At 43.3% G+C, this 60,948-nt stretch overlaps 2 long non-coding RNA genes across 2 annotated transcripts; one reads left to right on the top strand and one right to left on the bottom strand.

The window, feature by feature from the left end:
• Positions 1–37,059: 37,059 nt before the first annotated feature.
• LOC118975666 (uncharacterized) lies at positions 37,060–60,448 on the bottom strand. The gene is made up of 3 exons (XR_005064108.1): positions 60,218–60,448; positions 53,753–53,764; positions 37,060–37,070 (listed from the first exon to the last, which is right to left on the bottom strand). It is a non-coding gene; the product is annotated as an uncharacterized LOC118975666 (long non-coding RNA).
• Positions 41,286–60,524, top strand: LOC118975665 (uncharacterized). The gene is made up of 3 exons (XR_005064107.1): positions 41,286–41,297; positions 52,307–52,314; positions 60,448–60,524. It is a non-coding gene; the product is annotated as an uncharacterized LOC118975665 (long non-coding RNA).
• Positions 60,525–60,948: the final 424 nt, after the last annotated feature.

Consider the following 60,948-nt stretch of genomic DNA (forward strand, 5'->3'; position numbering starts at 1 on the left):
GTGGTGACAGGCGGACCCAGTGAGGGAGCAGGGTGGCTGGCTGACTACAGTCACACATTCCTGCACAGATAAACCAAGCAAAAGAGTGGGCAATGAGACAGACCACTCAGGCTAGGGCCCCAGCAATGGGAATTAGAGCCTGAAAGCACCAATTGGAAAGATTTACAGGGTTGAGGTGCCGGGAGAGGCTCCCAGGCCCACAGAGAGTTTGTTGGAGAGACCCACAGGGTCCTGGAGAGTACACGGGCCCACACACCCGGGAACCAGCACCAGGGGGGCCCAATTTGCTTATAGGAGGCCAGAGAGGGGATGAAAATCTCAGAGAGAGCGGAGCAAAGCAAAGTGCCACTTTTTTTCCCCTCTCTGACCCCGCCCCCACATACAGCATCACAACCCAGCAACTGGGTCGCCCAGCCCTGGCAAACACCTAAGGCTCCACCCCTCGTACATAACAGATGTGAACAGACCAAAACATTATGGCTCAAGAACAGCTCAAAGCCCCAGAGCCTATAATTCTAAGTGACCAAGAGATAGCCAACCTTTCAGATGCACAGTTCAAAACACTGCTGATCAGGATGCTCACAGAACTGGTTGATTATAGTCACAAATTAGAGGTACGTATGAAGGCTAAACTGATTGAAATGAAGGGAAATGCACAGGAAACCAGTAGTGATGGAAAGGAAACTGGGACTCAAGTCAAGGGAGTGGACCAGAAGGAAGAACAAAACATCCAACCAGAAAGGGACGAACAAACAAAAATTCACAAAAATGAGGAGAGGCTTAGGAACCTCCAGGATGAACCTTCAGGACATCTTTAAACATTCCAACATCTAAATTATAGGGGTACCAGAAGCGGAAGAGGAAGAGCAACAAGTGGAAAACTTATCTGACCAAATAATAAAGAAGAACTTCCCCAATCTGTCAAAGGAAATTGAGCTTCCTGGACTTCCTGGAAGTCTAAGAAGGTGGACCCAAGAAGGAAAGAAGTATTCCAAGTCATGAAAAAATCTAAAGACCTACATCCAAGATTGCTCTATCCAGGAAAGCTTTCATTTAGAATGGAAGGGCAGATAAAGTGCTTCTCAGATAAGGTCAAGTTCAAGGAGTTCATCATCACCAAGCCCTTATCATATGAAATGTTAAAGGGACTTATCTAAGAAAAAGAAGGTGCAAACTAAGAGGACAGCTAGATCAGGAGCAAACCCATAGAAATGGAGATCACATGGAGGGTTATCAACAGGGGAGTCTGAGGAGGAACGTGGGGGAAATAGTTATTAAGATGGCAGAGAATGTATTATTAATCATCCTGGTTCCACTGTTGAAGACCAGCAAATCTCCTGGAGCTGGAATGCTTAAAGGTCCGAGTCTTTTGAAATTATTTCCTAGGATTCTTATAATGTCAAAAGAATGGTAGGGTATGTGGTAGGGTAACAGGAATAAAAATTAATCATAGAAAAAAGAGAGGTTATATGATTATATGATTGTTGTGTGTTTTTTTTCTTAAAAACAAAGCATTTAATGTCTCCACTCCAAATAGATCAAGGTCAAAATAAATGAAGAGCAAGGTCAAAATAAACGAAGAGCTCAAGATAATGTCAGTCCTATTTGTCCTAGTCCTGGTGTGGGTAAGAAAAGCAACAGCCAGTTATGAGTCACACTGTCCTCACATAGTCCAGCAGAACAATCATGTCATCTGGATTGATGTTTTCACCAATAAAGAACTGGCAGTTTGGTCTCTGTTCAAGTGTCTCTTTGATTGGTTTCATGTAATCTTTGATGTACTTCTTGTGGGTTACTTTTGTGAAGCTGGTTTCCTGCAAATGATGGTTCATGACAACCAGCTTCACAAAAGAAATCCTCGAACCATCATCTACTGTGCTTTCAGTACCTTTGCCCTTAGAGGGGAAGATGGTGAGTGAGCCAGACAGCCCATCTTCCCCTCACTCACCATCTTCCCCTCACTCACCATCTGTAGCCTCCTGAATCTTGTAGATATCAGAGAATATTTCATTGTGGCTGATGAGGTCCCAGTAAATGATCATGATGATGGCTGGAGGAAATGACAGCAGTGCTGGCTGAGCAGGAGCCAGGGCTCTAGTGAGCATGGCACAGAGTGGTGCTCCTGGGTGAGGGCAGGGAAGTGGAAAACCAACTTTACCCAAACCTATAGGTATTGTGGGCAAACTCTTTTCTCTAGGTTCCCAACATGTCTTGAGGTTCTCCCTTGCCACCTCCCAGGGAAGCAACCTTTGCTCCTTATTTGGAGAAACAGCCTGATACCTTCGTATGGTTGATGGCAGTTTTTATCTCTGCTTGATCCCTCCAGAATTTAAAAATTCTTAATGATAGGAATCAAGTCAACAAAGTTTGACTCTGGAGCTGAGGAAAGAAAGCTCTTTGGAAAAACTGAAATGCATGAATATTGTTCAATAATTATCCTTTAATCAGTTCCTGTTTATCCCCACTATCCACCACCAGTAGCTCTATGAAATAGTTGGGATTTTGTGGGGGGCTCTGAGGAATTACTGAATTCAAAGGTGTGGGTTGAATATTTATGTTGAGGTAAGTCAGAAGATGTAAGTAACATTTTTGTAAATGAATCAGAGTAGAACAATTACTGTCTCTAAATGACAAAAAAATTGAAAATAACATAGATAACAATCAGAATTACAAAGGAAAGTACATCAGACCAAGAAATCAATTAATTTGTTCCCCACCGTCAATTCTGGGGCTTCTGCTGCAAAATAACCATTGGTTTTGGAAAATCAAAGGGAGCTTTACAATTACCACTTTGGTTTACCATCTGTCTACATGCCTTTCTTTTTCTTTCTTAATTCTTTTTCACATTTTCATTTCCCTTCTTGACTATTCCTTCTCCCATGTCCTTCCTGCCTGTGTGTCACTTTCTGTTATCCTTTCTCACCTTGTTTCCATGTCCTCAATTCCTTCTCTTTTGGCTTCTTCCTGCTACACAATCCTTCTTCACCTTACACAGACCTCTGCAACCGTCCTAGTTTCTTCACTCCAACCAAATCTCACACTGGGAAACTGGGACTTTCTTCTTGTCACTGAGCCATGCCTGCAGCCAAGCAGTGCCTAATAACTCCTACAGAATTTCGAATGGTCCATAGAACCTAAGGGGTGGAGTAGGGACTCCTCGTCACGCACACCAGAGACTTACCCTTGGCTGGGCTCATCAGCCCACCAACAAGCCGCAAAGCATTTAAAAGCAGCTAGCTAATAGCTAGCTAATGCTTTGAGAGGGAGAGCAGGAAGGGTCCCTGGAAAAAAAGGAACTCTGAGCAGATGCTGGGAAATTCCTGCAATCCCTGCTATGGGGTCGGCCTACCACAAGCAGCTGGGGCTATAGCCTGGGCCCTCTGGGTCCTACTAGAGTCCACATTGTCCCCATCTGGAGTTGCCAAAAACTGAACCTGCTTTCAATGACAGTTTCCTGCTGCTACAAAAGCCAGTACTCAGGAGGCAGGTGTTGATATAAAGGAAAGTAGTTTATTTTCAGGTACCAGCCACCTGGAAGATGGGGGACTCATGTCACAAAATCCATCTTCCCCAGCTCAGTAGAGGCAGATATTTTTATTTTGTTCCCCTCTCCCTCCTTATAAAGATATTGAGGGAGTGGGTTGAAAAGTTCTCTACATGCAAAGGAGCACAGCCCATTCTGATAAGGCAAGTGACAGTCCGGTGTGCATCATCCTGGTTTAGTCATCCTGGTTCCACAGCGGTCAGGAAATCTCTCAGAACTGGGATGCTTGAAGGTCAAACCAAGTAGCACATGCAGAGTGCTTAGGCCAGAGGATGACCAATATAAATTAGTCACATTATTTTCATTATTGAATATATACAAAGCATGATATTATTAAAAGGCCAGCATTTCTCCTTGTATAAATTTGACATTACTAGGGAGACAGAGTGTTTCCTTGAAGCTCACTGAAGGTTCCAGCAGATTTCATTTAGATGAACTGCTTGGCTTGAGAAAGGGACACAGCACCTCATGTACACTGTTAACCAACTCTATTAAAACAGTGAGATACTAAAATCTAATGCAGAGTTTATCTTCAGCACATCCTTTCAATGGGTCACAAAAAGTGATTTCTTTGGTTCTCAGAATCACTCTGTTGCTGCAGGCCAGGTCTCAGGCACACACAGAATTCCCCCTCCATCATCAGTCTCTATCATGTCAGCAGCAGGGCAGGTAGAGACTAAGGCCAACCTGGGGTCAGGTGTGCTTGTAATGTGAAGGCTGAGGGGAAGTTAAGGATCAGGATGAGGCACGCAGATGGTGTGGAGGACCCAAGCTCTCCAGTGGCAGTCAAAAGCAGTCATTCAAAACAAGATAGCAGTCATTCAAAACAAGATAGCAGGGCAACTTTTAGCCTAGGAATTTTCCAGAGCTCTCATCTTCCTCTCAATTCTAAATGTCCTGCTAGTGTCCTGCTAGGAGTCTTCCATCTGTAAAACGAAAAAGCAGAGGTCCACTGGGGTTATTCATTCTCATGATCTGAAAACCAATGTGCTCACAGCTTTTAAAGGCACTGGGTTTGCCCCATTCTAAATCCTTTCAACACTTTTGAATTTGACACTGTTAAACTACATAGCTATATCCATTCACACATGCCAAAACCCTGTCCTCTGCCCCCATAATGTGACACTTTCCTCTTGCATTCTTCTTTGTACCTCCTTTTCCTTTCTGCCTATATTGTGACACTTGTACCTCCTTTTCCTTTCTGCCTAGTAATTTCCTTACAGCAAACATTGTGATATAACCCACACAATAGCCACAATCTGTGGGTGTGCTATGTATTTTTATTTATAGCTTTTTTTGCCCTTAAGTGATGTGATAAATGAGTATTTAAAAAAAAAAAACAACCCAGAGACCTGAATTCAATAGTTGGGGATGCTATATGCTGAATAATCAAGTGCCTGTTCCCAGAGCCCAGAGGTTGGATCCTCATTATATCCCTAGGGTGTCCAACATTTTTGTGTCTCTGGGCCACACTGGAAAAATAGTGTGTGGCTCAAGACAACTCTTCCAACTAAATACACAACACTAAATATACAAACTCTAATGAACACTGGTGAGCAAAACCAGGTTTTAAGTAAATTTACAATTTTGCATTAATATCAGCCCTGTTATCCACACTCTCATCATTCGTATTTTCCAGTGTCCTTGGGGGATTGTATGCCCGCACTGGTCCTACATCTGTGGGGAAATGAAAATCATTTTCTTAAATGAGGGTGTGTTTCATTATCACTTCATGATAAATTAACTGAGGGAGAAAAGGGAAGAAATGAGGCACTTTTGTTCACAGTTATAAAGCAGCTGAAAGATTTATATACACTCACCTGTGTCTTCCTGGGGTTCCACTACATCCTAGGAGGAGATCTCAAAACCATCTCAGGAGTGGGGCTTGGAGGTGACTGACAGCAACCACTGAAAAGGCAACAGAAATGGCAAGCCAGGACCTGGTGCAAATCTGCTCCCCTGCTGCAGCAAAGCCAGCTCCCAAATAAATGCCAATGGCACAGAAACCACATGAGTGGTTTACCCCCCACCTTTTCCTTTTAAATATAAAAATAACTGCAATTTTTAAATGTCAAAAGAGAGAGAAACATAAAAAACATTCATCCTTTCCAAATGCTGATGACTTAATGGCTACTACATATTTTTCCTGAGCTTTTCAGTATTGCGCCTTTTGTGCTCTCTACTAATGCATGCCTTGGATACTAATGCATGCCTTGGATATTGTAAGTGGTCTCTTAGTTTTTTCTGAGTTGTTGTCAGGCAAACCCTGCAATATAATCAGAAGGTTGCCTTAGAATTGCAAAATGCCAGAACTATATAGTATGTTCTAAATCATCTATCTCTCCAGAGATGGACTTCAGGCAGTTTGTGCCACTCCTGAAATTATTTGCAGAATCAATGTAAGTATGTGCACCTTTCTAGGGGCAATAATATCTCTGTCTTTCATCAGACCATCAAACCTTCAAAGCAGTCTAGAACCCCTGAATGTTATTCAGTGTTTGCAGCCACAACTCTGGGTGAGTGGGAGGGATGCACATAGACTATAACCTCCCCTCCAGTAATGCAGTTCACATCCATGGACGAGCCTGCATACTATTCTATGCTCATTTTGTGATTGGCAATAAGTCAAATGACAAGAAGTTGGGGGAGGAAAATGACTTTATTCGGAAAGCCAGCAAGCCAAGAAGATGGCAGACTAATGTGCTAAAAAAACCATCTTGAGAAAACACAGAATTCAGGCTTCTTTTAGGTCAAGGAAAGGTGAAAATAGGAAAGGTTTGAGGTCAGGAGGTGATTGTTGACCAAAGGCAAAGAATTTACCCCAGCCCCCTTAAACTCTTGCTGACATCCAGATGTTGGTGGTCATCAAACTCTGGTTGCTATGGTCCCAGCCATAATGTTCCTGAAAGCCTTTTGATAAACAATCGTTATTTTGTACATACCATCCTTAACTCCCAGCTCAAAACTACCTCCCCTAGGAGATATTTCAGTAATTCCTAGGCTGCAGATTAGATCTCTTTAAAGATTACCAATTCTATGTGCACAACTAGGCAGAGGTTGCTAACAGACATGTTACTAGAACTGGGCAGACTCAAAAAATCCGATATTTTACTCTCCTTGAGCCTCACTCCTTTCTATTTTCACCTGGTTCCCAAAAAATCATGTAGAAAAATGCTATTTATTTTCTCCTAAACTCTAAATATGTTCATGAAGAGTCAATCAACAATTCATGGGTAAAAGACAAATGAAAAATGGTCCTTACTGCTTCATACAACTAAGGGAGGACTCAATGAAAAATCAACCCATTTTCTAATCATAGGTGCTAGAAATAATTCCCCTGAAAGTATTTTTATACTTTGTTGTTTCTCTATTTAGAAACCTCAGATCCCTCTTCTAATAAATCTTGCAAGGACTTCTATTCATTTTAACAAAAGCCAGTGATTACAGCTCTCCAAACACTTGCAATTACATTAGTTCATTTGAAATTATCATATCCACTTTGCACAGAGAGGAGAAATAAGACTCAGAGAAATGGAGTGACTTGTTCTTGTGACCACCATAAAAATGATCACCAACATCTGGTTTTCTTCTGCTTCTGGGTAAACAGAGGATTGTGCTTTCTTTTCCCCTTGAAGTTAGAGATGGTTGTTCATACTGGTGAATTATGGCCAGTAAAATGAGAACAACAGTGATCTGTGTCACTTTGGGGCCAAAGCATTTAATTCTTGCTGGTCAACTCAACTTTCAACATATGGAAGCAAGCTTTGATATAGAGGTGCCAGAAGATTAAGCAGCCTGAAATGATGAGCCAACACCTGGTGGCCATTTGCTCTGGTGAGTCACCAGGTCCTGCTGCAGACTTTGCTTTAGAAATAGATTTTTATCAGTATTAGTCAAGATAGGCCAGGTTCTACTCTGACAGAATCCCAGTCCAGGATGGAGGCTCTCTATCAGAGCTCAGACTAGTACTCAGTGAAGCACATGCAGCCAGGGCCAGCTGCACTTCCCTTTTCCAATTCAGCAATTCCCTTGGCTTTGTACCATGAACTTCTAGTTACCACATTTAAAACCAGCAGAGAAAACATTCAAAAAAGGAGGGTTTGGGGGAGGGGAGGAAAGGGCAGAGATACCCTCAGGTGTGGTAAATGCTCTGGGCTGGGCACATATGTATTTCCCATGATTAGTTGCAATGGCAGAATGAGATGAGGTTAGTAGTGTGGTTCCAAGATTAGTAAGAAAGCAAAAGATCAGCCCTGGGTAGTGTTGCTCAGTGGATTGTGTGCCAGCCTGAAAACAAAAGGGGCACCAGATCCATTTCCAGTCTAGGGCACATGCCTGGGTTGTGGGCCAGGCCCCCAGTAGGGGCACACAAGAGGCAACCCCACGTTGACGTTTCTATCCCTCTCTTTCTCCCTCCCTTCCCTGTCTAAATGTCCCTTCCCTGTGTAAATGTAAACAAATGAAATCTTTTTTAAATAAAGAAAGCATAAGGTCAAAATAGTAGTGCTCAGGGTCAAGTAAGAGAGAAGATGGGGTCAACCTGGCTGGGAGCTAGTTCAGCACCATAGACAGATCCCGTGGACACTATCTCCTGATTATTTTTCCAGAGCAGCTCAGTCTTCTTCAGTTAGCCCTGCCCTTGAATGGTCCTGTAGGCCTCCAAATTCCCAGTGCCTACCACATAAGACTTCATCATGCTCTAGGCCAGGACCAGGTCCTTATCCCAAGGTGCCAGATAGCTATTCTCATGAATGATATAAAATGGACAAAACAAAGCTGAGGAGCACTAAACTGGAGGAATAAGGACCTGAAGCTGTTCCTGGATGGAGGTGAAAACGTGTGAGCCCAATCAATCCTAGGCCCTGCCTGATAGATTTAGGAATCAATATCCCAGCACACTTGTAACCTAATTATGGGGAGGTCTGATTCAATGATCCCTTTCTTATCACCTCCCTGTTAGGGGCTTGGCGAGGTCTTCTGTGTGATCTTGAAGCCAAACTTGATCTGGGTCTTCTATCACTAGATTTTGCCTCCTTTGGTTGCTCATACCAAATCTTATTCCACTGGTAGCCAAGCCAGAAGTCCAGAAAAATCAAGGCAAAGCACCTAGGGCTGCTCCCTCTCTCCTACCCTCTTTTATTCATTTGACAAATATTGAGCATCTACCGTGTACCAAGTTTATACTAACCTCTGGGAATACAGTGGGAAACAAGATGAATGTGGTCCCTGCCCTCCCAGAGCTGACAGTCCATCAGGGAAACCAGACAATTAACCAACAATTACAAGAAAGAAAGTTTGATGGGTGTTGTGACAGATGTACAGAGATGCTTTAGAATTACCTAGCTGAGGAAACCAATTTAATCAGTTGATAGGCCTTTGAGGCTTCCCTGAAGAAGAGGAAATTCTGCCGGTGGACAGCAGCATCAGCCTATGCCTCAAAATTCCAGCCTGCCTTTCCTGACTGTTTACCTTATACATTTCAAACTTGTGTGCTTATACAATTGCAGTCCCCACAATTGTATAAGCAAATCCCTCTCAATAAATCTCTTCCTGTGTATCTCCTACTGGCTCTGTTGCTCTGGTTGAAGTTTGAATGACACAAGCTTTCTAGCATGCAAACCTTTATCACTATGTACATGCACTGTATCAAAGTTATACCTGGCACATTGAAGATGTTTAATAAGACTTAATTCTGACTTTATTACAAAGTAATTCTTTTTACCATTTAAAGAAGCTTTACAGTGATGGAGGAGTGGTTGAGGGTGGAGATACAGATCTGAATGGACAATGGGTCAAAAAAAAACATACTCTGTAACTTCATGGGATTGTTTTCCCCTGCCACACTGATCTGTACCATGAAAAAAACCCAGAAACAGTGGTTTAGACTGCAGGTATAACATAAAGAAACCATGAGATTGGAATACAATTCAGTTCACCCACTCTCACCTCCAGGTTGGTTTGCAGATACACCCTTCTGAATATTAAATTGCCTTGGAAGTCTAGTTCCTTCTGTATGAGGATTTATGGAGATCATCCACATGAAACAGAGAGGAACAGAAGATACTCCTCACTTGATGGAAATACGAAGCAACGAGAAATGTCAGGTGGTCAAATTAGAAAGTATCAGTGCTCTAAACTAACCACTTGTTTCACCATCTGTAAGTCATGTTAAAAAGCTTTGTAGAGGAAACACTAACTGAATGCACAGGGCCAGACTGGGGTTTATGAGGGAATACAGGAGGACAGTTGTTCTTCAACTTACAATGGGATTACACCCCAATAAACCTATTGTAAATTGAAAATATCATGAGCCAAAACCACATTTAATACTATGCTGTAGACTATTAGGTGTCCACCCTCTTGATCATGTGCCTAACTGGAGGTGTGGCTCCCTGCTGCCCCACAGCATGATGAGAGAGTATTGTACTGCATAATGCTAGCCCAGGAAAAGATCAAAATTCAAAACTCCAAGTACATGCATACCACTTTCATACCACTGTAAAATCAAAAAGTTGTAAACTGAACCATCATAAGTTGGGAGCCGTCTGTACTTACCTAATGGTGTTATATCTGAATAAATTAATATTCATAAAGCATTATGACAAAGCATGGTAGTATAAATGCTTTTCATTATTAATACTTGCAATGATCATTGAGTATAAAACCATGCGTACTTCAGGATTCTCTTGTTAGTAAGCAACAAGACTTCAGTTCAAACTAGCTTAACAAAAAAGTAGGACTGGCTGGATTATGTAGCTTGTGGGGATCCCGGGGAGGTGACAGAATCAAAGGAGGAAGTATAAGAGCCTTACCCAGAAGCTGCAGTGGGAGTCTCAAGGCTCCTTACTCTGCAAGTCACTGCTTATCTCTGATACTCCCAATGTCTGGGTCTCATTCTCTTTTCCTGCAGACAGATTTACTTGGTATCAGGAAAGAGGGCTGCTGCGGCCCAAAGAAACTTTTTTTTTTACCTCCAAATACAAGAAAAATGGTTATCCTACTCCCTCCAATTCATAGGATTTTATGAAGGACTCTGATGGTATGACCTTGAATCATGTGCTCACCCTTGGACTAATCCATGGCTTTGAAGGGGCATCAAATTAAGGTCGGCCCTCTCTGGGTCACATGCCCACCCCACTGTGTTGTAGACCACTCTGCCTGGTTTTAGGAATTGTATCTGTACCTCTTGTGGCTAAAGACGAGAGATGATCTTTGGAATGTGAGCCACAGGAGACAAAGCTTGTCTCTGGTAGCAAATGCTGCCTCAGTTTCCTGTCTCTGCCCCCAAAGCTTGGTCAGAAGTCAATGACGGGTAAGACCCCTCACAGGGGGCAGGGAGGGGGGAGGGCAACCTAAGCCAGACTTGATCACTTGGGAGGCCTTTACGGAAGGACTCAGTGGCGGGGGGGGGGGGGGGGTGCGGGGGGCAGGGTTGTAACAAACAGCAATGGACTCCCACCCCCCAGCTTTGACAAAGGCTGAGTCTCCATGTTCTCTGGGAGAAATGCTTCCTGGCTCTAATCCCCTTAAGCCTGAATACCTGTTGGGGAGAGGTGCAGCTCCTTGCCTTGCTAGAGTGTCCTGGGGAAAAATCTGGCATCATGTCCTGGGGAAAAATCTGGCATCAAAAGACTTGCTGACAAACCTGTGAAATCTACTCTGCTAAGAGTGCTTTCATTCACATGATAAGGGACTGAAAGGAAATGAGTATGTCTCCCAAAGTTTCTGCAACTCTTTTCCTGACAGACACTGACTCAGATATCTTTGAAATGTTATCTATTGTTTGATCCTTGCTGCCCTATATTCCTGTGTATTACAACCCAATAAAAGGCTATGGAGGAAGGCACTCAGGACCTTTTTCTCCTCAGAGAACCTGGCCGCTGCTTGCCTTTTTCTCGCCTGAGAAACTAGCCACAGCTCACTACTCATCCCCAAGCAAATCACATCATGTCTCGGTCATTATTCACTTTCACCCATGGCACCCAGGGGGACTCGCAAGAGAAGTTGCCCCCACACCACTGGATGGAGGAATAATCATAGGTGCAAGTCCACCAGGACAACATGAGTGAGGAAGAGGTCCCCAAAGGAAAGTGGACCCCTTACCAGAGAGGAGGAAGGAAAGCATGCTAGAAAGATTAAAACGATAGCTGCCAGAGCTGACTACATATTAACTAAAATATAGTTCCTGGTTTTATGGAGCTTGTGTTCTAGTAGGAGAAACATGGGCACAGATAATGAGTCCCACAATCCCTGAGCAGCCATACCACGTCAGGCACCAGAGTGGTGGTGGTACAGGAAGGTGTGGTGGACTCCCTCTCTCAGCTATGGCCTTACAGGGTGGGGCAGAAGTAGCTTTACAGTTGTTCCTAGGAAAATAATACAAGAATGAGTAAATAATAATGAACTCTGTTTCATATACTCACAACCATAAGCCTACCTGTACAGAGGTCTCTTGCTTCCTCCAGGGTGTTCCCGAATACCTTCTGCCCAGTTTGGTAGAGCTACCACACCAGACTTCAAAGGAATAAAACGCATGCCCTCCTGTCCAATTTGGAAAGGAACTTGTCTGGGAAGCCTCTCTCTCCTCTCTGACTTTCTCTCTCTCTCTTCAATTTTTTAACTCCATCCTGGGGAAATGGGCTACAGTGGGCTACAGTGGCATTTCTTTGTCTATCTGAGAGGAAAGCTCACCTTTAATTCTGAAGGACTAAGGGACTTCTCAGGTCACATCCTCTCTTCTTTACTGACCATAAGAGAAGGCAGAGATATATATATAAGTATTTGTAAAACAAATGCCAGATATTTATGTATGCTGTGTTTTTGTGTTCACATCTTAATTAGTAACAGCCCCCTGCATTGATTTCGTGGAGCTGCTGTAATAACTGACCACAAACTGGGTATCTCAGAATGGAAACGTGTCCTTTCACAGTCACAGAGGCCAATGGAAACGTGTCCTTTCACAGTCACAGAGGCCAACAGTCCAAAGTCAATGTGCCGCTAGAACCATGCTTTTTGAAGGCTCCAGGGAAGGATCCTTTCTTTCCTTTCCTAGCGTGGTGGTTGCTGGCATTTCTTGGTGTCCCTTGGTTAATAGGCACATCATTCCAGTACATCCTTCCAATCTCTGCTTCCCTGTGTCTCTCTTCTCTTCATCTTATACAGACACCACTCACATTAAATTAGGGCTCACTCTAGTAAGGACTTCCTCTTAAGTGGATCACATCTGCAAAGACCCTATTTCCAAATAAGGTCACACTCACAGGTACCTAGGGTTAGAGAAGTGACTTACAAAAATGAATGAAACTGCAATAGCTCAAGCCTTTCCCCAGGTTGAGAATATGAAGGAGGTCACATTCATACCAACGTTAATCTCTTAATTACAGTAACAAGTTCTCTCTACCTGTTTATGGAGAACCTCAGCATACTTTCCAAACCAAACCAAACAACAACAAACCCAAGACTTCCTTCTGAGAGATTCTCCCAACAGGGAGAAAGTCCACATTCACACTCCTATACTCTTGCTCTGCACTGAGCCATGTCTCACCGTCACTGTGGCTGATGATAACCTGAGGGCACTCTCTGCTGCTAGGCACACCAAATTTCTGTGGCAAAGCTGAACTGCAATTTGTAGCAGTGGAAAGGACTTAGGCCCTTGCTCTCCTTCTGGTTGCATTTTGTCATCTCACTGCCTTATTTTATAAAGTTCATCCTGAGCCAACACCTGCAACCCGGGGTCCTCGGCATTTAACAGAGGCTCATGTCTGGGCTGGGGTCACTGCCTCTGATGCTCTCATTGACTACCCGAGCACCAGGGCACACAGCTCTGCCTCCTGAACTTCCCTTTTCTCCTCCTAAACACACAGATAAGAAAATACTTTTCTTATCAGAAATCAGACCCTGAAAGGGCCCAGAACAAATTTACAAGATCCTTAACAAAAAAAAAAACAACAGACTTTGATCTTCGTTTGGGTTCACCCCAAAAGCAGGAACCCAAAAGCATCTGTTTCATACAAAAATCCATCTTCACAAAATTAATAAAGAAATCTGAGTAAGGAGGAAATAAATGTAGGACTGAAATATAAGGCTGGAAGAGAAAGACTATACATAGAAGCAGATATTGTAAAGTTCTGCAATTACTTTGGTCCACACAAAGCTCAAAGATAGTCTGAATCTTCTTGCTGATTCTCTTTCTGTCATCAAAACTAAACAAAACAGTAGATCAGAAGGAGTGAGGCTTGGTCTGGCATCTTTATCTCAGTTAACTATATGTTTTTGGTTTGCCGCTTTGTCCTATCAGGCCCATTTCCCTTTCCTACTGAGCACACAACTAGGTGAAGCCATGTGCCTGAGCTCTGGCCAGTAAAATATGGCAGAAGTCATGTGTGTCATTTCTGGGCAAAAGCAGATATACCAGTATACATTTCTTATCATTGCTATCCTCACCTACAAGCTGAATGGGAAAAACTCTGACCTTCATGGGAAGGGTGGAGCCACAAAATAGAAATGTTAGGGTGGGCGGGTATAGGAGGAAGCCCCAGGCTGGACTACAAATCAAGATGACTGATGATCAAAATGGCACCCAGAAAGGATGGCTGACATCCAATCAGAGCCGAAAGGGCAGGCTTTGCCAAAAGGGATGTCCGCACAGAAACCACCAATGCTATATCGCCACTTTGTTCAGAGGAGACCAATTCCCAGCTCCCGAGGGAGGCCAAGGGAAATACCCACCCCACCCCCAGCCACCATTGTCCCTATTTGGTGGCAAGCCTCTCTGATCTCCTCTGCAGAGCAGGGAACCTTGCCCCGGTGCATCTACCTCAATAAATCTCTATATTTACCCTCTTTTTGTGGCAAATTGGCATTTTTTCCTTGGCGGAGCCTGAGAAAAACCTTTCATTCGATGCTGAAACCCGGGAGGAGTTGTTGTCTGCGGAAGACCGCTCCTCTCCCAGCTCCCCAAGGAAGCTTCCGGGCCACTCACCAGTCCGGACAAAGAACCAGGGTAAGTGCCACTGCCCTTAAGCTTCTGGTCCCCAAACACTGATTCTGGGCCCCTGTCTTCTGGGAGAGACTGCTCTCCATCAAATCGCAGCGCTGCATCTGGGTAACCCTTCTGCGAGAGGTGGCTCTCCCTCCTCTGAGAGGCTTTAGGCACCAGAGAGACGTCCCTGGGCCTAGATCCTCATTTTTATCCGAACAGATCAGCAGATTGGGTTGAGGGACTCCGATTCCCATCTCCTCCTGGGACCAGGAATGGGGGGGCAGGAGTCCAAGCCAGATCCTAAATCACCTCTAGGGTGCCTTTTGAAAAATTTGAAAGTAATTGATCTTGGCCTCAAGTGAAAACAGCTGATTTTTCTACCCACTACAGCCTGGCCATTATATCAGCTCAATAATCGTGAAACCTGGCCTCCTGAAGGCACTTCCAATTTTGTTACCCTTACTGACCTAGATCATTTTTGTAGACGAACTAGCAAATGGTCTGAGGTCCCCTACATACAGGGCTTTTGGGTCTTGCGCTCCCGCCCAGATATGTACGCCCAATGCTCTATAACCCAAGTTCTCCTTGCCCGAGGGAACCCTGACCCCATCCAGCCTCCTAAGCCTGCTGCCCCAGCCTTCCTCCTCCTTTTCTGATCCCCCTGAAGACCTTGCTACCCCTACTTCTCCCCCTCCTTATCAGCTCCCGCCAGCAGCTGCTGCATCCCTGGCCCTCCCTTCTCAACCAGATTCTCTCCCTCCCCCCAACGACCTCTCTTCCCCTGTCAGCTCACGTACTCACTCCTGCCTGAATCTAGAGCCCCTAGACTCCTCCTGTATTCTTCTCCTGCCACTTCCCAGAGGGAGCAAAGGTGTTGTTTGGGTCCATGTTCCCTTCTCACTAACCAACCTCTCTTCAATTGAAAAATGCCTAGGCTCATTCTCCCCTAACCCTACCAATTTTATCAAGGAATTCTAGTACCTAGCCCAGGCTTATGACCTCACATGGCATGACCCACATATCATTTTAACTTCCACCATGCCCCCAGATGAGTGCGACTGCCTCTGGACTGCAGCTAGGGCTCACTCAGACCAAACCCATGCCACCAGTCCCCTCATGGCAGTAGGGGCTGAAGCTGTTCCAGAGGTGGAGCCAGGCTGGGACTGCCATTAGGGTAGACGGGTCAGAGACATCACAACCAAATGCTCTAGTGCCTGATAGCGGGTATGCACCAATCTGCCCAGAAAGCAGTCAATTACGATAAGCTTGGAGAAGTCACCCAAGGCCGGCGCTGTTTCTCAATAGACTAATGGAGGCAATGATGCTCCATACTTGCCTCGACCTGGCCTCTAATGCTGGGGCCGCTGTCCTAGCTACTCACTTTATCTCTCAGTCAGCCCCAGACATTAGATGAAAACTAAACAAGGCCGAGGATGGCCCCAAAACCCCCATCCAAGATCTGGTAAATATGGCATTTAAGGTTTTTAATAACTGGAAAGCAGAGGCTGAGGCTGCCCGCCAGGCTCGCCTACAGCAAAAGGTAGCCCTAAAAATCCAAGCCATACTAGCGGCCCTGTGGCCAGCAACAAACACCAGCACGGAGGCGATGTCTAAGTCCAGGCCAAAGAACACCCCACCGAGGGCCTGTTTCAAGTGTGGCAAAGAAGGGCACTGGGCTCGCTAGTGTCCTCAACCTCAGCCACCAAGAGAGCCTTGCCCCAATTGCCAGCACCTTGGCCACTGGAGGGAATACCTGTCCCCTTAGAGGCTTGTCCCCAGTGTCTCCACACAGGGGACCAGCTTATCAAGGTGCGGACTCTTCCCTGATTGCTCCAGGACTTCTCAGACTCCTAGATGATTGAAGCGGCCCAGACTTAAAGACCCCTATCACCCTCGCTGAGCCCAGGGTAATGCTACAGGTATCAGGTAAGTCCATTTCTTTCTTAGTGGACACGGGGGCTAACTTCTCTGTTTTACCATCTTTTTCAGGACCTCTTACTCCTTCCCAGATCTGTCATGGGGGTTGACGAAGCCCGTGATGACCCCCCCCTCCCCCCCACTTAGCTGCAGTCTGGACGGCTTTCCCTTTTCCCATTCATTCCTTGCCATACCCTCCTGCCCTATTCAGCTTCTAGGACGGGATGTTCTCCAATTATTAGGCACCATTCTTCAGATGGTGCAAAACCTGACTCCTTCCTCCTCCCTTATCCTCCCGTTGTTAGAAAACCCAACTCCTCCTCCAGCTCCACCCATTTCCCCTTCCTTTGTCAACCCACAAGTATGGGTCATATTCGCCTGAAATGACCCAACATTTTCCCATCTCGACCCCAATTTCCCATTTCCCACATGAACTTAAAAGAATTACAGCCTATCATCACCCACCTCCTAGACCAGAAACTTCTTGTCCCTGTTAATTCTCCCTGCAACACTCCCATTCTCCCAGTTGGAAAACCATCCGGAGCCTACTGCCTGGTCCAGGACCTTAGACTCATCAACGAAGGGGTCATCTCTATTCCTCAAAGATGCCTTCTTCACTATCCCACTACACCCAGAGTCCCAGCTTCTTATCGCCTTCACATGGACAGACCCTGACACTGCTCTGTCACAACAGCTCACATGGACGGTCTTGCCACAAGGGTTTAGAAATAGCCCCCATTTATTTGGTCAGGCTTTAGCTCGGGACTTTGCTGGAACCTAGGTCACAGGAGGCTAAGTCCTCCAATATGTAGATGACCTCCTTCTCTGCAGCTCCACTTTGCAAGATTCCAGACAACATACTGCAGATCTCCTTAACTTCCTCACCCAAAAAGGATACCGGTCTCTCCTGACAAGGCTCAGTTGGCAAGCCAACAAGTCACCTACTTAGGTCTCTCCCTTTCACCTACCTCATGTAGTCTCACAATGGACCTCACTCAGCTCCTCCGCAATCTCCAACCACCTACAACAGGAGATCAAATTCTATCTTTCTTGGGGCTAGTTGGATTTTTCAGACATTGGGTTCCCAACTTTGCCCTACTCGCCAAGCCACTGTATGAAGTGGCCAAATACACTCCTACTGGCCCCCTCACATCCCCCAAGCTAGTGCAAAAAGCCTTTACTGTCCTGTGGGACACCCTGTTACAGGCCCCCTCCCTGAGTCTTCCCAATCCCTCCCATCCTTTCCATTTGTTTACAGACGAAAGACAGGAAATTGCGGTTGGAGTCTTAGCTCAACCGGTAGGCCCAACATACCACCCAGTTGCCTACTTATCAAAACTTGACCCTACCCTACGTGGATGGCAGCCGTGCCTCCGGGCATTAGGGAGCATGGCTGAACTCAGGAAGGAAGCCCTCAAACTCACTCTATGCCAACCTGTTACTGTATTTTCCTCTCATCGCCTTATGGACCTGCTATCCCACCAAGCTCTCTCTCTCTTTTGAGCCCTTCTTGTCTACAGAAATTCCACCTCTTGTTCATCAAGGGGAAGGTCCTGTCTCTCCAGCTCTCACCGCGCCTCAACCCAGCTGCCCTCCTTCCAACCCCCACTACAGACATAGAGCCTGCCCACTCGTGCCCAGAAGTACTAGACTTCCTGGGTCAGCCTCTAGACCGTGTATCTGACAAGCCTCTCCCCAAGGCAGATCTCACTCTGTTTGTAGATGGAAGTTCAGTGCTCAAACCTGATGGCTGAAGACGAACAGCCTATGCGGTAATAATTTTGACTGAAACCCTTGAAGCCAATAAGCTTCCTGAAGGTATCACCTTTCAGAAAGATGAACTCATAGCTCTCACCCAGGCACTTACCCTAGCCTGGGGTAAGAAGGTTACTATCTACACAGACTCCAAATTTGCTTTCTTGATTCATAGCCACTCAGCTTTGTGGAAGGAAAGGGCCTTCCTCACTACTAAAGGTTCACCTGTTGTTAATGCCTCCCTCATTGCCAAACTCCTCTAGGCCACAGACCTACCCACTGCCATAGCAGTGGTCCACTGTAAGGGTCATCAGGCCTCACAGGACACTGTTTCCCACGGCAATGCCCGGGCGGATGCTGCAGCTCGAGAACTCACCATACAAGTCCTGCCACACCCCATCCTCTTTCTGACCACTGATATTCACCCCTCCTATACCCCCCAAGAGTACTCCACCCTCCTCCAGTAGGGTGGGCACCCAGGAAATGAGAGATGGGTCTTCATCAATGGAATAATGGCCCTACCCCAAGAACAGGCCACTGCACTTCTCTCTGAAATTCACCAATCTTTACACATTGGTCCGAAAGCTCTGATGAGGTTTCTAGACCCCTTGTTTATTCATCCCACTCTTTTCCAAGCCACCAAGGAAGTCCACTCTAAATGTGCCATCTGCTCCAAGACACCTGCCCAGGGAGGAATGAAGCCTCAGGTCCCGGGCCATCAACTACGTGGACATCTCCCCAGACAGGACTGGTAGGTCAACTTTACGCACATGCCTCCCCACAAGAAATTCCGCTACCTTTTAACCTTTGTCGGCACATTTTCAGGTTGGATTGAGGCCCATCCCACGACAAGAGAAACAGCAGATATGGTAGCCAACTCCCTCCTCAACCACATTATCTCATGATTTGGGCTGCCCTCCTCTATCCAGTAGGACAATGGCCCAGGCTTCATCTCCCAGATGGTCCAGCAGGTATCCTCCTCCCTTGGTATCACCTGGAAGCTGCACATCCCTTATCATCCCCAGTCTTCTGATAAAGTAGAACAGGCTAATGGTATCCTGAAAACCCACCTAACCAAACTTATCATAGAAACCAGAAATTCCTGGCTCTCTCTGCTCCCCCTGGCCCTCACTCAAATACGGGCAGCCCCATGGGAACCAACAGGACTTAGCCCTTTCAAACTACTGTACGGCTGCCCTTTCCTTATTAGTCAAAACCTGCCAGTATATATTCCTCCTCTGACCTCCCATCTGCCCTATCTCTCCTCCAGCATCTTCTCTGTGAACACACAGACCGAGTTCTTCCTCTTGTTGGGGGGGTGGTGTCCAGAGACAGGCCCAGTCACTCTCCTACAGCCTGGAGACCAGGTATTACTCAAAGAACTCCGACCTGGACCTCTCCAGCCCAAGTGGACAGGGCCTCATACTGTTATTCTAACCACCCCCACGGCAGCGAAACTGGTGGGTCAGCCAGTGTGGGTCCACCTCTCCTGCCTTAAGCCGGACCCTGCCTCAGGAAAGTGGTCAGCACAGCCAATGGGAGATACCCGAGTCCGCTTTACTGGAACTCCAGGTTCTCCCAATGAAGTCTCTACTCCTTGAAGAATGAAGAATCCTCCTCCTCCTTCTTACTTACCCATCCCTGCTAAAAAAACCCTCCTAACCTACAAACCAAATACATCTGGAGATTCTTTATACATGAAATATATCGCAGAAATGGACAGGTAAATTCTCACTCTGTCACTTTTGCAGACTGCCCTCCTACTGGTTGCTCTACATCCATCCATCTCTCTGCTCCCAAAAGTAGCTTTAGAGGGCTAGACAGCTGGACTGCCTGGCATGGATTGCACATTCTCTGCTTCCTCTATGACCAGACAAAAAGTAAGTGCAAACTCTGGCCAGACACATATGGAGGCTGCCCCTTCCACTATTGCAGATACCATACATGGAATACTCTCCAGTCATGGTGCTTTACCATTTATGATCCATGGGACTCCAGATGGGAGCAGGGAGTGAAGGGAAAACTATACCAAAGCCTCTCATATTCATATCCCCAGAGTTCCATTGAAATATACCAAATTCTTGTTCCAGAACCATGGAATACAACCCTATTAACTGATACACAGATCCAGCAAAGAAAATAGAGTGCCTCTTTTTCTTGGCTAAGCCTCATAGGCCAAGGAATTCAGCTCTTCAATATCACTGACATTGGAAACATCACTGACTGTTTCCTATGTGCTTTTCATGACTGCTCCCCTATTGCAGCAGTTCCCATACCCACTCCCCTCAAGGTCACAAACTCCCCAGCACCTTTTTTCCTAAAGGATGTACCTCTCTTTGAAAACATAATGAACAGTCCCACAGTATGTTACACTACTGCAGGTGCTTCCTCATGCAACCAGACGGTGCAGATATTGGGAACCACTACGAGCCCCCCCCCCCCCCCTATGTTTTTCTGGTGCAATGGAATGCTGCTGTGGACCATTAATTCCTCCTCAGCCTTCCCCTGCTTCCCAACTGTTGACCGCATAGCTTATGTATTATGGAAAAGAAGAGCTCAGAGACAAACTAACCAGGCATAAAGAAAAATGAGCTGTCTTCCTGCCCGTGTTAGTAGGTGTAACCCTCACCACAACCCTGGCGGCAGCTGGGGTAGGTGGCACTGGGCTAAAACACAGTCTCCAAGCTACTCGCCAGTTATGGGCTGAGTTGGAGCAGGCCCTTGATGCCTCAGCCATCTCTCTAGCATCTTTGCAGACACAGATAACCTCGGTAGCCCAGGCTGCCCTCCAGAACCGCAGAGCTCTAGACCCACTAACAGCAGAAAGAGGGGGAACATGTCTCTTCCTACAGGAACAGTGCTGCTTCTATGTGAATGAAAGTGGTATAGTAGAAGAGAATGTTAATACCTTACAAAATCTCAGGGAAAAATTACACCAAGACCCCACCACTTTTGAAATAACCCTGTGGTGGTGTTCCCTATTTTTTTACTACCCTGGCCCCTGTCCTAGGGCCAGTCATAATGATCTGCATACTATTAATGCTTGGCCTCTGTTTCCTGAGATTCCTCCAGGAAAGGATCCGAGAGGCTTCCAGAATTACTTTTAACCAGATGTTGCTGCAGACACAAATCTACTCGCTCCTCCCTTGAGAACTAGAAACAGCTGACCTCTAGACCCTCCTCTCTATACCCATCTGACAGCAGGAAGCAGCCAGATAGAACGCGACACCCTTTATCCTATCAAAGAGGTTGGAATGTTAGGGTGGGTGGGTATAGGAGGAAGCCTCGGGCTGGACTACAAATCAAGATGGCCAATGATCAAAATGGCGCCCAGAAACGCTGCCTGATGTCCAATCAGAGAGCCGGAAGGGTGGACTTTGCTAAAAAGGGACATCCACGCAGAAACCACCAATGCTGTATCACCGCTTTATTCAGAGGGGACCAATCCCCAACTTCCCCAGGAGGCCAGTGGAAATAATACACCCACCCCCATTGTCCCTATTCAACTGCGAGCCTCTCTGGTCTTCTCTGCAGAGCAGGGAACCTGGCCCGGGCATATCCACCTCAATAAAGCTCTATATTTAGCCTATTTTTGTGGCTGATTGGCATTTTTTCCTTGCGGAGCCTGAGAAAAACCTTTTGGGAAAGAGCCTGAGTGTCTGAATATTGATGTGGGAGGCTGCTGGGCCATGCCACCCACCTCAGACTGTGCCATTGGGACAGGTAACTCTACTGCGTTAAGTCACTGAGGCTGCTGTGTTGAGATGTTACAGCATCTAGTGTCACTTGAACTAAAATAAATGGAATGATACTGGCCTTCTTTGTCTTGAACTTCTCTTCCACCCACCTTTTCTGAGGCACCACAAAGGTTCCGAAATTTCAACGGCAACATCTCCCAGCACAATAGAAAATGTTCTATCAGGGGCAGTCTCAGAGTCGCTTGGATGAATTCTGAGCTTTCACATGATCTTTTTTTCTCCTGGATCTCTGTATTCTCTGGCTAATATGATCCTGCTCTTTCCAATCTGGCAACTATTCACTCTCCTTAATAAAAGAGACAACTGAGGTAAGATGTGGGAATTTCTGCTTTCTCTCTGGCAATACTGCAGCACCTGAGAGCTGTTGTTTCCTTTGATGACAAAATATAAAGCCTGTGCCCTTCATTCTGCCGCGTAGCTGAACAGGCTGCCCACAGAGTACATGTCTAAAACACCAGGTTTTCATATTTTCTCAGAAGATCCAGGCATAATAAAGAGAGAAGAGAGGGCCAACTCCAGCCAGTTGTGTATTTCACAGAATAAGTGGAGCATGGCCCTGGCATGATGTTCATGGGCATGCTAACATGGCTAATGGAGCCCCTGTGTCACACCATGAGCAATCTGAATGACTCAGACACTATTGTTTTCTGGCAGGTGTGTTGGCATAAAATTCTCATGATGATTAGCTTTGCAAAACTCATTGGTCGGAATGTTCATTTCCTGAGCAGAGTTTGTAATTCGTAGCCAATCAATGAAGCCAATCATTTAGCACTTCCACACCACCACTTGAAGAATATTGAGTTTATTGGTCAATTTGGTCACTTGCTAAGATCCATAAGAAGCACTAATTTGGAAGTCACACTGCCTATTATGGATCCAACAACAACCACCACCTATGGGGCACTTGCTGTGTTCCAGAACATTCTGGGCACTTTGCATGGATCATCTCAAATGTGTCCTTTGAAACGGATATGATTTGTATGTCTACAAATTTTATAGATGTCCCTATTTTGTAATAATTTTACTAATATTCCCACTTTACAGATAAAGGCATTGAGGGTCTGTCTACTGTATGCTCAGCAGTACGCTAGTCCCTCCTGAAAATAGATTAGGACTCAGATTCTGAGCAGTTAAAATCTCTTTAAGAATGTGAGACTTTCTGAAACTAACTTGTGAATCATATATAACAGCATACAAAGCTAGGTGAGTGTATCTGATGCTCAAGGTTAGACAGAGACTGGAGGTCATGACTAGAGTGAGTGAGGTGAGTCATGTCCAACCTGAGAGATAAGGCTAGGATTACAGGGTAGAGTCAACTCAGCTACCAGGTGTGTGAGTGGACAAACACCAGTGGCTGAGTGGCCAGTACTGCTGTGTAGGTGGGGAGGCACGGTAAACACCACCCTGGGAGAGAGGAGACAAATGGACTGTTTGTATTCATTTGGGCAGCTGGCCCAGGGCTGCCCTCAGAGCAGTGATTCCTACCCTTATCTGCACATAAAAGATTCTCCAGAGAGCTTTTAAAAAATACTGAGTTCTGGTTTTCATCCCTCAAGATTCTGATTGAGTAGGCCTGATTGAATACTGTTAAATCAGAGCGGCCCAGATGATTCTGACATAAAGTCAAAATGGAGGGGTCCACCATTCACCTCTAAGACCATTCTGTCTTAGAGGGGCCACCACTCACCTGGTCGTTCATGCATGGTTTTAATGGGCTTCTACCCTCACTGTTCTTTTCCTGAGAAAAATTATTAAAAGACCCTGGAGTTAGAAAGGCATGCTTCCTGGAATGTATAGGTCTCCAGTTAGGGCTTGAAAGACTAATGTTTCTCTCAGAACAGGTGTGGTTGTGTAGCAGTGGAATTGTTGTCAGTGGAAACAGTATTCTTCACAGTATCACAGGAATCACATGAAAGGATACACACATAGGAGGAGGAGTGATATTGTGTAAGATTTATAGGAGTGAGGCTTCCAGCCAAGATGGAGGCGTAGGTAGATATACTGTGCCTCCTCGCACAACCAAAAGAAGGAAAACAACAAATTTAAAAGCAAAAAAAAAAAAAAAAACAACCAGAACTGACAGAAAATTGAACTGCATGGAAGTGTGACAACCAAGGAATTAAAGAAGAAATATTCATCCAGACCACTAGGAGGGGCAGAGACAGACAGTTAGGCAGAGAGGACTCATGACAAGGCAGTGGCTGGAGGACAGGAGCGGGCAATGCAGTGGCAGGCAGACCAGGGCAAGGCGGTGGCTGGCAGAACAGGCATTCTCACATTCAGGTGTGAATAAACCCTGAGGAACAACTGGGGAGCAAGACAGATCACGCAACCCAGGGTTCCAGAGTTGGAAAATAAATCCTCAAAACCTCTGACTAAAAAATCCTGTGGGGGGTTAGGTGGCAGGAAAAACTCCCAGCCTCATAGGAGAGTACATTGGAGAGACCCATAGGGTCCTAGAACATACAAAAAACCACCCCCTTGGGAATCAACACCAGAAGGCCTCAATTTGCTTGTGGGTAGCACAAAAAGTGACTGAAAGGTAGCAGAGAGCTGAGCAAGCATCATTGTTCCCTCTCTGACCCCTCCCCCACAGAAAGCACTGCAACTCAATGATGTGTGGTGCCCCCCGCCTTGGTGCATACCTAAGACTCCACCCCTTACTACGTAACAGGCACACAGAGACAAAAAAATATGGCCCAAATGAAATGGCCCAGATAAAAGAACAGATCAAAGCTCCATAAAATATATAACTAAGCAATGGACAGATAGCCAACCTATCAGATTCACAGTTCAAAACACTGGTAATCAAGATGCTCACAGAAATGGTTGAGTATGGTCATGAAATACAGGAAAAAGTGAAGACTATGAAAAGTGAAATCAAGGAAAATGTACAGGGAACCAACAGTGATGAGAAGGAAATGGACTCAAATCAATGATTTGGAGCAGAAGGAAAAAATAAACATTCAACCAGAACAGAGTGAAGAAAAAAGAACTCAAAAATTGAGGAGAGGCTTAGGAACTTCCAGGACAACTTTAAATATTCCAACATCTGAATCATAAGGGTGCCAGAAGGAGAAGAGGAAGAGCAAGAAATTGAAAAATTATTTAAATAAGTAATGAAGGACAACTTCCCCAATCTAGCAGAGGAAATAGTCTTCCAGGAAGCTCAGAGAGTCCCAAAAAAGTTGGACCCAAGAAGGAACACACCAAGGCACATCATAATTACATTAGCCAAGATTAAAATGAAGGAGAGAATTCCAGAAGCAGCAAGAGATAAGGGGACAGTCACCTACAAAGGAGTGCCCATCAGACTGTCAGCTGATTTCTCAAAAGAGACCTTGCAGGCAAAGAAGTATTCCAAGTCATGAAATCCAAAGACCTACATCCAAGATTGCTCTATCCAGGAAAGCTTTCATTTAGAATGGAAGGGCAGATAAAGTGCTCCCCAGATAAGGTCAAGTTCAAGGAGTTCATCATCACCTAGCCCTTATTATATGAAATGTTAAAGGGACTTATCTAGGACATAGAAGAAAATAAAAATATGAACAATAAAATGACAACAAAAAATATGAATAAAATGACAACAAACTCACAACTATCAACAACTGAACCTAAAAACAAAACAAAAACAAAAACAAACTAAGCAAACAATAGAATAGGTACAGAATCACAGAAATGGAGATCACATGGAGGGTTATCAGCAGGGAGGCGGGAATGGGGAAAAAGATACAGGGAATAAGAAGCATAAATGGTACATACAAAATAGACAGAGGGAGGTTAAGAGTAGTATAGGAAATGGAGAAGCCAAAGAACTTATATGTATGACCCATGGACATGAACTAAGGTGGGAAGGGGAATGTAAGTGGGAGGGGGTGTGCAAGGCAGAGGGGACTGAAGGGGGGAAAATGGGACAACTGTAATAGCATAATCAATAAAGTATATTATTTTAAAAAGATTTATAGGAGCAAAAACTAAGGAAAGGTTTCAGGGGTGTTCAACATGAGGCCCATGGGCCACATGCAGCCCAGACCAGCTATGAATGTGGCCAAACTCAAAATCATAAATTTACTTAAAACATTGAGATTGTTTTTGTGATTATGAGTTGCAATGTATTTCATGTGTGGCCCAAGACAACTCTTCTTCTTCCAGTCTGGCCCTGAGATGCCAAAAGTTTGAACTCCTCTGGTAGGCAATTTCTCATCTAGGATCAGGTGGCTTGGCCTTCTCTTGCTGCAAAATAAGTCTAGTCTGTGGGGCCTCAGGCCCACACTTGTCCTCACCAAGCCCAGGAGCACCATGGTGCAGAGATGCAGTGCCATTTCCCTGGCATGGACATCCCAAGCTCCAGTATACTGGCTTAGTGTCTGTTCCCATTCGGCCCACAGCTGGGGCTGCCCTTGGGCCTCAGCTACAGAGAGAGAATGTGCGAATGAAGAAACACACAAACCCCAGGCATTTTTAAAAGCTTTGATTATACTATCTCAGGCTTGGGAAAGAGCAAGCTTTCTTTCAAACTAAGCAACCTCTTTCCTGGCTCTTTGCAGACTTGTGCTGGGCCCTCCCCCTATGCCATCATGGCTCTTGCTGTGCACATGCCCAGCAAAGAAATTTTCCTTGACTGGTCCCCCAACTTCTCCGTAATCTGAGAAACTGAATGGACCAGTTGTTGCCTGGGGAGACTGGAAAACTGCCTGCTCTGGGATTAAGTCCCTTTGGCAGAGGATGTGGCTATCTCCTGGAGTGTTTGAAGAGTGTCTGCCCCTTCCTACTAACTAGCTAGCTGCCTACTGTAACAGAACCAAGGAGGTAGAATGCCCACAGAGTCTCAGCCAGGTGAAATTCTGCCTCCATCTAAAAGAGGAGAGATAAAGCACAGTAGAAGCTGATAAAATATTTCACACCTTGGCTGAGTTTTGTCCTGCAAGTGTGGGCTCCTTCAGGGACTTGTCTTCTGGTCAAACTCAGAATTTACATTTGCAGATTTGATAAACATTTATGGAGCATTTTCTGTGTTTAGGTGCTGTGATGGGAACTTTGTCATGTTATCTCACATGATGTATTAGGCTTTATTTTTATCTATTTATTTTTTTTACAGTCCTTACCTTTTCCTCTTAAATCATTGGAGATTTCATGTAAACATCTTAATCAGCCAGACTATGGAAGATGGATTAGTCTTACTGTTTGGGGCTTCCAAGAATAGCTTTATCATTATCATTGAGTGCTTACTATATCCCTGGCTTGGGCTAAGCATTTTAGATTTTTGTCATCTCAGTTCATTCTCATAACAACTCTAGAGATGCATCATTCTCCTTTTCTAGATAAGGAAACAGATGTTTAGAAACTTTAAATAAACTTCTAAAGGTCCTTTAAAGGTCTTGCCAGAACTGGTGCTCAAATATCTTTGGGTTTGATCTGACTGCTCTGATACCAAAGGACTGTGGTTGTCGACCTTTGGGAGTGTATCAGAACCCTTGTGGCACTTTAAAAAAACAAAACACCTTTTATTTGGAGTAATTTCAGAATCTCAGAAAAGGTGCAGAGACAGAGTGTTCTAGTCTGATTGAGTGTTATGTATACCTATGAAAAATTTGATACAAAGAAATAAATGATTAATTTAATCTAAGTGTGGGTTGGTGGTGTTGGTAAACGATGGCTTCACAGACACTGTGCTAAGTTCTAAGGGATAAGTGGCATTCTGGCAGCAGATAGGAGGCAGACACGATGTTCCAGCACCAGGAACCTCCTAAACAAAGAAAGGCACAGCTGCCTGAAAGTGCACTGGCATATTTGGGCAAGGATGAGCTCCAAGGCATAAGTCTGAAGTATGAGTTCATGGTAGAAAGTGGTGGGCAGGTAGGTAGATTGGGGTCAGGAAGAGAATCCTAAAATATTTTTTGAGTAACATGATCAGATATGTTTGTCAGAATGAACAGTTTGGGCTATGGAAAGAATGGATTAGAGGTTTACTGGACCTTGGTTCTTCAAACTCAACAAATTCCATATTGAATTAATTCACCATTGTCCTCCAGCATTTCTCATCCTGGTAGTTAAGGCTCGCCTGTCATATTTCACCAATCTCCTCCAGGCCTATTGATTTCACTCCCTTCTCTCCAGCCTCACTGCTATTGCCATAATTAAAAGGCTCTCATCTCTTTCCTGAGTTTTGTGTTACCCTCCCACACATTCCCTTGATCAATAGCATAGCTCTCTTTTAATTCACTCTCTCCACCGTTGATAATGTTCCTAGCACACAGAGCTGATTTGTATTACTCTCACACTCACAATCCTTCAGTAGCTATCTTTACCCATAAAACAAAAATTGAAACTCCTCGGCATCACTTGTAGGACCTTTCATGACAGGATGGATCCCTACACCCCCCTTGTCACCCATTTTAGCACTTCAAGCTTTAGCGACATGGGGCCACTTATAGGTTCCTCCCAAAATCAAGTTTTCTTACGTCCCTGTGCCTTTACGTCAGCCATTTTCTCTGCTTTGTACACCATCCTTCCCTGCCCTGTGTGTTCACCTGCAAACTCTTGCTCATGCTGCAAGTCTCAGACAAAAGAGCACCTCCTCAGTGAAGCCTTCCCCAGTCCCTCCAGGCAGCCTCAGGCATGCCTGCATCTTGGACTTCTGCTGCATTTTATACATTCCTATGTCATTAAGATAATGTTCATATTTATTTCTTCTCCTACATGTTGGTCTTCTTCCCTTTTCACGTATCTATAACCAGTTCCTATCATGGTGTCTGGCATGCCTTAAATGCTCAAGAAATAGTTACAAGGAAAAGGATGAAAGAATAGAAATAAAGAAAAGGGAATGAAATAGGGAGCAGTGAAGGGAAGAAGGAGAAAGGAAGGAGGGAAGGAGAAAGGAAGGAGAAAGGAAGGAGGGAAGGAGAAAGGAAGGAGGAAAGGAGAAAGGAAGAAGGGAAGAAGGAAGGAAGGAAGGAAGGAAGGAAGGAAGGAAGGAAGGAAGGAAGGAAGGAAGGAAGGAGGCAAGAAAGGGAAGGAGGAAGTGTGGGATAAAGAAGATGGAGATAGCCCTGGCTGGTGGAGCTCAGTGGATTGAGCACAGGCCTGTGAAGCAGAGTTGCTGGTTCGATTCCCAGTCAGGGCACATGCCTGGGTTGCAGGCCAGGTCCCCAGTAGGAGACACATGAGAGGCAACCACACATTGATGTTTCTCTCCCACTCTTTCTCCTTCCTGTCCCCTCTCTCTAAAAATAAATAAATAAAATATTTTTTTTTAAAAAGAAGATGGAGATAAACCATGGCTCCTGCCTTCCCTTTTCAACTATCCCCAAGAATTTATCTTCAATGGTCAGAATGGCTGTTAAGCCGCTGAGACATGGGAAATCCAAATTGGCATTACGGCTACTAGTTCAAGTGGATTCTCAGGCCTAGAGAGAGCCTTTTTTCTAATTTCTCCAGACCAAGGCCCAGTCCCTGTCCCCCCTCACCCAGGCTGTCCCTGTTAAAGAAGGAAGGCAGGTTTCTGGCTGGCCCTAAATAGTTATCCTTTAGTCTCCAGGAACCTCAAAATGACTGGTAATTACCCTCCCTAGTAGGGCATTTGAGTCCAGTCCCTGAAAGGTTTTCCCTGAGCTTTGGCCATGTTTTCTCAGTCCTATTTGGTTTCTCTGCAGTGTGTTAGATAGTTGATAAAGTTGGTTTTACCTGTGAATAAAGCCTGCACTCCTACCTGCTGTTCCTCCCATACCACTAATTGACAAGTAGAACAGAGTCACCCAGTATTGCTCTCCTCGCCTCTTTGAAGGCAACAGAAAACTAAATAGCCAACTGGACAATGGCCAGACTTATAGCAAAACAGAACTCTGATCCATCATCTGCAGCAGCCAGCCTGGGAAGCCCAACCACAATCTGCAGTAGCCATCCATAAAATCAGACCACAGCCTCTATAGCAATAGGTCCTAAGAGGTCAGTATTTGATTGATACCTGACAGTTTCCCCAAGTTTTGGCCTCACCTCTGACTTGGGATGAACCAGAGAAGGCTAGATATGTTCCCCTAACCAACCACATAGAATGTCCTGCCCACCTCCAGTTTCCCCAGGCTAACAGCCACCAACTGAAGCCTTCCTTTTCCGCACTGTTAAGCTTTCCCACTTTCCTGCTTGCTCTTGGGTCTTCCCCAAAATACAAGTGATGGTGGCTGACTCCCTTCTTAGAGCAAGTTCTGAATAAATAGCCTTTACTTGTTCTCACTGGGTTGTCTTTATTTCCACAAAATCAAGTGTGGTGGAAAGGAAAAGAATTAAAAATCAGACTGAGTGATTCCATGTATATAAAGTCCACAAAGAGGCAAAATGAATTTATGGCAACAGAAACCAGAAAGTGGCTGGTGGGGGTCCGGGGTATGTGGAGGTAGTGGGAGGCCAAGTTATTTCACTGGAAGAGGGCATCAGGACAATTTCTAGAGGGATGAAAATGTTCTGTTTTATATCTTATTTTGAGTGATGGTTAGATGGTAAATCCAGTTGTCAAAACTCATTGACTTAAATCCTTAAGGTGCATTTGACTGTAATAAAATTATACCTCATGACAGGAAGCCTCTAAGATGATCCTCGATTTTTGCTATTCACACCCTGTACAATGCTCCCTGCCCTGGAGTGTACGCTGTACCTATTAACTCACTGCTAACAAATAGATATGGCAAAAGTGATGGGTTGTCAATTCTGAAGTTAGGTGACTTATGGGATACTCTGTTATTTTCTTGCCCTTGCTTACTTCCTCTGGGAGAGACCAGCTGCCATGCTGAGTTTACCCTATGGAGAAAGGCCCACATGACAAGGAACTGATGCTTCTGACCCAGAGCCAGTAATGACCTGAGGCCTGGCAACAGGTCATTGGCTGTTGAGGATGGGGAGACCTATAGTCCCTATGGCTAAGGTCATCTTTGCTAAAGGAAAGTGAAGAAAGCATGCACTTTGGAACCTCATGCACCTAAACTCAGGTTCAGATTTATGAGCTAGGTAAGGTTTATTGCACTGAAGGAGTTAAGGACATGCAAGCCTCAAATATGCCACTTTGCTATACTGATTATTTTGAGCTGAAGGCCCTTGAAAAACAGCAAATGCAGAGAGAGTGGGGGAGAATTTCTCTGAACTTTCCTTATCTAAGGACCAGTCCTCCAAAAGGAACTCCATTGTCATAAATCTCCCCCAACCCCAGGATTTCATCAGCCTGAAAAGATTGACTCTTATCACAGGAGAGGAGACTGGAAATTAGCAACACACCCAGGTATACTTTGTCACAAACTGTCCTATCGCCCATCTGTTCTTCAAAGAGCCCATTCATTTACCTTTCTGGAAAATCACTTACCTTCCCAAGTTGCCTATACCCTCCTCCCCTTCTCCTATTAAGATGATATATAAGCTCTCAAATCTCACCACTTTTGAGGATATTCAGTTTTGTTCTGTGATACCTGTTCTCCTGGTAATCTGAGTAGTGTCAGTTTACCTCCTGGACTTGGATGAGGAGGGTGGAGGCAAAGTTTTTCTTTCCCTATGCACCCTGACTCCTTTTGAGCCTTGAGAACCTCATCTATAAAATGAAGATAACTCCTACCTTGAGGAATTATTATCCTCAAGGATAAATAATTAGAGACATACACCAACATAGATGAATCACAAAGGCATGATGCAAGGGAAAGAAGCCAGATTCAGAGGGCTCTATCACATGTGACATTCTGAAAAGGGCAAAGCCAAATGGACAGAAAACAGGTCAGCAAATGCCAGAGGCTAGGGGTGGGAGGATGGTGGAGAAAGGGCACAAGAGGATTTGGGGCAGGGGGGAGGGAGGTGAAGGAACAGTTTATAGTAATGGCTGCATGACTGCGTCAGAATTCACAGAAACATACATAAAAATGATAAATTTTACTTTGTGTAAAATATACCTCAGTACACTTGCTTTGAAAAATAATGGAAGAAGTAAAAGGTATGGACACAATAATTCTCTCATTATAGTCTGCCAAGGTAGCCACACAGATGGCTTAGATGGCAGCCCCCAGCTTGCTGAGGTTCATCCTGGTGCTATGTCAGCCAAGCTTGTCTTTTCACACACTCTCCCCACAGCCTCTAAGACTGCCTGCCCACTCCTCCATATCTTGGGGGATTTGTCACTTTGGGGCACATATATTCAGCCTTGGAATGGTGGGGCTGTGTGTGACCTAGAGAATTATTAGGGCCACTGAAAACCAGCATGGCCATCTATACCTATTGAAACAAAGACAGTGCCCTAGCCTGTTCTTCAGGATTTCATCAGCTAACAAGAAATGGTAAGAGTCAGCCATTTTCATTCACCATCAGCATCTATGGAAATTCCTGTGTTTTCACTCCAAGCCAATAAATATGATGTTAACACAACCAAAGAGCACCAGCTACAAACCAGACATGTAAGTTATATGTAACCTGGCAACAAAGTGACAAATTTCCCCCACCCTTACACCAGGGAGATAAAGAGCTAGAATTGTGAGTTTTTAATCAAACCAAAAAGTAAGAAAAGGATAGAATATGACAATGATACCTGTTAATCTCCTTGGCGTGTCCACAGGGATGGGCCAAGCCAGAAGCCTACATTTCTATAGAAACCACAAAAGGGCAGTTTGGATAAAAGAAAATGAAACCAGAGAAAAGATTGAATGCATTCCAAACAAGACTGAATTCCAAGGTTAGTCATTTGAAGGTGGGAAGAAAGGCGTTTCACAGCCTGTGGGGAGTGGGGAGCCAGCTGGCCGGTGGGAGGCCTACCTTTCCAATCGCTTTGGGCTCAGGGCTGCTAAGGAAATCTAAGGAAGCTTGTGTGGGTGGGACTGGTCAAAAGCATTGGCTGGAGAAAAGAACAAAGGAAATAGTTCCTAATACCCCCTAACTGGGATGGCACCCCTCCCTGCAATCAAAACTAAAATTATTAATGAATGATGGAAATGTTCCTGATACCTGACCAGCCTCATAGCACTCATATCCGTAGTCTCTCCCACTAGGAGAAATTACTCTTTGGAATAAGTACAAGGCTTTAGAGAACACAGGCAAGCAACAGAAACATTCTATGCACTCATTTCTAAGAATTGACTGTTTCCCTGATCTCCCTTGTTGTGTAGATTTCTGAAGTTGGCTCATCCATAATTTACAAGTCAGAGAAAGCCCTGCACTTGCCTCCTCTGTAGCATGGACTATGCTATGGTAATAGGCTGTTTACTTGCTCTCTCCACCACTCGATTGCTCAACATTAACAATAAGAGTGCATGGGCCCTTGCTCGTGTAGCTCAGTGAATTGAACATGGGCCTGCAAAACACACAATCGTGGTTTGATTCCCAGTCAGGGCACATGCCTGGGTTACAGGCCTGTTCCCAGCAGGGGACTCACGAGAGGCAACCATACATTGATATTTCTCTCCTTCTCTCCTTCCCTTCCTCTCTAAAGATAAATAAAATCTTAAAAAAAAAAAGAATAAGGGTGCATACAATTCACTGCTGTATTAAGGGAATCTAGCCTGGTGCCCAGCCCTTCTAATGACAACTACAACAGGAGCAGCTAACCCTCATATGATAGCAACCAGCACACCTTGCCCTTAGAGTGTGTCTGGTATGATCTACATTATTTTTTTAATATCTATTTTATTGATTATACCATTACAGTTTTTCTATTCCCCCTCTTCATTCCCCTCCACCCACACACACCCTCCCCCACCCTTCTCCCCCCCTTAGTTTATAACCACGTGTCTCAAGTTCTTTAGATTCTATATTTCCCCTACTATTCTTGCCCTCCCCCCATCTATTTTCTACCTACTGTCTATGCTATTTTCTGTACCTTCTCCCCCCTTCTCCTCCTCCCACTCCCCTGTTGCTAACCCTCCATGTGTTCTTCATTTCTATGTTTCCACTCCTGATCTAGCTGTCCTCTTGGTTTGCTTTTGTTTTAGGTGTGGTTGTTAATAACTGTGTGTTTGCTGTCCTTTCACTGTTCATATTTTTCATCTTCTTTTTCTTATATAAGTCCCTTTAGCATTTCATATAATAAGGGCTTGGTGATGATGAACTCCTTGAACTTGACCTTATCTGAGAAGCACTTTATCTGTCCTTCCATTCTAAATGAAAGTTTTGCTGGATAAAGCAATCTTGGCTGTAGGTCTTTGGATTTCATGACTTGGAATACTTCTTTCCAGCCCCTTCTTGCCTGTAAGGTCTCTTTTGAGAAATCCGCTGACAGTCTGATGGGTACTCCTTTGTAGGTGACTGTCCCCTTATCTCTTGCTGCTTCTAGGATTCTCTCCTTCATTTTAGTCTTGGCTAATGTAATTATGATGTGCCTTAGTGTGTTCCTTCTTGGGTCCAACTTCTTTGGGACTCTCTGAGCTTCCTGGATTTCCTGCAAGTCTATTTCCTTTGCCAGACTGGGGAAGTTTTCCTTTATTATTTGTTCACATAAGTTTTCCACTTGTGGCTGTTTCTTTCCCCCTTCTGGTACCCCTATAATCCGGATGTTGAAACGTTTAAAGATGTCCTGGAGGTTCCTAAGCCTCTCCTCATTTTTTTGAATTCTTGTTTCATCATTCTTTTCTGGTTGGATGTTTCATTCTTTCTTCTGGTCCATTCCATTGATTTGAGTCCCAGTTTCCTTTCCATCGCTATTGGTTTCCTGTGCATTTCCCTTCATTTCAATTAGTTTAGCCTTCATATGTTCCTCTAATTTGTGACTATAATCAACCAGTTCTGTGAGCATCCTGATAAACAGTGTCTTGAATTGTGCTTCTGAGAGGCTGGCAATTTCTCGGTCACTTAGAGTTATCGGCTCTGGGACTTTGAGTTCTTGTGCCATCTTTTGGGCCATTCTTGCCTGTTACGTAGCAGAATCGGAGCCCTAGGTGTTCACCAGAGCAGGGCAACTCAGTCACTGGGTTGTGAGGCTGTATGTGGGGGCGGGGTCAAGGAGGAACAATGGCGTCTTGTCTGCCGCCTCCCGCAGCGGCCCCCACAGGTGATCAGTGCCGCAGCTGCCACCATCACCGGGGTCCGAGCATTTTGTCCCACTGCACGTGAGTGTGCCACCGCCGTCAGCCCTCCACCACTGGGTTTGCCCACTGGGGCCTGCGCGGTCTGTCTTACTGTCCGCGAATGTGCAATCGAGGTCAGTCTGCCCCACACCCTGACTGGGTCCAGGCTACTTGCGTGCCTAGGTCGGGGGATCTTTCCTGCCAGACCCTGCTCTGCTGCTGGCTCTGCCCCTCTTACTGTCCTGGTTGAATGGTTCGTTGTTGTTGGACTTCTGTATAATTCAATTTTCTGTTCTTTGGCTGTGGCTTTGTTCTCCAAACCTTTGTTGTATTCAAACTTGGTTGTGGGAGAAGGCACAGTGTTTCCACCTATGCCTCCATCTTGGCGGAAGTCTCTACATTGTTTACAGATATCAGCATTTCAAATTCTCACCATTCATATTCCCATCTTATAAATGAAGAAACTGAGCCATAAAGCATTCAAGATACTTGCCTAAGTAAATGCCAGAGCTGGGCCATTGGCTCCAGATTCTCTGTTCTTGATTCCCTAATAATGTGTGCAAGTAAAGACCCATTCGATTAACAGCTTGTCAAGAACCTGTCCTTGTCCTCTTCTTGTTTTCCTGTGGTCTCATCCATCTCCTCAGTTCCCACCATTCCATCTCTGCAGGTGATTCCTAGATCTGTGTCTATAGCTCTGATCTCTCTCCTAAGTGCCAATTTCCAATTGAGAGAAAGACACCTCTGCCTTACATATGTTTACAGTTTTGTCAAGAGACACATGACACTGCTACCCTACCATCCTATCCCCTCCCCTGTGCTCTTCACATACACACACACAGAGATCCCAGAAGTTCATACCCTGCTGCCTTCCCTGCAGGGTTCAGCCAACCACAGCAGTATGTCCTTCCTTCTCTCCTTGTCTCTCCATCTCTCTAAAGGCCACATAAAATCCCTGCATCAAAAGTGAAAATCAGATCTGGAAAACAGTTATAAACAAAAGAGACAGATAAACAAAGCCATAGTTTTAATTTCCTCTGACACATGGGACCTTGTCTTAATTCAAAACTATCAGTGCCATATATATAAATATATATATATATATATTTTAAATTGATATCATGCTCACCTCAGGACTCACAGGCTAGAGTAGTAGACATTTCCTTTTTTTCTTTTTGTTGTGTGTGTATATTTTTTAAATTTAATTATTGTTCAAGTACAGTTTTCTGTCTTTTACTCCCATCTCACCCCACCCCCCAGTGCTCCCCACCTCCCTCCCATTTCTACCTCCCCTTATTTTTTGTCCATGTGTCTTTTATACTTGTTCCTATAAACCCTTCTTCCCCTTTTCCCCTGAAATTCCCTCCTCTCTCCCCTCTGGTCCCTATCAGCCTGTTCTCTATTTCCAGTGCCTTTGGTTATATTTTGCTTGCTTGTTTGTTTTGTTGTTTAGCTTCCTGTTAAAGGTGATATCATATGGTATTTGTCTTTCACTGCCTGCCTTATTTCACTCAGCATAATGCTTTCCAGTTCCATTCATGTTATTGCAAAGGGTAGGAGCTCCTTCTTTCTTTCTGCTGCATAGAATTACATTGTGTAAATTTACCATAGTTTTTTGGTCCATTCATTTACTGATGGGCACCTAGTTTGCTTCCAACTCTTGGCTATTACAAATTGTGCTGCTATGAACATTGGGGTGCATAGGTTCTTTGGGATTTGGTATTCCAGGGTTCTTAGGATATAATCCTAGCAGTAGAATCACTGGATCAAAAGGCAGGTTCATTTTTAGTTTTCTTAGAAAATTCCATACTGTTTTCCATAGTGGTTGTACCAGACATTTTCAAATAACATTCAAGTGAGTAATGCCTGATGTATGATGCCTGAACAACTTCATATCACTCTTCTCCATAGTCTCTCCCACCAAGAGAAAATACTCTTTGGAACACGTACAGAGTGTTAGGGAATCTAGACAAGCAACAGAAACATTACATGCACTCACTTTAACAACTCCTTCCCCGACATCCCATGACGTGTAGACTCCTGAAATAGGCTCATCAATAATTTATGTCATAAGTCCAAACTACAAAAAATCAGATTAACTTGTTGGTGACTGGCTACTATGCTTTTCTGGAAGAAAAATAAGGCCACTGTTCAATGTGGCAAACATTGATTGCAAGCCTACAAGCCAGGAACAGTGCTGGGGGTGGGGCCTCAAAAAGAAAAAGTGTCCTGTATGCTTTCCATGTGCTTATGGTTTAGTCAAGGATACAAATACATGAAAAACCATAGATGTTAACAGTGAGAAACAAAGCAAAGAAAAAGTTTTGTTCTGGGAAGTGTGTGAAGGCAGGGAGAATTAAGCGTTAGGGTCTCCTAAGCCAAGACCCCAACAACGAGGGCCCATCCCCTGTGATCAGAGCAGAGTCCCCTGCAACCAGTCCCCCATGATCTCCAAAATAAAAATATTTGCCAGTTTTAAAAGTGGAAATTATATCACATGGTTGTTTTTTATTTTTATTTTTCTGATGATTAACCAGCAAGGGTCAAGATCTTTTATGTTTTTATTTCTATTTGTGTTTCCTCCGAGAATTGCACGATGTTTTCTATTGAATTTTAATGTATTGTTTATACTATTGATTTGAAAGTTTGTCACTAGTCTTCCAGTCCCCTCTTGTTTATGGCACTCTGTGCTGTGGAGCAGTTCCAGCTTTGATGCACCGGTCCTCTCCTCCGAGGCAGATACCTTCTGTGGCAGACGGAAAACCCCACCCACACCCTGATGCCACGTAGAGGGTCCTTTATGTGTTCCTTTAAAAGCTTTAAGGTTTTGATTTTCACATTGAGGTCTTTTGTACATCTAAAAATTTTTTTTGTATATCTAAAATTTTTTTGTATACAGTATGAGACAGATGAACCTTATCTTTAGCTATATAGTGTTACTTATCAAATGACCCACCATTTCTCACCTATTATTATACCATCTCCATCACATGCCAAGGCCCCACCAAAATATGGGTTTATTTCTGGTTATTTTCTTCCATTGATTTATTTACTCCTGTACCACTGGTATTTTTTAAACAATTTTTCAAATATTATAGCCATCAAAATGACAAAAAATATGAAAATACCAAGTGTGGAAAATGTATAGAACACTGGAAATTCTCACACAGTGCTAGTTGGGATATAACTAACACAGTCACTTTGGAGAGCAATTTAATATTTTCATGTATGAGATTGTTTCTTTTTATAGCTGAGGAGTATGCTATGAATACACCGCCGTTTGTTCGAGGATTATTTACTTTTGAATTTTTGTCTCCAGTTACTTGCTATTATGAATAAAGCTGCTCTGAGAATTTGTGTAATATATTTTTCTTCGTGGACATAACTTCTTATTTCTGTGGGGAATCAGAAGTAGAATCACCCAGTTCATGTTAAGTAATTGTTTACCTTTATAAGAAACTTCCAAACTGTTTTCCAAGTTGATTATACTATTTTAAATTCCAAGCAGCAATTATGAGACTCCCAGTTTCTCTACATCTTTGACAATACTTTGTATTGGGACTCTTCTTAATTTTAGCCAGACTGCTGTAAAGCAATAACTCATGGTGCTTTTTGTTTGCATCTCTTTGATGATTGCTACTAAGCATATTTTCATGTGTTTTTATTGGACATTCATGTACTTTTTTGTGTAATATCTATTCAAATACTTTGCCAATATCTTACTAAGTTTATCTTCTTATTATTGAATTATAAGAATGAATGATATAATCAGGATTCAAGTCCATTATAAGATATATGTATTATAAATATTTTTATTTTCTTATGGTATCTTCCAAAAAGCAGTTTTTATTTTGACAAAGTCCAATTATCAAATTTTTCTTTTATGATCGTCCTATGAAAAAATTTTTGCTTACCACCAAGTTGTAGATATTTTCTCCTCTATTTTCTTCTGAAAGTTTTATAACATGAGCTTTATGTTTATGTCTATGATTCATTTTCAGGTAACTTTTGTATGTGTTCTAAGATAAGGTCCAGAGCTCATTTTTTTCCATACAGATATCCATGTGTCCAAGACCATGTATAGAAAACACTATTCTTCCTCCATTAATTACCCTGCAGAGTAATAACTGACCATTTGTCATTCTATTCTGTTCCACTGATCTATACTTTTTTTTAGAGAATTTTTCTCTAGCCAACATTTTTTTTAAAAGATTTTATTTATTTATCTTTAGAGAGGAAGGGAAGGAGAGAAGGAGAGAAATANTTTGTATGTGTTCTAAGATAAGGTCCAGAGCTCATTTTTTTCCATACAGATATCCATGTGTCCAAGACCATGTATAGAAAACACTATTCTTCCTCCATTAATTACCCTGCAGAGTAATAACTGACCATTTGTCATTCTATTCTGTTCCACTGATCTATACTTCTTTTTTTTAGAGAATTTTTCTCTAGCCAACATTTTTTAAAAGATTTTATTTATTTATCTTTAGAGAGGAAGGGAAGGAGAGAAGGAGAGAAATATCAATGCATGGTTGCCTCTCGTCAGTCCCCTGCTGGGAACTGGCCTGCAACCCAGGCATGTGTCCTGACTGGGAATCAAACCACGATTATGTGGTTTGCAGGCCCATGCTCAATCCACTGAGCTACACCAGCCAGGGCTGATCTATACTTCTGACCTTGTACCTCAGGTACACCATTTTGATTACTGTAGCTTTACAGCAAGACTTAAAGTTAGTGTAATCCTCTCTTCTAACTTTTATAATTATTTTTGCTGTTCTAAGTCCTTCACATTTCCAAATAAATTTTTGAGTCAGCTTATGAAATTTAATAAAAGGGCTAGAGGGTTTCTCTTGGTCCTGCACTGATTCTGTAGACCTATAAACCAACTTAAGGACAATCTGTGAACATGTTGTATCTCTCCATTCATTTAGGTCTTCTTTAGTTTCTCTCAGTGATCTTCAGAATGAAATGTGTCCTCCAAAAGCTAAGTAGAATGAATGAAAAAAGATACATATACTACATATACAAATACATCAATGAAAACTTTCACTAAGGAGAAATATTCCTAAAAGCTGCCATAAAGACACGTACAGCACATATAAAGGAGGTCAACTGCAATGGAACAAATATTAGATCAACTGCAGATATTGTATCATCAATATTGGAAACTAGACTACATATACTCTAGCAATACCTGCAAAGTGCTGGGGAAATGAAACCTGTAACTCTGCACCCAGCAGCATGGCTGTCCCAGAGGCTGATTGGAGAGAAGCCGCAGACACAAGCAGAGCATTTGGTCCCTCCAGGTAGATAAAAGGTACAACTCACAGCCACGTAGAGCACAGGCCAGCAGTGCACCCAGTCAGAGTGCAAACTCTCTGCCTTCACATCTACCTGAAGGTACACAACTGGTGCTGCATCACTGCTTCAAGTGATCATTCCATTTGCAAAGCTGTAGTTGGTGTGTTTTTGTACTGAACCCTCTTCCCCCCTTTCCTGCCAGCCCACCAGGAAGTGATATGACTCCACATACTCCAGAATGTTTACTGCGAGACGAGGTGAATACGAGGTCAGTCTCCCTAAGTCAGCCTCCCAGGCGCACCTGCCCTCCAGCAGATCCACATCTCAGGCCTCTTTGAAGCCAGTTCCTGCTCTAGTCAGTCACGACAGGGATAAATTCACTCCGGGACTACAAGGAATTAGAGTTTATCTCCAACAGTCTTTCTAGGGGGAGGGGAGACCCTGAGAAATTACTTGGAAATTGGAAAATGAAGCTAAAAAAAGAATTTAAGAAAAAAATGGATTGGGTCCATTATGGTGGGTTGGTCTATGAAAATCAGAATTATTCTACATACATAATGAAAACCCAGATGGCAGTAATACACGGAGTTCACAAAACAATTGTCCCAAACTAGGGTCCCAAAGGACCCCAAGATGATGATCTCAAAGTAAAGAATGGCTTTCAGTCAACAGAAAACAGCATTTACAATCAGAAAGTATCTCATAATTTAGTAAGGGAGTCACTTGTTTCCCTCAACAACCACAACAACAACAAGAATTAAAATTCAAGCAACAACAATAAAAACATGAGAACATCCCAGTGCGAAGATGGAGCAAACTAGAGCAGCACAACTCAGTACAACGGTGGCACACACCAGGAGAATCTCTTTGGTCTGTGCCCTTGGGCACCTCTGACCTGCACAGGGTTAGTGATGTGACCTCATGAGTGTTCAGTCTGCAGTGAGTAGAAAATACAAAACTGTAATACCGGTGGTGACATTGTTTGGAATCAATCTGCAGACAAAACATGAGAGACATAATTATAGGTATGGAACAGAATTCAAATGGTACATAACCTTGTAACAATGATGCAATGTAATTGACAAAAGAGGAGGGTGATGTTGATGAGTACATCCAGTTTACTGAACCACAAGTCCAGATTTGAGTGTCTGTATCAGATCTGGGGCCCAGCACAAGGTTGAGCATGTCTGCAGTGGTAACCCACAGGGTTCCTGTCTGCCTGGCTCACATGCATGGATGTGAAGGAGAGTGCAATGAACGAAAGTCACCATGGTTGACAACAGCCGGAAATAGTGGATGACTCATCCATGAGTAAGGTAATAACCAAAACAAGAAGTAAAATGAGAAATGATAAAAGAGCTTGCTTTTAGGCAGTTAAACTGGGGGGTGAGGCAGCGAAGATTAAGAGATCAGTTTTTCATTTACCTCAGTTAGTACCATTTTGAATTTCTTCAAGTATAAGGGTTATTTTAATAATTAAAAAAATAAACCCAATGTTGTTGCTTTTAACCAGCAGGATCAGGGTGATTTATACCAAGCCTAAATGCTGCCTTGAAGATTTGATGTTATGGCTTTACGACCCAAAATTCAGTGCAAAGCATGTGAAGTAGTATAGCTAGAACCATTTGCCTCAACATATCTAAATAGATTTTTGTCCCCTATTTGTACATCAGGGTATTTTAATAGTGGTATAATATGAAACACATTCTTATAAATATGCTGTGTTGCTCTTTCTTCATTTATTGCAACAAATTAGCTGACTTTTTAAAAATAGTATACATATTTTTAAAAGCACTATGAAAAACTGTTTAAGAAAGTATATGCTTGTCTCTTTATGAAAATCAAAATTGTAAGTAATTTAACCTCTCTATAGCCCAAATCTAAAATTAAGTTGAAATCTACCAATGGTGTGTAACAATGATCCTTGTAGAGGTAGATCCAGAGTTCCATTTGGCCTGATCCCTTCCAATCCCTTATACCTTCCTCTCCCAAACTACCGAATGCCAGACCCTCCACATTTCCAGAACTCTGGGGGGGCAGGAGTGTCATGAAGAGAGGGGTGGAGGAGAGGGGTGGAGTGGGTCCAGGTCAGGACCCTGCAGTGGTGCTGAGGGAGAACTAGGGGCCCTGCCAGGGGCCAGCTCTGGGTGGGGAAGGGACTCTGAGGGCAGCACAGGTAGGCTTTGAAGTGAGCAATGAAGAGCAATGTCAGTGGTCTGCTCCAAAGGTGGGGGACAGTGTGGGAGCTGTGGGAGAGCTGGCATGGAGTTCAGGGCGATCACTGCGGCTCCAAAGGACAGGGCAGGAGGGAATGCAAGGGGAGGTCTTTTTAAGAAAAAGGAAGGACAACACAGCCAAAGCCATGAGGTAAGAGCTAAATTACTATCAGCAGCAGGCACTGCTCAGGAAAAGGTGAGCGTCTAGGGCCTTCCTGGGACAGGACTTGCCTTTTACCTTGGCTTCAGCCAGTGATGTGGGAACCAAGCCCACCCAGAGACTCAGCCACATGGAATGGAGCTTGTGTTCAGAACTCAGAGCTGTGAAGAACCTGATCACTGAAGGGGAGAAGGGGCGGAACACAACACTAGAGGGCCACACCCGACCTCCACTGTGCTCCACTGACCATTTGTCGTACTGTCTGCTTCCTGGCAACCTCTGCTCTCAGCCGTAAAGCTGGTGTCCTTAAGGAGCCCCTTCTGCCTCCATCCCCCATCAGTCCCTAGACACAGGTCTGGGTCACAGCCCCTGGGTACTGAAGAAGCCTGGGGGTACAACGTGTTGTACCTGACCATCTGGGTCAGAACCATAGCGATTCCAGAAAAAGAAGCTGCCTCCACAGGCCCAGGTTTTCAGAACTCCCTTCTCGGCTGTGACAGCTGCCAAGCACCATAAATTCTAGGATTGTCATCCACCTTCCCCACTGCCAGGCTCTAATGCCAGGAGCCACAGACCATTGGCTGCCTTCTCTCTGCAGCACAAAAAAGAATGTGCCTGTTTCCTTCCACCATCAGCTTTGGGCAAGTCGGCATAATGGCCACGAGCTTTAGAAACAGATTGACTCAGGCTGAAATTCCAACCCATTTGGCCTTGTTTAATTTTCTTGTCTCAGCTTCCCCATTCCATTCGTCCAGGATTTTCCTAGCTTCTTACTATCCTGCTTCAGTGGGAATGAAATGAAATAATGTGCATAAGCTGCCTAAAGCAGAGTGTGGTATGTTGTACAGACTCTCTACCATCTTTGTTCTCTAGAGCCTGGACATTAGCTGGGATTGAATGCAAGTATCCTTCCCTCTGAAGGGGAATAGACTATGATACCCCAAAATCTGCCACTTTGGCATAGGATTCTGATTTCCAGTTCCTGGAGAAATAGCCAGTGCAAGAAAAATGCTGTGGTCCTCCTCTGCTCCCCGGAAAGCAGGAAATAAATCTGCCATGTGAAAGGTGCCCCCCCTCTGCTAGGGGGAAGAGAGGCATCCTTATCACCAGAGACAGGCAACCTACAGCCCTGACAGCTGTATAAGCAAACCTTGTTACTTCTTTACTAAATTACGACCCTAAACCCAAATTTCTTTGTCTTGTGGATTTTTCACAATTTATTTTTCCTTTGTCTACAAGATATAAAAAGCTACCTGCTTTGGTCACTTCTTTGAGTCTCATATTTTTAAAGAGGCTCCTATATATACAAAATGAAATTAGTTTTTCTCTGATTAATCTTGCCTATGTCAATGCAACTATTAAACTGGCCAGAGAACCTAGAAAACAAAAAGGGAAAAGTTTTCCTTCCCCTACACTTCATCTCCCAGTAGAAAAGGCTGGGACTGCAGGGTCTACTGCCTCTCACAGACCTTGGGCAGGCCCGCAGCCTTTTAATCCTACCGGGGTGTGGTTTTCAGGCAGATTCTCCCACCTTTCTGTTTATGTGATACACATGCTGAAAGCAAGTCGCAGTCTCTGGCTCCTGTCACACCTGCCTTGAGTAGTCATATTCCCTGACTCTGTGCGGGGGATACAGCTGGTTGCCCAGTGCCCACTAAATCAGCATTAAAGCTGGGTCTCAGTCCAGCCCCCGGAGAGCCCCAACCTTGCTTCATGCTTCCTCACCAACCCAGCAGAGTTTGTACATCAAAACCCCAATCCCAGCTGCTCCCTCTCTGACTTCATTCACCATGGGTGGGTATCTCCTATCTCTTTCAGCAGCTATAGAAACTCCCAAATGCCATAGCAAATAAATCTGCAGGGCCATTTCAGCCTCTTGCTGTGGCTGTCAATGTAAGAAATGTCCAAACCTGTAAGAATTTTTATGAATTTATATGAGCCAAACTGACAATTGCTGGGATTGAGAAAATGCTCCAGAGAATGGTGGTTCTGCAGCCTATTTTGTACATTACAATCAAAGGAAGAGGCATAGGGAGGGTTACATGAAATTCACTGGTTATAGATCAAGGAGGCAAGAGAAAGTAAGCAGGGTAATCTCTGGGAGTGGATTAAGAGTAAAATGTAGAGACAAAGAACTCATTCACATTGGTGGGTTTAGGATAAGTAACAAAGAACATTTACATCACGGAGAGATGGTATGAGGTGGGGACAAGATAACAATGAGGGGTTTGGTGGTCTTATGCCTTGGTGGGAGATCATGCCCTGAGGGGTCAGGAGAAAGGGATTACTCAAAAATCCTAGTTTAAGTTATTTCAGCTGCAAAAACACTATAGACAGGCTCCAGTTAAGGTAAAGACTGATCTTTGTCAAGGAAGATACCAGCCTAAGACATGACTGCCCACCATGACTCACTTTTACTTAAGAAGTTTTCATTTCAGACCATCCTATGAGGTTACTTTCAGCCACTGAGTTTGTGCAGCCACCACGCAGCCTCCGCTGAGCTTGTCAGGTTTAGTATTTGACCCCCTTTTCACCCACAGAGCTAAGTGTCCCAGATGCACAAGGGCCTCGGCCCCAGGTGTAGCAAAGGGCCGGGGAGCCTGCTTTTTCCTCTTTTCTTCTCTGCTTTTGTATTACTCTCTTCTTTAAGTTCTTAGGGCTGAAAAACATAATTTATATTAACAACATGGACAATTTAAACATCATGTAGTAGTTGAAAAGAGAAGTTTTAAATTTGAATAGAACTAGATTTGAATTTAGCACCACAATTTACCAGTTGTGTCACCTTGAGTTAGTTATTTTATCTTCTCATCTAATAAATGGAAATGATAGTATTCTACAGCACATGGTTTGCACCATTTGTTTGCAAGTAAAGAAACCTGACTCAAGCTGCTTAAACAAATATATATTTATATTTATATTTATATTTGTTTATATATTGATATTATAACATTATATATATGGTCTATCCAGAGAAAATCCAGCCATCGTTAATATAGTAAGAGTGGTTTGTGCAACACTGATATAACCTGGCAGCCAAGGAGAGTGGACTGGAATGCACATGGGTGAACAGTGATGACTTCTCTGTACTAGTCAGTGGAGACAGTAGACACCACTGATTGAACATGTGTACTGTGTGGCCATCGCATTGAAAATGACAGAGCAAGTAGAGCAATGAATCAGCATCAAATTTTGCATTAAGCTTGAACATTCCTCCATGGAAACTATTGAGATGATTCAAAAGGCCATAGCTATGGGCAACTGGTGATTGGCAGCTTCATCATGACAATGTGCCAGCTCATGCATCACACCTCGTGCAGAATTTTTTAGCAAAACATCAAATCACCCAGGTGACTCAGTATCCCTACAGCCCAGATTTGCCATCCTGTGACTTCTAGTTTTTTCCAAAACTAAAATCACCTTTGAAAGGGAAAAGATTTCAGACCTTGAGATTCAAGAAAATACAACTGGGCAGCTGATAGTGATTGGGAGAAATGTGTGAGGTCCCAAGATGCCTACTTTGTAGGGGACTGAGGTGTCATTGTCCTATGTAAAGTGTTTCTTGCCTCTTTCATCTTCAATAAATATCTCTATTTTTCTTATTACATGGTGGGTACCTAATGGACAGAGTGTATATATATATATATATATATATATATATACACACACTCACACACACATATATATACACACACACATATATATATATACACCATATTTTGCCATGTATAATGTGTACTTTTTGCCTAAATTTCTGAGAGAAAAATAATAATGTGTATTATACATGGGTAGTACTAATTCCATATCCATACAAATGTTTTTAATTCTTTTATTTATGTTTATGCATTAAAAGTGTAACTCTAGAAAACAGTGATGTCCATATGCAAAATAATACCCGGGAATACAATAATCTATTCTGTTTCTAAATATAAATAAATAAAAATTTGAATTAAAATTTAAAACAAAAGATTTTTTCCTGGAAATTTGGGCCACAAATCTGGATGTGCACTCACGCAGCAAAATACAGTATGTAGATGTGGGTGTATATATGTGTGTGTGTATACACATATATGGAACTAGAGAGAGAGACAGACAGACAGACAGACAGAGAGTTTTTCTCAGTAAGAGCTCTGGAAGTAGAGACTAATTGTGTTGGTTCGGTACCTCATTAGTAACTCCCTGGGTCTTTCCTTCCTCTTACTATCTCATGCTTACAAAATGACTACTGTAGTTCCAGATAACAAATTTATTTTCAAGGTAGCCACATCTTTCCTTTTTAACAGGAAAATAGAAGCCTTCCCAGTAGTCCTTGTACTGCACTTCCCTTTAGATCCCATTATCCAGAACTAAAATATATGGCAACTCTTACAGCAAGGGAGCTGGGAAATCCAGTCTCATGAGACTGAACCTTTAACCTATGGGATCTGATGCTATCTCTGGGTAGATAATATCAGAATTGAGTTAAATTATAGGAGAACCAGTTGGTTTCCCTGAGCAATTGGTGGTGGTGTGGGGACTCCCCCTCCCCCACAACACACACACATACATACACACAGGAATTAAGTCTCAGAACCATTTCACCAGTAAAAGGTAGATCTGACTAATGAGTAGGTAACCAATGGGGTTGGTTTGACACATGGTTGTAGTAAGTATTAAATTTAATAACATTTGTAAAGTGCTTAGCCCAGTGCCAGACTTTTAAGCATCATTTAATAAACTATAGCCATTATCAATGAAACATATATTGCCAAAGTTCATTGTCCATGACCTATATCAGGGGTGTCAAACTCATTTTCACCAGGGGGCACATCAGCCTCGCAGTTGCCTTCAAAGGGCCGAATGTAATTTTAGGACTGTATAAATGTAACAACTATTCCTTAACAGTTAAGCAAGAGCTCAGCGCTGCCACCGTGTGAAAACAAGGTGGAGGGCCTTGTGTTTGCTACTTCTGTCCTATATGTAATTAAGTATAGTATTTCCACACTTATAAAATTGAGAGCTGAACCCAGATGTACTGATTTTCCAGTCCCCCATCCCCATCAGCTTAGGACTTGCTCTCTTTCATTCTTTCCTGGCACAAATATTTATTAAGTATCAAATGTGTCACATACAAGGCCAGGTATGAGTGATAAGCTTTTCCCCTGACTTCATGAGGTTCCCAGGCCTCAGAAATTTAATTCCTATGTCTTTTATGCCCACGACCCCCCTGCTGGAACCCCAGGCCCAAGCTCCTACAGACCCATAGATCTGCTTCTTGTTCTCACAGAATTTGAAACCTGAAGGATGGTTTTAACTTAGTCAGGGACAGCACAGTGAACTGTGGTCAAGCCCACAACTTCACTTCAGGTTTTGAGATCACCTGAATGTAAATATAAATGAAGCTGACATGCCAACAGCTAGTAGGGAACTCTTTTCTTTTTTGAACATTTATTTATTTTTACAGAGAGTGGAAGAGAAGGAGAAAGAGAGAGAGAGAAACATCGGTTGGTTGCCTCTTGTATACACCCTGAGTGAGGACCAAATCCACAACTCAGGCATGCACCCTGACAGAGAATTGAACTGGTGACCTTTTGCTTTGCAGGATGATGCCCAACCAACTGAGCCACATGGGCCAGGGCACTATTAGGGAACTCTCCACAAAGCTCACACCTCTTCAGCTACCACACCAAGAGCTCCCCCAGATTGTCACCTCATCATCACTGGCATCAAACGTTTGCTGAGGATAGGCTATGTGCAAGCTGAATAACCTGTGTTGAAGCCCAGGAACACTTCACATCTATGGGCCTCTTTCAAAACATACCTTCATTTTCAGCAGCAGTGAGGTCTCAAGGAGTCCTCATTATCTTTAATTTATTAACGAAGGTGCCAGGACCCTTAAGGAAGCTGCTCACAGTACCAGACCCTGTGCTGGGTAATTTACACACATTTTCTCATTTAATCTTCATGAATTGCTAGGGAGGTAATATTATTTCTAGTTTACAGATGAGAAACCTGAGGCCCAGAAAGGCTCATTTACCTAATATCACACAGCTGGAAGCCGAGCCTCCAGTTTCTAGTCCCAAAGACTGTCTCCTGGGCCATGTGACCCCTCACTACACACATTCTTTGGGATGAGGTACTTGTGATGAACCCTTTTGTGCAGTCTGAGTAAAAGATTTTTTTATCACTTATGCCATCATTGTGATTTCAATTGCCTATACTTCCTGTGATTACATTCATAGAAATTACAAAATTACATGCCTTACTTCTGCTATAATTATATTTTCTACCCATTCTGTTCTCCCTGCTGGCTGGCATCTCACCACTGTCAGCACCACTTTGTGCTCCTTTTGGCCACAGGAGAGGAAGCTGTTGGACGTGGTGCTTAAATAAGCCTGACAACAGAATTGTGGAGAACCATTGAAGTGGTGTTAGCCTTAGTCCCAAGTGCTGGCTGCCTCATCTCAATTTTCTTCACAAGGAGAAAGCCTGTAAGTACCAAGGACACAATCCGGGAAGCGTATTGTGGAAAGAGAGATAAAGAAAAGGATGGAAATCGTCAACAAGCTGAACAATATGCAGAAGTCAAAGTTCCAGGTCGGGTAAATGCCAGGAAGAAGTGAAAGAAAACACACCCTGAAATGGGGATGGGCAGACCTCTGTCTCCTTGCCCTGTTTCTGGTTGAGGGAGGAGGAAACCAACTCACTGAGTATTTACTAAAGTTCTGAGCCTTTAACAAGCATTAATTTATATAATCCTTAAATAATTCTTGAAGGCTAATATAACCAAATGTAAGAAAAACTGAGGCTCATAGAGGCCTAGCCATTTGCCCAATACTGCGGGTGCTGACAGTGGGATTCAGGTTAGGTGTTTCTGACCCCCAGCCGGCACTCTGAACGGCTACAATCTGGCATGTCCTTTGTATGGTTGATGGTTTGGATCTAATAGTAGAACTTTATGTAGAGCTTTATACTGACCCCTCTTACATTTAATTTTGTTGAGTTCAATGTATCAATGTCATTTTTATGGGGCTTGTCAGCCATGTGGGTAGCTCTACACCTGCAAATTTTATGTCATGGTAAGTACCATTAAACTAATGCGCTGGTGAAGCACTTGACAGTTAACGATACCTTGATATAAAGTTGTTGACACCTTCTTCTCTTTTACTCCTTGTGCTAGGTTGTCTCTTCCTCCTTCATGATTGAAAGGAATAAGAAAAGGTAGAGCAATAGATTGTCACAATTACTACAATCCAAAGTCACTGCACTCTGTGCTCAGCTGAATTGTTGCTGCCTATTTGTAATTCAGTCAGACCAGACTTTGGACCAAAGTCCAGACTTGCTTGTAAGACTTGCTTGTCCAGACTTGCTTGCTTGCTTGTCAGACTTTGGTCTGACTGAATTACAAGCATGGCCTCCTCTTACCTCCACTGCTTTAGGAAAACTGACAGGAAGCCCTTGAACCGAGGTCAGTCCTGAAAGATTTCTGAAGTCATACCTTGTACACTTTCTCATCCCATTGGATTTTATGTCCTTGTACTTAATGCCATGTCAAAAAGGCGGGGCTTATAAGAATCAAAGCACAACAATTAACCAGTAGGTATGCCTCATAAGGAAATTCTCTCCATTGTGAAATTTGAGTACAAGGGCTTCTTGCAATAAATCAGTCTTGTTGCTCCTGAGCATCCCAGGCTTCCTGGACTCTCCTCCAGTCTTTCTGGAAAGTAAAGCCACATGGCACCATCTTTGTTTCTTGCCAGGACCTGCTGATAACATCTGCTTTCTCGAGGACCGACAGGTGGGTTCCTGCTATTCCTTCCTGGAAAAGGGAAGCAAAGGGGCCAACCTATGGATCACAAAGGACTTTGGGCAGAATCACAAGGCTCAGAAAGCACAGTCATAAATGAGAATCCTCTTTTTGGTGTGTGTGGAAGGAAGATAGGATGGTGGACAGTGACCAAGAGTATTACTAATTTGAGAGAGACTAGATAGAGCACACCAGACCTGTGTGTTTGGATGAAGTATGGTAAACTAAGTGTCAAAGACTGTGGGAAGGGGCATGGCTGTTTGGTTCATTTCATTCCCAGCGATTTACCTTTTTTAAAAAAATTTCTCACCCAAGGACATGTTTATTGATTTAAGAGAGAGGGAGAAAAACATCAATCAGTTACTTCCCATACATAGTCCAACAGGGAACCAAATCCACAACCTAGGTATGTGTCCTGACTGGGAATATAAACCACAACCTTTTGGTGTACGGACGACACTCCAACCAGCGGAGCCATGCAGTCAAGGCATGATTCACTTGTTTATTCACTGCTCATCAGTTCATTCATTCTTCATTTCTCCACCAATTCATTTATTCACTCATCCTGTAATCATGATTGTGTACCTATCTTATCTTTAGACAGAGAGCAGGAGAAGACCCAGGAATGAAATACAATCCCCCTAGGACGTCCGCCAAGATGGAGGCATAGGTGGAAACACTGTGCCTTCTCCCACAACCAAGTGTGAATACAACAAAGTTTTGGAGAACAAAGACACAGCCAAAGAACAGAAAATTGAATTATACAGAAGTCCGACAACAACGAACCATTCAACCCGGACAGTAAGAGGGGCGGAGCCAGCAGTGGAGCAGGGTCGGCAGGAAAGATCCCCTGACCTAGGCACACAGGCAGCCTGGACACAGTCAGGGTGTGGGGCAGACTGACCTTGGTTGCACATTCACGCACAGTAAGACGGACTACGCAGGCCCCAGGGGGCGAACCCAGTGGAGGGCTAACGGTGGTGGCGCACTCGTGTGCAGTGGGACAAAATGCACGGACCCTGGTGATGGTGGCAGCTACGGCACCGACCACCTGTGGGGGCCGTGGCAGGAGGCGGCAGACAAGACGCCATTGTTCCTCCTTGACCCCGCCCCCACATACAGCCTCACAACCCAGAGATTGAGTTGCCCCGCCCTGGTGAACACCCAGGGCTCCGCTCCTCATACATAACCAGCACGAACAGTGCAAAACATGGTTCAAGAAGAACTCAAAGCCCCAGAGCCCATAACTCTCAGCAACCGAGAGATTGCCAGTCTCTCAGAAGCACAGTTCAAGACACTGTTTATCAGGATGCTCACAGAACTGGTTGATTATAGTCACAAATTAGAGGAATATATGAAGGCTAAACTAATTGAAATGAAGGGAGATGTCCAGGAAACCAATAGTGATGGAAAGGAAACTGGGACTCAAATCAATGGAATGGACCAGAAGGAAGAACAAAACATCCAACCAGAAAGGAATGAAGAAATGAGAATTCAAAAAAATGAGGAGAGGCTTAGGAACCTCCAGGACATCTTTAAACGTTTCAACATCCGGATTATAGGGGTACAAAGGGGGAAAGAAACAGCCACAAGTGGAAAACTTATTTGAACAAATAATAAAGGAGAACTTCCCCAGTCTGGCAAAGGAAATAGATTTCCAGGAAATCCAGGAAGCTCAGAGAGTCCCAAAGAAGTTGGACCCAAGAAGGAACACACCAAGGCACATCATAATTACATTAGCCAAGATTCAAATGGAGAGAATCCTAGAAGCAGCAAGAGATAAGGGGACAGTCACTTACAAAGGAGTACCCATCAGACTGTCAGCTGATTTCTCAAAAGAGACCTTACAGACAAGAAGGGGCTGGAAAGAAGTATTCCAAGTCATGAAATCCAAAGACCTACAGCCAAGATTGCTCTATCCAGCAAAGCTTTCCTTTAGAATGAAAGGACAGATAAAGTGCTTCTCAGATAAGGTCAAGTTCAAGGAGTTCATCATCACCAAGCCCTTGTCATATGAAATGCTAAAGGGACTTATATAAGAAAAAGAAGATAAAAAATGTGAACGGTGAAAGGACAGCAAACTCACAGTTATAAACAACCACATCTAAAACAAAAGCACACCAAGAGGACAGCTAGATCAGGAGTGGAAACATAGAAATGAAGAACACATGGAGGGTTAGCAACAGGGGAGTGGGAGGAGGAAAAGGGGGGAGAAGGTACAGAAAATAGCATAGACAGTAGGTAGAAAATAGATAGGGGGAGGGCAAGAATAGTAGGGGAAATACAGAATCTAAAGAACTTGAGACACGTGGTTATAAACTAAGGGGGGGAGAATGGTGGGGGAGGGAATGTGCGGGTAGAGGGGAATGAAGGGGGGGAATAGAACAACTGTAATGGTATAATCAATAAAATATATTTTAAAAAAAGAAATACAATTCCCCTGCTTCATGCTAAGAGCTGAAGGAACCCATGAAGGGTTTATCTTCTAGGTGCCCCCCTGTTTTTTCTCTCCTCTGCACACATCCTGGCAAAGATTTGATTTCTTATATATACAAATTAAAATTGTATATATTTAAGATGTACAACATGCTGTTTTGATAAGCGTACATTGTGAAACAATTACCACAGTCAAACTAATTAACAGATCCATCACCTCCCATAGTCACTTGTGTGTGTGTGGTGCGTATACTTATGATTTACTCTCTTAGCAAATTTCAAATAGGAAAGGCATTATTAACTATAGTAAGTCCTCATTTAACACTGACAATAGGTTTTTGGAAACTGACTTTAAGCAGAGTGACATATAATGAACCCAGTTTACCCTAGGCTAATTGGTATAAATGAGAGTTGAGTTCTGACAGCACATTTCTGATCACAAAAACTTCTAAATAAAGACCCCATACACTTCAAGCGTTAAACATTGAAATAAATGTGAGCTAGATATACATTTAAGATAGATTAATAAAAACAAATAAAATCATTATTTTTTAACCTGCTTATTCCAGGGCCATGGTGGCTGGAGCCCATCCCAGCAGCTCAGGGTACAAGGTGGCAGCCCACCTTGGACAGGACCCCCCTCCCATTACAGGGAGCAGAGGTGAAAAGCCTACCAAGCCTGGTGATAGCTGGTTGTCCAATACAGAATTTTAGTTCAAATTTAAGCCTTCCTATAAATTCTCTAATTTTACTGTGGATTTAAAGTGTACTCTAAAGGGGGACAGCCCTTTAGACACAGGTTATAAGCTTCACTAGAGAGTGAATACATAAATACACCATAGTTGGCCTAAAAGCAGCTACCAATGAAGAAAGAGCTAAAACTCAACAATCTGTCTTAATCCCTATGACCATTGCCAACTCCTAGTACTAAAATTGGACCACTCTATAACTATATAAAGGAGATACTGTTAATATGAGTGACAAGAATCTAATTCTCCCAGAACAATTGTATATCAGAATGAATAGTCACTGATAGTTAACAATATAAAGCAAACCAATCAATAATCCCTATATTTAACCAGTTAACCCAACACAGGAGTGCTCCAGGGAAAGATTAAAAGGAGTAAAAGGAACTGGGCAAACACAAACCTCACCTGTTTACCAAAAACATCACCTCTAGGCAGTATTAGAGGCACTGCCTGCCCAGTGACATACCTTTAATGGCTGCGGTATCCTGACTGTGCAAAGATAGCATAATCATTTGTTCTCTAAATAAGGACTTGTATGAATGGGCACATGAGGGTTTTACTGTCTCTTACTCCCAATCAGTGAAATTGACCTCCCCATGAAGGGGCAGGGATACCATAATAAGACAAGAAGACCCTATGGAGCTTTAATTAATTAGCCTAAGAGCAAAACACTAAATACCAAAAGGAATAAAATAACCTCAAATTAAGCTAACAATTTAGGTTGGCGTGACCTCAGAGTATAAGAACCCCTCTGAGCAATTTTAAGCTTAGACCTACTAGTCCAAGCTACATCACTCATTGATCCAGCTTTTTGATGATCAACGGAATAAGTTACCCTAGTGATAGCAGTGCAATCCTATTTAAGAGTCCCTATCGACAATAGGGTTTACGACCTTGATATTGGATCAGGACATCCTAATGGTGCAGCAGCTATTAATGGTTAGTTTGTTCAACGATTAAAGTCCTATGTGATCTGAGTTCAGACTGGAACAATCCAGGTCAGTTTCGATCTATTTTATGCCTTTCCCAGTACGAAAGGACAAGAGAGACAGGGCCCCCTTAAACTAAGCACCCTCTAACTGAACAGATGATCTAATCTCAATCTGTTATGTAATAAACAATATTGCCCTAGAGCAGGGCCCAGTTAAAGTGGCAAAGACTGGTAATTGCGTAAAACTTAAACCTTTATTCCCAGAGGTTCAAGTCCTCTCTTTAACATAATGTATTTAGTAAATCTCTCCACAGTTGTTCCTGTACTATTAGCCATAGCATTTCTAACCCTAGTTGAATGAAAAATTCTAGGGTACATGCAATTACACAAGGGACCTAATGTCATAGGCCCCCATGGCCTCCTCCAACCAATTGCAGATGCTGTAAAACTATTCACCAAAGAACCCCTACAACCACTAACATCATCCATTACCATCTTCATTATCATCCCAATTCAAGCCTTAACACTAGCTCTAACAATATGAATCCTTTTACTCATGCCACATCCCCTAATCAACATAAACCTCAGCGTACTGTTTATACTTGCCATATCAAGTCTAGCAGTTTACACCATCCTCTGATCTGACTGAGCCTCTAACTCCAAATACACCTTAATTGGGGCCCTTCGAGCCATTGCTCAGACAATCTCCTAAGAAGTAACTCTGGCAATTATTCTATGTCTGTTCTACTAGTAAATGGCTCATACTCACTATCAACCCTAATCGTGACCCAAGAATATATCTAACTTATCTTCCCCTCATGGCCCCTCACAATAATATGATTTATCCCAACCCTAGCAGAAACCAATTGAGCCCCCTTCGACCTAACAGAAGGCAAGTCTGAGCTAGTCTCTGGCTTCAACATTGAGTATGCAGGAGGCCCCTTCACTCTCTTCTTTCTAGCAGAATATGCCAACATTATCATAATAAATGCCCTAATAACAATTCTCTTCCTAGGAGCCTACAATAATCCAACCTCCCCCAAACTATATACAACTAATTTTGCAATCAAAACACTTCTACTCATGATATCATTCCTATAAATCCACGCGTCCTACCCCCGCTGATACTACCAACTAATACATGTATTATGAAAAAGATTTCTAGCCCTAACACTAGCCCTCTGCATGCGATATGTCACTATACCAATCGTGATAGCCAGTATCCCACCACAAACATAAGAAATACATCTGATAAAAGAGTTACTTTGATAGAGTAAATTATAGGGGCTAAAATCCCCTTATTTCTAGGATTCTAGGAATTGAACCCAGTCCTAAGAATTCAAAAGTCTTCATACTACCACACTACACCAAATCCTAGTAAGGTCAGCTAAATAAGCTATCAGGCCCATACCCAGAAAATGTTGGTTTATATCCTTCCCATACTAATAAACTCAATTATTTTCTCTATGCTTATACCAACTATTATCCTGGGAACTGCTATTGTAATCACAAGCTCTCACTGATTAATAGTATGAATCGGCTTCAGAATAAATATATTAGCTATCATATCAATACTAATAAAAACTCATCATCCCCACTCCGCAGAAGCAGCAACTAAATATTTCCTCACCTAAGCAACTGCATCTAATACTAGCTGTGGTCATTAACTTATTATACTCCAGCCAATGGACCATCACAAACATAATTAACCCTATAGCACCAACCATCCTAACCCTAGCCCTAACTATAAAACTTGGATTCTCTCCCTTCCACTTCTGAGTCCCAGAAGTCACACAAGGTATTCCCCTGTCATCAGGCCTAGTCCTTCTAACCCGACAAAAACTAGCCCCCCTATTCATCCCATATATAATTTCCCCAAATATTAACCCAGACCTACTCCTCACTATATCTATCCTTTCTGTAACAATCAGAGATTGAGGAGGGCTTAACCAAACCCAACTACATAAGATCATAGCTTACTCATCCATTGCTCATATAGGATGAATAACTACTATCCTAATCTACAACCCAACCATAACTCTTCTTAACCTCATAATCTATATCATAATAACTCTAACTATATTTATACTTCTCATTACCACCACAACAACTACAACTCTCTCCCTGGCTCACACCTGGAACAAAGCCCCCCTAATCACTACTATTACCCTAGTAACCCTATTATCACTAGGAGGACTTCCACTCCTAACAGGTTTTATACCAAAATGAATAATTATTCAAGAACTAACAAAAAATGACAACATTATTCTACCCACCCTCATAGCTATTACAGCTCTACTCAACCTATATTTCTATATATCCTAACATATGCAACACCACTCACAATATTCCCAACAGCAAACAACACCAAAATCAAAGGAAATTTCCACAACACAAAACAAATAACACTTCTCTCACCCTTAACTGTCATCTCAACAATAATTCTCCCGCTAAACCCCCTCCTAACAATCTTACACTAGGAGCTTAGGTTAACCTAGACCAAGGGCATTCAAAGTCCTAAGTAAATAACAACTATTTAGCTCCTGGTCTCTAAGGATTGCAAGACTCTATCCTACATCTGCTGAATGCAAATCAACTACTTTTCCTAAGCTAAGCCCTCTCTAGATTGATGGGCTTCAAACCCATGAAATTTTAGTTAACAGCTAAACACCCTAAACAATTGGCTTCAATCTACTTCTCCTGCCATAAGAGGGGAAAACAAGGCAGGAGAAGCCCTGGCAGGATTGAAGCTGCTTCTTTGAATTTGAAATTTATTATGTTATACACCACAGGGCCTGATAATAACAGGATTCCACCTCTGTACTTAGATTTACAGTCTAATGCCTACTCGGCCATATTACCTATGTTCATCTCCTGTTGACTTTTCTCAACAAATCATAAAGACATCGGTACGCTGTACCTACGATTTGGTGCTTGAGCAGGTATAGTGGGCACTGCATTGAGCCTCCTTATCTGCACTGAACTAGGCCAGCCTGGAGCCCTGCTAGATGATGACAAAATTTACAACATAATCATAACAGCTCATGCTTTTGTAATAATTTTCTTTATAGTAATGTCTATCATAATTGGTGGCTTCGATAACTGATTGGTGCCCTTAATAATTGGTGCCCCTGACATAGCATTCCCTCAAATAAACAATATAAGCTTCTGGCTTCTTCCCCCTTCCTTTCTACTTCCGCTCGCCTCCTCCACAGTCAAAGCTGGAGTAGGTACTGGTTGAACAGTATACCCACCACTAGCAGGAAATCTCGCACATGCTGGCACCTCCAGTGATCTAGCTATTTTCTCTCTCCACCTAGCAGAGGTCTCATCCATCCTTGGGGCTGTTAATTTCATCACTATGATTATTAATATAAAACCCCCAGCCCTTTCTCAATATCAAACACCTCTATTTGTCCGATCCGTTCTCATTACAGCTGTCCTACTACTCTTATCCCTCCCTGCCCTAGCAGCAGGTATTACCATACTACTAACAGACTGAAGCCTCAATACTACATTCTTTGACCCCACTGGAGGAGGAGACCCCATCCTGTACCAGCACTTATTCTGATTCTTCAGCCACCTTGAGGTATATATCCTCATTCTTCCTGGCTTCAGAATTATCTCCCACATGGTAATGTATTATTTGGGTAAAAAAGAGCCCTTTGGATATATAGGCATGGTCCGAGCTATAATATCTATCGGGTTCCTGGGCTTAATTGTACGAGCTCATCATATGTTTACAGTTGGCATGGATGTTGACACACAGGCATGCTTTACATTTGCTACTATAATTATTGCTATTCCTACTGGAGTAAAGGTATTCAGCTGACTGGCCACTCTGTGCAGAGGAAATATTAAATGATCACCAGCCATACTCTGAGCCCTCGGTTTCATTTTCTTATTTACAGTAGGAGTACTGATGGGCATTGCCCTAGCTAACTCATCACTAGATATCATCTTACATGACACCTATTATGTAGTAGCCCATTTTCACTATGTCCTATCCATGGGGGCTGTCTTTGCCATTATAGGAGGATTTGTACACTGATTCCCCTTATTTACAGGCTACACCCTGAACACAACCTGAGCAAAAATCCACTTTCTAGTTATGTTTGTAGGTGTTAACATGACCTTCTTCCCGCAACTCTTCCTAGGATTATCTGGAATGCCCCACGTTACTCCAACTACCCAGATGCTCACAACACTTGAAATACCATCTCTTCTATAGGCTCCTTCATCTCACTCATGGCAGTTATACTAATAGTCTTTATGGTCTGAGAAGCCTTCGCAGCCAAGTGAGAAGTCCCAGTAGCAGAACTAACTACTACTAATTTGGAATAACTACATGGATGCCCCCCTCCTTATCATACATTTGAGGAACCTACATACATCAACCCAAAATAAGAAAGGAAGGAATAAAACCCCCTAAAAATGGTTTCAAGCCAATATCATAACCATTATGTCTTTCTCTACAGGGAGATATTAGTAAAATTTATATAACTTTGTCAAGGTTAAATTACAGGTGAAACCCCCGTATATCTTTATGGCATACCCATTCCAGCTAGGACTTCAAGATGCAACCTCACCCATTGTAGAAGAACTACTACACTTCCATGATCACACCCTAATAATCATGTTTATAATTAGTTCCTTAGTTTTATATATCATTTCCTCTATGCTGACAACCCACCTAACTCACACAAAGTACAATGGATGCTCAGGAAGTAGAAACAATCTGAACAATCCTCCCAGCTATTATTCTAATCACAATCTCCCTCCCATCCCTGAGCATCCTATATATGATAGATGAGATTAATAACCCCTCTATAACAGTCAAAACAATGGGCCATCAATGATATTGAAGCTATGAAGACACAGACTACACAGACCTCTGCTTCGATTCCTACATAATCCCCACATCAGATCTAAAAGCAGGGGATCTCCGTCTCCTAGAGGTAGATAATTGAGTAGTTCTTCCCATAGAAACAACTATCCGCATGCTCATTTCTTCTGAGGATGTCCTCCACTCATGAGCCATCCCATCCTTAGGCTTAAAAACAGATGCTATCCCTGGCCTACTTAACCAAACGACCCTTCTATCAACCCGTCCTGGCCTGTACTATGGCCAGTGCTCTGAAATCTGTGGCTCAAACCATAACTAATAGCTTGGTTTGATAGCTATCAAACCAAGATGATACCAAGGTGATAGATATCAAACCAAGCTACCATAGATGATAGCTTCATGCCTATCATCCTTGAAATAGTCCCCCTAAAATACTTTGAAAAATGATCAACATCTATGCTATAACATCATTAAGAAGCTAGTTAGTGTTAACCTTTTAAGTTAAAGACTGGGAAGACAGACCTCCTCTTAATTATATGCCCCAGTTAGCCACATCAACATGATTTATTACAAATACTTCTACAATTCTCACTTTATTTATTATTATACAACTAAAAATCTCTAGTTACCACTACTACTCTAACTCAGAACCAAAAGCAACTAAAGCTACCAAATCCCTAATCCCCTGAGAGACCAAATGAACAAAAATGTATTCACCTCTTTCATTACCCCTATGATAATAGGCCTTCCTATTGTCATTTTAATTATTATAGTCCCTACTATCATATTTCCATCAACTAGCTGACTGGTTAACAACTGACAAATGGCAATTCAACAATGACTAGTCTACTTAACATCCAAGCAAATGCTCTCTATCAACAATCATAAGGGCCAAACATGAGCTCTAATATTAATATCCCTGATTCTATTTATTGGCTCAACAAACCTGTTAGGTCTAATATCCCACTCCTTTACTCCAACAACACAACTATCAATGAATCTTGGCATAGCCATCCCCCTATGGGCCTGAACTGTAATCCTCAGCTTTTAGCACAAAACCAAAGCCTCCCTTGCACACTTCCTTCCACAAGATACTCCACTAACCCTAATTCCCATGTTAATTATTATCGAGACAATTAGCCTATTTATCCAGCCTATAGCACTGGCCGTACGACTGACCACTAACATTACTGCCGGCCACCTACTCATTCACCTAATTGAGAGTGCAACTCTAGCCCTAATAAGTATTAGTACAGCTACTGCTCTCATCACATTCGTAATCCTAGTATTACTAACAATTCTAGAGTTCACTGTAGCTCTGATCCAGGCCTATGTTTTTACTCTACTAGTCAGCCTACACCTACATGATAATGTTTAATGACCCACCAAGCACATGCATCTCACATAGTCAACCCAAGCCCCTGACCACTCACAGGGACTCCACCTTCCTATTAACCTCTCCACCTTCCTATTAACCTCTCGACTAGTAATATGATTTCACTTCAACTCTACAACCCTACTAACCCTGGGCCTGCTAGCCAACACCTTAACA

The sequence above is a fragment of the Sturnira hondurensis genome, unplaced genomic scaffold (genome assembly GCF_014824575.4).
Source record: "Sturnira hondurensis isolate 20B ecotype Veracruz unplaced genomic scaffold, ASM1482457v3 Scaffold0020489, whole genome shotgun sequence".
NCBI lineage: Eukaryota > Metazoa > Chordata > Mammalia > Chiroptera > Phyllostomidae > Sturnira > Sturnira hondurensis.